This window comes from Oncorhynchus clarkii, chromosome 19 (assembly GCF_045791955.1).
Source record: "Oncorhynchus clarkii lewisi isolate Uvic-CL-2024 chromosome 19, UVic_Ocla_1.0, whole genome shotgun sequence".
In the NCBI taxonomy this organism is placed as follows: Eukaryota; Metazoa; Chordata; class Actinopteri; order Salmoniformes; family Salmonidae; genus Oncorhynchus; species Oncorhynchus clarkii.
Genome location: NC_092165.1, coordinates 21,102,509 through 21,163,456, shown reverse-complemented (window position 1 = coordinate 21,163,456; position 60,948 = coordinate 21,102,509). Strand labels below are relative to the sequence as shown.

The following is a 60,948-nucleotide window of genomic DNA, read 5'->3' as shown; positions in this document are numbered from 1 at the left end:
TTTAGAGGCAAGAACTGATAGGTGGGAGAGAAGAGAGCAGGAATACTAAAAACAATTACCCATGACGACAGACGTGACACAGGGTATTAGGTGATGTCTCGCATCTCATGGGAAGACAAAATATGAATCTCATTAATTAACCTATATTCTACCTCAATTGCCTTGTCATTATTCATAGAAACCAGAGAAAGCCCTTTGGTTCAATTAATTGTCTAATTAAAGTGCACATAGTAATGAAGAAAGTCAAAAGACTGGTGTATGCACGTGTCTGTATATGTTTATTATTTTGCACTTCACATGAATGTTTACACAAAAAAAAATTCCCCAGCAAAAAACATGTACAAGTACATTGCTTTACATGGTGACACCCTGGCTGCATTCTTTCCTGTTTAAGGAAACATTTGATTGTTTATTCTAGCCTGGCGGTAGGCCAAATGTTTGTGTGTGTGTTTTATTTCGGTGTGTGTGTATGTTGTCTGTGCAGATGTGGGCAGGTGTGTACATTGCTTTTGTCATTAGATTAAATTTTCAACACTGAGTGTGTAACAGGCAACTTTAGGACAAATACTATGAAAGAAAACAACAAGAAAGAGTGATTACCTCTCCCACCACCACTGAAATAAAACGCAATTCATCAGTGATGGTATCACAACTCTGCTGCACTGCCAGGGGGTCGACCCAGGGGGTCCACGCCATGGGACCATAAAACTAATGGCGACAAAACTGATAGCCAGGTTCTTACTTTCAGATCTAAACTAAACAAAAATATAAACTCAACATGTAAGGTGTTGGTCCCATGTTTCATGAGCTGAAATAAAAGATACCAAAATTTATCCATACACACAAAAAGTTTATTTCTGAAAAATGTTGTGCACTGATTTGTTTACATTTTAGTGAGATTTCTCCTTTGCCAAGATAACCCATCCACCTGACAGGTGTGGCATATCAAGAAGCTGATTAATTTTAAACAGCATGATCATTACACAGGTGCACCTTGTCCTGGGGACAATAAAAGGTCACTCTAAAATGTGAAGTTTTGTCACAAAACATAACGCCAGAGTTTCAAGCTTTGAGAAAGCGTGCATGCTGACTGTGGGAATGTCCACCAGAGCTGTTGCCAGAGAATTGAATGTTAATTTCTCTACCATAAGCTGCCTCCAACGTCGTTTTAGAGAATTTGGCAGTACGTGATGTCAACGTTGTGCCCCATGGTGGCGGTGTTGTTATGGTATGAGCAGGCATAAGCTGCGGACAACAAACACAATTGCATTTTATCTATGGTCATTTGAATGCACAAAGTAACCGTGACGAGATCCTGAGGCCTAAGTCATGCCATTCATCCACCGCCATCATCTCATGTTTCAGCATGATAATGCATGTTGCAAGGATCTGTACACAATTCCTGGAAGCTAAAAATGGCCCAGTTCTTCCATGGTCTGCATACTCATCGGACATGTCACTCATATTTGGGATGCTCTGGATCGAAGTGTACAACAGCATGTTCCAGTTCCTGCCAATATCCAGCATCTTCACATAGCCATTGAAGATGAGTGGGACAACATTCCGCAGGCCACAATCAACAGGCTGATCAACTCTATGTGAACGAGATGCATGAGGCAAATAGTGGTCACACCAGATACTGACTGGTTTCCTGATGACCTACATTTTTTTTAAGGTATCTGTGAAATCCATAGATTAGGGCCTAATTAATGTATTTAAATTGACTGATTTCCTTGTATGAACTGTAACTCAGTAAAATCTTTGAAATTGTTGCATGTTGCATTCATAATTTTGTTCAGTATAGATAACGTTAGCCTACGTGAGTGCAGCTGAGCATCGACTATGAGAGAAAGAACACCTATTCCATTTAACAGCCTATTTGGACAGTCATCCCTGATTTCTCGGCAGCTCCAAGTGAGACCACCAACAGAGTCCCTCTTCATCAATCAGACTGGTGATAGCAGCGCCAAACAGATATTAGCTCTTGCCAAGAAATATCTCATACCCTGTAATGATACAGACAGGAGACGGACTCTAAAGGGAGCATACACAATTTCCACTCACCAATGTAGCATTTTAGCTTCCTAACTGAGCCACAATAAGCCTAATAACTAACCACAATGTCACATAATGAGAAGTAGGCTAGTCTAGGCTAAAGGTGAGATAATGAAACAGACAGGCGAAGGAGCCCACACAGGGACACTCATTTCATTCCACAAATGTATCGTTTTGGGGTCATTTGAGACACAGTAATAACCACAGCAGCAAAAAATGACAAGCAGCCTAGAAGGGAGTCTTACGATCAGTAGCAGGTTTCAGTTGGGGCCAAGTGCGGTTCATATAGTTCTCTGAGGTGCCATACCCATGTGGATTACAGTAGCTTGTCATTTGTATTAACTGTATTTCGAAGGAAGAGTTGTTATCTCGGACCAGGCTAATACTTCATCTGTCTTTTCTTTTGTGTCCAAATTATATTTTTGTTAACAAGAAAAGACATTTAAACAACGCTTCAACCTTATCTGCATGGATTGGATGCCTGTGTCGTTATACTTCATTATTTTTAAGCTCAATGCTGCATTAAGACCTGACCTGCTCTGATCTCTGTAAAGTTGACGCATGCATTATGCAGATCTTTGTCTTTTTCCCTTTCAGGCTCAACATTAACATTCATATGATCCCTTGAAAAAGAGTTCATTTGGAGGCCACCCTTAGATTGAGTGTATGTGGTTCCTGGAAGACCCATATGCCTCCACTGGAAAAAGGGTAGTGTTCAGTAATGCATACCGTAGTAAAACCTTTTAAGAACAAAAACAATTTCTTAGTCCAGGTAGTCCCTCCCTATTTCAGTCCGCTTTCTTCTGTTTGATGCCTGATGAACACAACCCTTATGCTTGACTACTTCTTTAATAAGGCCATGGCTATCATAGATACTGTATGTAGTCCTACAACTGGGCTATACAGTATACATGCCCACATACAGTACACACAATATAGAAAGAGGTCATTAGTTGGCTCTGTTCTAGCCTATTTTTCGGCCCTTTATTCTCATCACACTAAACAACTTTTTTTTTTCATCCATATAATCCTGCCTTGATGCAAAGGACCCAAACCCTTTAAATCGTTTTGTGTGTTGGTTAGTTAGCTAACAATGTTTCATTCACACATTGCTTGTGGAAAGGAACAGTAGCCTTTGTGTTGTTAATAGAGAAATGCCCCTGTAGACCAGAATCGATTTAAACCATGGTGAGTGAATCATGGCTTCTCTAGAGTGTGGATAGGATAAAATGGTATATACAAGGTGATTTCCCAAAGGAGACCAAATTGCGTTCTCCTAAAGTATGGATATGATTGGGTTTTGAGAGGGTGTTGGGTCTAGAGAAGTACCACACTATTGGCAATTATCTTTGAGCTAATACAGTATTTAACACCATGTATCCAATATCCATTGAGGAATATCTGTGAGAAAACCATAGTTAACACACCGCTGCACAATATGGCCTTGGGATTGTCATCGGTCTTAAATGTATTGAATGAATATAACATAACCGTAGCATTTGGGAAGTGAACTGAAAATCTGATCTTTGTAGTGGGGTGCAAGACCTGTAGTTTTGATGGCATCTCAAGACCAGGCCTTGTTCACACTGCTGACCTTAATGCTCAAATCAGTTTTGTTTTTCAAAACCATTTTGGAATACTGACTGTCCAAACAGCAAATTACAAGTGACCAAATCGGACTTGTGTGTTCAGACAGCAGCCATTTGTTGACATGGCTAGACTAGTTGTCATAGTAACAACGGGTGTGTGCAGTGCTGTAGGCTGATTGGTGGTGGTACTCATGCTTCCTATCATACAGAAGTTAGGTGACAACAATGCCTGCCATGGACGTTTCCCAGTAGCTTTGTATGTTCAAAATCCTAGTGTAAAAACACTTTTAATAAAGCCTCAAAGGCTAAGATGATCCAACTTTTTCTAAAAAGTCATTTTTGGCTAGCCACAGCAGTCACCTAGCTATCTAGATAGCTGTTTCGCTTTCTAGCACATTCACTTATTTGTTTGTAAACAATTAACAAGCTAGTTTAGCTACCATATGTTCTTGTCAAAACTGTCAACAGAGTAAATAGGAAACAACAAGATATGCCAAAAACCACTTGAGAGCAAATAATTCAGATTTGACTGTTCAGACAAGTCACATGGCCAGGAATTAGATTTGTATCTCATTTAAAACCACATACTAAGGTGGTTTGAAATGTGGCTTGAAATATCTGATTCCATGTGCTTTTTGGCTGTTCAGACTGTAGAAAAAATAACAGATTCTTATCAGATTATTGTTTTGTCCCTGCTATATGCAAGTACAGCATGGCTTCTTCCATGCCACCTGGTCCTTTATGGACTACACGTTGACCGTGAAGGTATGGCTTTAAACCCAACTGCGCCACTGCAGCTAAATAAGTGGATATTAGATCAGGGGGTTTTAAGCAATTATCCTCCTAACTCCCCTCCACTTTGGCGATATCCATGTTGGGTAGTCAGTGCGCAACGAACGAGACAGGGAGGGAGAAAACTCTTGGCCTCATCAGAACCCCAAGTGACAGCCATGAAATCTCTGCCAATTCTGCTGTCACTTGCATTTACCACAGTGTTTCTGAGAGGAGGGGAAGCTCCCGCCACGCGCTGCTCGGCATAAAGCCCTTGCTCACAGGTCGTCATGGCAATAAACCTTCCACCCAACGAGTCCCGGGCCACCGCAAATGCGCTGCTTTACTAAAGTGCTTGATTGGTTTTCCTCTTACAAATCGTGTAGTTTATGGTTCAAATCATTCCCATCGAACTGTTCCCCAAGCAATTACTTTGGATACTGTTCGAAAAGGCATTTGAGCCAGTGAAACATTAATCCCTCTTGTGTAATCATTCAATGAATGTGAGCCTCACTCCAGTTATACTGAATGTGCGATTGTAATTAGGGTAGGCTACTCAGTAATTGTATTTGAAAACAGCTGATGCATTTTTTTTATGAATTCATTAAGTCTGAGTTAGGTGAAGTGAGTAGACCCTATTCTGTTCATCAATGTATTGGTTCTGACCTGTTGCATCCTCTATTACCACTGCGATTATTATTTGACCATGATGGTCATCAATGAATGTGTTGAACATCTAGAAGAGAGATCTACCCTTAATGACCATGACCTCTTAGAATCTCCAACAGGCACAGCCAGAAGAGGATTGGCCACCCCTCAGAGCCTGGTTCCTCTCTAGGTTTCTTCCTAGGTTCTTCCTGCCTTCTTGGCCAGGTCTCTCTCTTGGCCAGGTATTTGCCCGCTTATACTTAATAACTGGTTCAAATAGTTGGTTTTTAACCATTTTCATGAAGACTTGATTGATTGTTTTGAGTCATTGTCTTGCTGCATGACCCAGCTGCGCTTCAGCTCACAGACAGGTGGCCTGAAATTCTCCTGTTGGATTCTCTGATACGGAGTAGATTTCCTGGTTCTTTCTATTAAGGAAAGTCGTCCAGGTCATGAGGTAGTAAAGCATCCCCAAACCATCACACTACCACCACCATGCTTGACTGTTGGTATGAGGTTCTTACTGTGGAAATCACTGTTTGGTTTTAGCCAGGCATAATGGGACCAATTTTGTCCAAAAAGTTGACTCAAGTTTTACAAAACAAAAAAATTCTATGGACAGATGAGTAAAAAGTATAACTTTTGGGACATCATGGGTCCCATTATGCCTGGCGAAAACCAAACACTGCATTCCACAGTAACAACAGTCAAGCATGGTGGTGGTAGTGTGATGGTTTGGGGATGCTTTAGTACCACATGACCTGGACAAGGCCTCCCGAGTGGCGCAGCGGTCTAAGGCACACCATCGCAGTGCAAGAGGCGTTACTACAGATCCGGGTTCGATCCTGGCCTGTGTCACAGCTGACTGCGACCAGGAGACCCATGAGGTGGTGCACAATTGGTCCAGCTTCGTCCGTATTAGGTGAGGGTTTGGCCGGCTGGGACAAGGACGTCCCATCGCGCTCTAGCAACTCTATGTGGCGCTGTCTTTCGCTCTATGTGGCGCTGTCTTTCGCTTGCCAGCTGTACCGTGTTTCCTCTGACACATTGGTGCGGCTAGCTTCAGGGTTAAGCGAGCAGTGTGTCAAGAAGCAGTGTGGCTCGGCGGGGTTGTGTTTCGGAGGACGCATGGCTCTCAACCTTCACCTCTCCAGAGTCCGTACGGGAGTGGCAGCGATGGGACAAGACCATAACTACTCATCCCCAATTGGTAGTTATGGTCTTGTCCCATCGCTGCCACTCCCGTACGGACTCGGGAGAGGTGAAGGTTGAGAGCCATGCGTCCTCCGAAACACAACCCCGCCGAAAAAGGGGTAAAAAATACAAAGAAAAAAAAACCAGATACCAACATGCTGGTTATAGTTTGGGGATGCCTGCACTTGTCCTTGATTTCGCATCCTCTGTCTTGCAAACACATGTGACTGCCCGCTTCACAACGTCTTAACCACTAGCCAGCTGCGCCACCAAAAAATGAACAATTCCATAGCACAGGTGGAGTCATTTCAAGCTGGGGAGTGAGGTTACGAATGCTGACAACCAAAAATCCTCTGTTCCAATGGTAAAAAATGATTGGTAGCCACTTTACCAGATACTCTACATGAGACTTTGTGAGTCCATAATATTCAAAACTACCCGGAATTCAGGCCTGAGTAACACATTTCAAAACTTAAAATCGCAGCCCTAATCATTGCCTTGATTATCATATTAATAAATAATCTCCCCGATTATTTCCATTATTTTAATAATTCTATTCATACCTTTTTCAAACCATTGTGTTGGCTGTTATTCAGGAACATGTCAATACCTGACCCTCAGAGCCTACCTTCTATTGACCCTGTTGACTCATCAGTAGGAAAGATGTGTTTCTCTTTTTGTCCATTCAACAACAGAGCGATACGAACCTTGTTTAAGCAGGATGTTGTATCTATACCTTAAGTCATGCCTTATGGGAATGGATTTATTGATAATATCTGTTGGAAAAAAGTTTGGATGTTGCCACAAACATTCCTACTTGTTATCAAAATTAAGGAAGTTTCCTTTAAAATGATTCATAAATATTATCCTGCCAACCACTATATGAAGAAGTTTAAGGAAAACATCAACTCAAATTGCTCCTTTTGTAATGACCACCCAGAAACAGTGTTGCATCTTTTGTGACATTGTATTCATGTAAGAAAACTGTGGCAAGACATCAGTAGATTTCTAATTGAACACATTTATAAAGATTTTGCACTATTGTGGAGAGATGTACTGCTTGGATTCTTTACATAGGATATAAATAAGCTGAAACATTTTTATGTAATTAATTTCATTATTCTTTTGGCCAAATTTCATATACACAAATGTAAATTTACAAACAAAAAAACACATTTTCTTACCTAACAAAAATAATTTGAACTGTATTTTAAGACAATTAAATACTCTACTCACAAAAAAGCTGTTAGAATTATAAGTGTATGTATGTCCCCTAAGGTCCTTGTGTAATTGTAATGTGATATTGTACCCCCTAGCTCGATTGTCCATTGTATATAATCTATATATACTTGTGTTCCCTCATGTACTTTCTGTATTGATTTGTTGTTAATTAAAAATAAAAATAAAAATAAAAGAAGAGGGAAGAAGTAATTGTTTTTTAAATGTACCACCCTTGGCCGGAAACTCATCACTCCTTCATCCTGCGATGATTGTGTTTTCTGCCAGCGGTGGCTTTATATGCGCCAGAGTCAATTGTGAGTGCATGTCTACTTATATTAAATATATAATTATTAATATACGCCTACTGTATGATAACTAGCAAATGAATTAGCTAACTAAAGTTAGGCTGCCTAGCTGGAACTTCTGAAGAAAGAAAATGTTTTATTTCTACAATTTCAAAAAGATAACCAAACAAAAACATATTTACTTTTTACGAGAGGTGTTTGTGCATTAGTAGCACAATTTCGGAATGATTTGCTTTCGTTTTTACTTACACTTGTGTGTTGACTTCTCCATTGATGTTGTTTTGAAGTTTTCGCGGACTTTTCTTTGCAGATGTACAATCGTCGCGAATTGAATTATGGGGAGTTTCAGGCCCAGAGTAAACATAATGGTACACTCGCAAAACCGACCGCTTGGCTTATCATTTGGACCGGCCCCCAACAATGGCGAGGGTGTCTTAAATGTTTGGACCTTAACCATATGCATTTAGGTGTCAAGTGATTTTGTTGAAGTTTATTTTTTTGTAATATATACTCTGGGCCTGAAGCTGCATCAACCTAACAGGAGATGCATGCCATGGTGGAAACATTTAAGGTATATAACAGGCTACTGTTTGCACTTAGATTAGAACGGTTAAACATCTCTCCAAAGTAAATATTTGCAAAAATATCAGTAACAAATCGAAGACCTAGTTGTTTGACAGAATTAATCAAATGTAGTAAGAAGATGAAACAATATGGATTTGCTGTCTGATATTTGAATGATTGTGGAGTGATTCCCAAACATGTTGTCACTCGGGATTGTGTTTTTTTTAGGTTCACTGAGCGTAGGCAGACGCCTGATCTGACCTATTTGTCCTTCACCGAGTTTAAAACCAGCAGTGCCAGAATCAATCGAGCTTTCTAGCCTATTTGTGCCAGCTGAAACTGGGGTACGTCATTATGTGCGCGCACAGTTTATACTGCAGAGGCTTGGGGGCTCCGCCGTGCCATCGCGCTCACATTCAACAGGATGCGAATGGAAACTATACTTCGCATCTTGCCATCTTTACCGAAATAGTGGCGTGCATTCAAAACTAAAAATCTAAATGGGATGTGGTCAGTCGACTGCGGTGGAGTCGAAGTTGACCGGTCGTTTTATTCAAAGTTGAGAATATTTATACTGGCGTTTTGCGGAGAGGTGCGTTGCGCGCAGTGGTGCAGCTATCTACTCTGTTTCTCCAAACATTTCAAGGACACAGCCAGAAAAAAAGACTTGTTCCACAGTAGGAAGTGAACATAGAAGTCAGAATGGCAGCTGTGGCACTCAATGGATCGAACATAACTACGGGGAACTTTACGAATCAGTTTGTTCAGCCGCCTTGGCGCATTGCCCTGTGGTCGGTCGCCTATAGCTCCGTTTTGGCGGTGGCTGTGTTCGGAAACCTCATTGTCATATGGATAATTCTCGCCCACAAACGAATGCGGACAGTCACCAACTATTTCCTTTTGAACTTAGCATTTTCGGACGCATCTATGGCCGCCTTCAACACTTTAATTAATTTCATATACGCTGCCCACGGAGACTGGTACTTCGGAGAGGCTTATTGCAGGTTTCAAAACTTTTTCCCCGTCACCTCGGTGTTCGCAAGCATCTATTCGATGACTGCAATTGCCGTGGATAGGTAGGCAACTGATGCTGATCATGCCTACTTTTTAAATCACTAACGGTATTTATTAATTATGATGATCTATAAACGTTATTATTCAACACGTCTCATGATTCTTTACAAGCATTTTCTCCCAGTAAAAGAAATCAGGATTCGCTCTACATGGTGATGAGGTTGTAGGGAATTGGTATCCCTCCATCTCCCTTAAATTGTTATTGAATTGAGATCACACACACCATGGTTACATTTTTTCCTGTTTAAGGAAATGTGCATTTCATTGTTTATTCTATCCAGGCAGTAGTGTGTGTGTGTGTGTGTGTGGGGGGGGGGGGGGGTTATATATTGTGTGTCTGCTGGGATATTGTGTGTCTGCTGGGGAAGGCAGTATATTGCATGTGTAATCATGAATTTGTGTATGTGGAAGCCTGCGTACACGCATGTGCGCACATTTATACCTTTTTTTGTGTGTGTGAGGCAGTCGAGAGGTTCAAAGCAGCACCGACCACAGAAGATAATGAAACGATTAAAACTATTAGTAACCGTGAACTTAGTAATGCTTTTCATCTTATTCACGGAAGTCAGGGGAGGTGAAAAATATTATATTCCATCTGAACTTACCTTGGCAGTCATATCAATAGACATGGAATATCCAGACTGCTGACATCAATCCAGAGCACAGCTATATTACAGGTTGTGTGTTGGAAATGTCCTTGTGATTCAAACTGTAAATCTAGACAAAGCTAGTGTCAGGCTTCTGTAGCATGTTCTGGCATATAATTACTGATATGCCAGAACATGCTACAGAAGCCTGACACTTGGTTTGTCATCATTATGGCCCTGCTACACTATAGCCATCGGGTATCTGGCGTTGCCGTCAGCCACTGAGCGAATGATTCCTTTGAAATCAATGAAAGCTGCTATATTGTCCATGTTGTGCTCGCATCCACATACTAAGATTTATGAAGCCAAGGAAATAGTAGTGAGAAGAAACTCTAGCTATCTAGCTACATAGATTATTTTCACATTGTATACAAAAGAATCTTGTGCAATTAGAGGATCATTTAGTACGACCACTAGCAACAAGTTAATGAGTACTTGCGAAAAACTGGACTAAAGCTATTGCATTTACGCATAATCAATGAATATGGTACACTAGGGAAAAATAGAATAAGGACGCTTTTCCCTTCTGCTCATCCACTCTGAAAACAACACGCTCTGTGTAGCAAGTAGAACGTCAGATAGACACGACACTGATGGCAAGCTTGCATGTGGGGTGGCAGAGTATTTTGTGCAAATGCTTGCATCTGTGTAGGGGGTGGCAGTGTGTGTGTGTGTGTACACGCTTGCGAGTGCGCCTGTGTGTAGGTATACACTCAAACGACCAAAAGGGAAAATTACATTTATCAACACAAACACCAGTATCCATTTTACTTTACTTATACTCAAGGAAACCAAAACCTACATTTGGAAAATGCCCCGCCAAGACAGCTTGGAAATAACTAATCAGTCGTTTGACAAATAGGCGCAAGCCCGCACTATTATTGCTCATTTTCAGACGCAAATAACTTATTAATGGCATCTTCAGGGGGTGTTACTGGGGAAGCCTACACACATCCATTCCAGTAATGGAGGTGCCTCAGAGGGTTGTGTTATTGTGCCTCCACTTCACATCAGTTGACCATGCAGAGAAACACCACCTCTTAGATAATTGCGTGTAGTTAAATATTTATAGTATGCTTGGATCTGTGCTGTCTTGTCAATTCCTATGGACTTGTTATGTCTTTGTAACCAGTGTGAAATGGCTAGCTAGTTAGCGGGGTGCGCGCTAACAGCGTTTCAATCCATGACACCACTCGCTCTGAGACATTGAACTGGTTGTTTCCCTTGCTCTGCAAGGGACGGCTTTTGTGGAGTGATGGGTAATGGTGCTTCGAAGTCTCAGAGCGAGTGACGTTACCGATTGAAATGCTATTAGTGCCCACCCCGCTAACTAGCTAGCCATTTCACACCGGTTACACTCACCCTCCTTTTCCGCAGCAACCAGTGATTCATGTCACAGCACCAATGTAACAGTTTTGCTTCCGTCCCTCTCCTCGCCCCTACCTGGGCTCGAACCAGGCACCCTCTGCACACATCAACAACTGCTTCCCATGAAGCATCGTTACCCATCGCTCCACAAAAGCCGTCCCTTGCAGGGCAAGGGAAACAACCACTTCAAGGTCTCAGAGCAAGTGATGTCGCCAATTTGAAACGCTATTTGCACGCACCCCGCTAACTAGCTAGCCATTTCACACCGGTTACACCTTGTCATGTCAAACATGGCTTGATTATGATCATAGGAGCTGGCTGTAGCACAAATTGATCTGGTGTATGAAGTGCATTGATATACAGCGTATGCATGGTATACACAGAGTCATCTCGGCTCTGCTCTTATTTCTGTGGTTGATTGGTTGCCGTGAATTTAAATGATTCACTCATTTTACAGCAGATTGATTGGAATTGGCATTTTAACTGAATAGTATTCACTCAATGGGGTGTCAGTCAAACACTATGAGTTGCTGTCCTTCTGTTGACACCATTCTCCGATGGTCTGCTAAAGAGATGAGACAGACAAGACAGGAATTGTTTCCTAACTCCACAAGCCTAAAGGGTTGTTTATACCCTAGCCACAGCCAGATGCCAGACTGGGCTTGTAAAAATAAAAAACACACACACACATGCTTGCACTGAATACACACACATATACGCACACACTTCCATCAAAGGCATCCACATACCCTTGCATCAAACACAAGTGGCTTGGCACACACAAAACACATACATCCCTCAATGACTCTTCCTCTTCTGTGGTGTCACTTAATGAGATTATCATATCAAATGGGACTCTGGCTGATTCGATATTGATGAATATCCCCATGTTACATCATACTCTAGAGCTATGGTGTGATAATGGAGGAGAAGTAGTGAGTGTGAGGCACTGGTATCTCCTGCAGCTCTGGCGACAACACAAAAGGCGCACCCTTTAGGCTCTGCTCCCAATGACCTTCCTGCAGCCGAGGCAGACAAATTCCGTCTTTTTAAGTGTCCCTTCGATTTCATCACCCAATGCCAGCGATAAAGAGAACATAGATTTGACCCAGATTGAAACACACAACCTCCAGTCCTACTTGTTTCATGGCTGAACTGATGCGCAGCGCAATCCAGACAGTGTGTCGCCTTGGAAATGGCACCGGGTTGCAATGTGGTGGCCACCCGTACATGTGCCACCCCTCCATCCCTATTTCCTGTGGAAGTGAAATGCATTTGCTGTGTGAACAGCACCTCGGATAAGACTCCTATACACACCTTTGATTAAAAACGTCAAGACATCCTCACACACTCGTTTGGAGGGAAGAGTGTGACGAGGTGCCAGTCTGTCAGCGAGTGTATTTTTTGAGATGGGACTGATTTACCATTGTTGGTAGTTGACACTCTTCAAGCAAGTCTCCGACTTCAGTGTTCTTCGTTATTCTTAGATGGTCATGTTAGGCGCAGTAGCCTCTAACTGATGTTAATGGCTGAGACTATGCAAGTTACAACTCTGAAAATCATTAAAGATCCAATGCAGATGTATTTATCTCAGTATCAAATAATTTCTGGGTAACAATTAAGTACATTTTATTGTGAATATTTTCAACTAAAATTGTAAAAAAGAAACAAGAATAGCTTCTTAATAAAGAGCAAGTTAGCTGTTATTGGCAGAGAGGTGGTGTCACCAGGCAGGCCAAAACTCCATCCCGCCAAACAGGCTGATTTCAGGCGGTCTTTTCAAACAGCTCTTTCACTTAAAAGGTCATTATAATTTTCACAGTATTATTCCAACCTCATAGTGTGGATATATATATATATATAACACACACACGTTTTTGACTGCACTGGGCTTTTAATGAATGAAACGCTCAAATTCTTTAATTGCTAATTTTGTGATGCAAACCTAAGACCTCAGGAAAACACCATAATGAGATTTCTGTGATGAAATACATTGAAGCCCTGAAAGAGCAGCCCCCTGCGTGGCACTGCACTGCACAGACACTGCTACTGAAGTGTAATTGATTAATTCTGAATTCCTCTCATCTCAATACCAGGGCCCTCAGACTAAATACCAATTGATTACAGACGAGTTGAGGGACTGCTCTCTGGCCCTTTGGAAGTTTTCCAACCGTGATTGAGATGGCAGCCAGGGCTCTGAAAGTTATCAGAAACAGAGTCCGAGGTGCTTCATTCAAGGAAAGGAGATGCTAATTAGCATTAGCATCAACATGCCGTGACTCTCAGTAATGGACCGTCATAAAGTGAGGCAAACAAGAGGACGCAGCAGCATAATAAAATGTGTCCCCAGGCTTACAGTGTGTTCAGAGTAATCTCCTACTAATTTGGACGATCCATTGTTTCAGCTTTGTCCGTGGCTTTGCCCCAAAGCCTCTTGTTTGATTTGAATGAATCAACGTTACAATAGAAACTGCCAGACCACAAGTGGATTTCTGAATGTCTTTGTGTTTTGGAAACACTAGAGACAAAGACAGGAGCAAGGATGCAGTCAATTCCTTCTCAATTCAGTACAGGAATTGAATTAAATAATTCAAATTGCATGTCAAAAATGTAACATTTTAACAAAATAACATTCACACATTCATTTATGTAATTTGCCACTACAAAAACAAAATTCATGTATGGGACTTCCAAGACTCCACAAACCCTGAAAGAGAGGACTTCCTCTGATTCAGAGGGGTTGGATTAAATGCGGAAGACACATTTCAGTTGAATGCATTCCGTTGTACAACTGACTACCTATCCCCCTGTCCCTTACCTTATGTTTGACCTTTGACCCCACTAGGACCATGCCTCAGGACTACCTGGCATGATGACTCCTTGCTGTCCCCAGTCCACCTGCCGTGCTGCTGCTCCAGTTTCAACTGTTCTGCCTGCGGCTATGGAACCCTGACCTGTTCACCGGACGTGCTACCTGTCCCAGACCTGCTGTTTTCAACTCTCTAGATACAGCAGAAGCGGTAGAGATACTCTTAATGATTGGCTATGAAAAGCCAACTGACATTTACTCCTGAGGTGCTGACTTGTTGCACCCTCGACAACTACTGTGATTATTATTATTTGACCATGCTGGTCATTTCTGAACATTTGAACATCTTGGGCATGTTCTGTTACAATCTCCACCCGGCACAGCCAGAAGAAGACTGGCCATCCATCAAAGCCTGGTTCCTCTCTAGGTTTCTTTCTAGGTTTAGGCCTTTCTAGGAGATTTTTCCTAGCCACCGTGCTTCTACACCTGCATAGCTTGCTGTTTGGGGTTTTAGGCTGGGTTTCTGTACAGCACTTTGAGATATCAGCTGATGTATGAAGGGCTATATAAATCAATTTGATTTGATTTCAACGTCTTGACCCCTGCAGGTACATGGCCATCATCCACCCTCTGAAGCCCCGGTTGTCGGCTACAGCCACCAAGGTGGTGATCATGTGTATCTGGGCGCTGGCCGTGGTGCTGGCCTTCCCACTCTGCTTCTACTCCACCATCCGCATCCTGCCCCGCCGAACCATCTGCTACGTGGCCTGGCCCCGCAAGGAGGACGACCCCTTCATGTGAGTCACGACACCTTTAGCCCTGTAGCCTCTTTTGTAGACTAGCCTCATTCAAGCCTTTAAAAAAGTATGCATTATATATCTTTGAAGTATTTAATTTTTTTATTTGGATAGAGAGCGATAGAGGTGAAAGGTAGGAGAGTGCTGAAAGAGCAGTAGTCCAGATCTGAACCTATGCGGGCAGCGGTACATCGCACCAGGCCACCTCATTCTAGACTTCTATACGACTACTTCATATGAGACATGTTTATCACCCTAAGCCTCTTTTATCATCATAAGCCTCTTAATTTCACTCCGTTTTACATGGTTACACTTTATGGCAGCTTATGTATTATGGGAACACTGCCGCTAACTCGCTCTCCAACCAAGGTGCATGAATTGAGGAGCAAACTGAAGTGAGGAGCATATTCAGCAACTCTTGGAGGACAGTGGAAGTTGATAGAAAAGTGAATTTATTGATATTTCAGCTCATGGCCTTGTTTAGGGTTGTATTATGGCAGCATTATGATGCATTATGGCAGCATCATATTGTGCCAGAGCGCTCATCACACATTGGCTGTGACAATGGAAACATGTGACTGTACCAGTTGAGAGAGAGATGATTAGCTTGCCTGCTCTGGGCTAGCTTAGCATAACCCTTTTCACTCTTCTCTCTACAACTCAATGTGTTATCTCACCTCACTCCTTTTTGTTGTGTTACAGTATAAACATGTCATCTCTTCTCTCTTCCCTTCTGCTTTTCTCCTTTCTGGAAGTGCACACTGGTCCTCTCTTCTCTCTCTGAGATTTGAACGGCTCTTTTTATCATGCCTGTCTAGTTTACCTCACTCTTATTTTCCTCCTTCCTCTCATCCGTTAATTCTCTGCCTGCATATCCACTTAAAAAATGGGCCAGTGCCATTTTGCTCATTGTTGTTTCATCTTTGTTTACATTCTGTTTTTCTCCCTGTCATGCCCAGGTTTCATATCATTGTGATGGTACTGGTCTACCTGCTGCCCCTAATGGTAATGGGAATCACCTACACCATCGTCGGGGTGACTCTGTGGGGGGGAGAGATCCCAGGGGATTCATCTGACAACTACCACGGCCAGCTCCGGGCCAAGAGGAAGGTAAATCCAGAGCTGACCCGGGATTATAACCCACGACACAACAACACAACGTACTTACGTTGTCTGTTGTCTGTACCACTGACCAAGAAAAGGTATCTTTGTTTCTGGGGTGACAGTGCTTCAGGTCTCAGGAACTTTAAGGCAGTAGCAATGCCATATAAGCCATCCACTAGGATTTTCAAAGATAATCAAAAAGCCAGTACACAATAATCAATCTATCTTCAAAGTGCCAAAAAATCACTAAATTGAGGTGGTTGAGGGTTAGTGTACTACGGGGACATATAATTCATCAAAACACACATAGTACACACATACTGTACTATGGGTACAAACTCGGAGTGCGTTTATAGCAAGATAATGGAGGATTTACTGTGTCTTTGTGTTTCGACATTCACAGTAACTATTACGTTACAGTCTGGGTCACCTAATCCAGCACATTGGTCAATCTCCACAGACAAAAACCTATCAACACAGCACAGACCTTTAAGTCTATGAAAAATGAATTTGAGACGTTAGTTTTTTCTGACTTGTGGTCACCGTTCCTCCATCGACCCTGTTTCTTTGACGTAGTGGCTTTTTGACATGCAGCGCTAGCTCTGAATGCTAATGGTGTCCCGAGGCACTGTGAGCTTGGCCCTCCATCTCGTCCCGATGTCAAAAGTCAACACTTGGATATACTCTCCGGACTGTCTACTTTGTGAGTCACAGGCATACTCAGACTGTCAGAACAGGTGAGTTGTCAGTGTGTTTTTCTGGTTTTGAGAATAAAACGTGCTTCCTAAGAAAATAGTCGTGTTAAATGGAAACAGGAAATAGGCAGAGTTAATTGAAAACTGGTCCAACATTTCGGTACACACTCCATATAACAGATTACATTTTGCTTTGGATTGTGACCCATTTTGTCCCTAAGAAGCTGTGCCAATACGATTCAGTATCGACCACAGTGGGTGGGTCAGGCCCTGTCCATTCTGGCACTAAGCCTACGAGGCTCCCTAAAGGGGCAATCTGAGATTCAAACAACAACAAAGCTGACTCCCTGACACTTTTTTGCTAAACAGCTAAGAACTGGCCATCCAATTGAGTTAAAACATGTATGTACTAATTCCAGATTGCCCCTTTAAAGTGGGAGCACTGCTGGGTAAATGACCTTAAGCCGACAGGAAATATGAGAGATGCACCTCCACTGGGAATTAATGAGTGATAAGGATTGGACTGGAGGCACTAGAGTGTCCACACTCTAAAGACCACAGAGACAAGAGAGATGGAGTGTGAAGTTGGCTAAAACACGAACGGACTGGAGCACCAGGCTAGGCTATTGTATGTGAAGAGACCTTTCTATGTATCAGAACAATACCTCTGCATAAACCATAGAGTTTCAATAGTAAGAAGGTCACCTCCACCCCCCTCAGACACATATTCATGAAGCATCTCAGAGTAGGAGTGCTGATCTAGGATCAGTTTTGCCTGTAAGATCACAATGAACTAGATGGTAACTTTACATGAAGTAAAGTTGTGGGACTTGCTTTAGCTCTTTGAAAGTATTTTTGTGGTACTTGACTATGTAAAACAACGGAGTCACTGTACATATAGTCAAAGGTAAATGTAGAAAAATTATTGGTCTGATTTACTTTGATGTACTACTATATCAACCTTTATTAGGCTGTATCACAATCGGCCGTGATTGGGGGTCCCATAGGGCGGCGCACAATTGGCCCAGCGTCGTCCGTGTTTGGCTGCTGTAGGCTGTCATTGTAAATAATAATTTTTTTCTTAACTGACTTGCCTAGTGAAATATATATTTTTATTAAACATTACTTTTGACTGTGCGGCAGTTAGATCACACATTTAATCAGAAATAACTACACTCTGACTACTACACTTGTATACACTCTGCTACTAGAATACGACAGTATATCTAAACTGTAATAATAGAGCACAGAAGACAATGAGGCATTGTTTAAGTTTTTATATAAATAAACAAAAATGTCCTGTCTGGGCTGGAGGGAGATCAGTGAGAAGAGGGACCCACTGGCGGGAAAAGGAGAACCCCTTCCCTCTGAGCACCTTTAAACCCAAGGGACACACACACACACACACAAGTTAACTGAGCATAGCATACATAGGGCCCTATAAAATCCACAACAATGCTTAAACCTACATCAGGGGCCCCTTTTGAGGTCTGGGGAAAAATAGAAATGTAGGTTTTGGGTGTGTTTTGCATGAGTTTGCAAAGCAAATGGCCATTTAGATCGATTTAAATAATCATATATTCTACCAGGTATGCATGGGCCACTTCGTAGTTAGCATTTAATTGAGAAGGTTTTTGGGAAAGCCTCTCCATCTCCACCAGAAGTAGTTTATCATTAGCATCATCGCTAACGGCTACACAAAGTGTAGACCTACACGCACACTGCACACACACACACAGACCGTGACAGTCCTGTGCCGTTTCAGAAAAAAAAATAAAAAATCACTGATGCTGACTGACTGAACTGAATAGGCTACACAACTCTCCTTCATATTAAAATCTCTATGTTAATGCGTGTAAAAACAAAGACGTTTTCACACGCAATTTAAAAACTAGAAAGTTTCCCTTTACCCTACGTATCAGATTCTAGTGTGTTGTTGTTAGGGGTGTGACAACCTGGCTATACTCTTATTCGTAATCGTATCCATAAACTGACAGTTGATATTCGTGAACAGGGGAAAAAAAGTGTTTTATAATGCCTAAATAGGTATTTTGCCAACATCTATCTGCAGATTTATAGAACAAAAAAGCTGCAGATTAGGAGCAGTGTGCAGAGGTGTGTGTGTGTGACTTGTACTCAAAACATAATATATGTTGGATATAATTCACATTGATAGCTGCTAGCAAACGTTCCTCGCCTGATGATTTATCATAGTAGCAGGCTGACAGGAGGCCGCAGTAATCTAAATGATTAGACGGAAACATGCGATCAGAAGTGATTAGGTGAAATATGAAGCGAGTGAACGGAGACGGCTTCGCCCTATCCAATCAGGGTAGCTGGACCAATGTACAACCCACCCTTCTCTTGACAGACAGGAAAACTAGCCAGTTAAGTTATTTAGAGCATGATGTATGATCCTGAGAAGGAAGTAGCTTCTTTCTTGGTGTTCACAATTCTTCATCGTCAGTACGTTCTAAATTCAATCATTGCCTTCACTGACCCATGTGCTCCTCTGTGTGTGAGAGAATCCATAGCAATGGCTCTGTTTGGGAGCTCAGTGAAGAGACAGAGCTGTTCGCTGATGTTAGCTAGCTACTTTTCATCACTTTATACTTTATACAAACTGCTGTAACTTTTGATTGTCAGCAGATATTTTTGTTCCGATTTCAATAGTAGAGAATTGGAGTAAGATTGCATATGCTCTAACTTTTTGCCTAAGTGGTTGACAAAGAGGTCAATTTTACAGTCAATAAAATAGAATATTGGAAGTGATGTCACAATGGGGCATTTAGAATGTTGAAGACAAAAAGTTTACTTTAACCTTTTCACATGTGAGTTTCAAACATCTCTAATGGTCGCCCCAGCGTGAGTTGTTTTATCCACTTAATGTCAGAATGCACTTACTGTTCCAAAATGTGATTGTTATGCAACAGAACAGTGTGTCACTTGTTACTTGCCAATTTCAAATTATTTTCTAACATGTTTTATTTTCTAACAATAGTGTGAATTGAGGTGTGTTCTGCCCATTTCAGTGTTGCGAACAATTTGTTAGGTTTTACTGAGCCAGACAAACTTCTCTCTTCGATGGGAGCCCAAGCACTTCCTTAGTGTTTCCGCAGATCAAGTATGGAGACATTTGAGGTGAAGGAATGGTTCTCTCATCTTTCGAGTAAACATCAGGAATTGAATTGAAGGGAAGTGAATGATCGTAGATGACACACCCCCTTCAACATGCATACTGGGAGCATCAAATTGTATTTGTCATATGTGCCGAATACAACAGATGTAGTAGACCTTACAGTGAAATGCTTACTTAACCAACAATGCAGTTTCAAGAAAAATAAGTGTTAAGTAAAACATGCAAATAAATAGTTAAAGAGCAGCAGTAAAATAACAGTAGCGAGGCTATATACAGGGGGTACCGGTACAGGTTAGTCTATGTAATTGAGGTAATATGTACATGTAGGTAGAGTTAAAGTGACTATACATAGATAATAACCAGAGAGTAGCAGCAGTGTAAAAGAGGGGGTGTGTGGGGGTGCGGGGACGACGACAATTCAAATAGTCTGGGTAGCCATTTGATTAGCTGTTCATTGTGTCATCTGAAACGTAGTAATGGTGTTGGAGTCGTGCCTGGCCATGCAGTCATGGGTGAACAGGGAGTACAGGAGGGGACTGTGCACGCACCCCTGAGGGGCCCCCGTGTTGAGGATCAGTGTGGCAGATGTGTTGTTGCCTACACTTACCGTCTGGGGGCAGCCCATCTAGAAGTCCAGGATCCAGTTGCAGAGGGAAATGTTTAGTCCCAGGGTCCTTAGCTTACTGATGAGCTTTGATGGCACTATGGTGAACTCTGAGCTGTAGTCACTGAATAGCATTCTCATGTAGGTGTTCCTTTTTTCCAGGTGGGAAAGGGCAGTGCAATAGAGATTCCATCATCTGTGGATCTGTTGGGGCAGTATGCAAATTGGAGTGGGTCTAGGGTTTCTGGGATAATGGTGTTGACGTGAGCCATGACCAGCCTTTCAAAGCACTGTATGACTGCTACGGGTTGGTAGTCATTTTGGCAGGTTACATTTAGTGTTCTTGGGTACAGAGGTCGACCGATTAATCGGAATGGCCGATTAATTAGGGCCGATTTCAAGTTTTCATAACAATCAGAAATCGTTTTTAAAAATTTTTTTATTATTATTTTTTATTATTATTTTTTTTTTTATATATATATTTTTTATATACAGTGGGGCAAAAAAGTATTTAGTCAGCCACCTGTAATTTTCATCATAGGTACACTTCAACTATGACAGACAAAATGAGAAAAAAAAATCCAGAAAATCACATTGTGATGTTTTGGGGCTGTTGCTGGGCAACACGGACTTTCAAATCCCTCCAAAGATTTTTTATGGGGTAGAGATCTGGAGGCTGGCTAGACCACTCCAGGACCTTAAAATACTTCTTACGAAGCCACTCCTTAGTTGCCCGGGCGGTGTGTTTGGGATCATTGTCATGCTGAAAGACCCAGCCACGTTTCATCTTCAATGCCCTTGCTGATGGAAGGAGGTTTTCACTCAAAATCTCACAATGCATGGCCCCATTCATTCTTTCCTTTACACGGATCAGTCGTCCTGGTCCCTTTGCAGAAAAACAGCCCCAAAGCATGATGTTTCCACCCCCATGCTTCACAGTAGGTATGGTGTTCTTTGGATGCAACTCAGCATTCTTTGTCCTCCAAACACGACGAGTTGAGTTTTTACCAAAAAGTTATATTTTGGTGTCATATGGTCAGATGAAATTCTCCCAATCTTCTTCTGGATCATCCAAATGCTCTCTAGCAAACTTCAGACGGGCCTGGACATGTACTGGCTTAAGCAGGGGGACATGTCTGCGCGCTAAAAGTGTTTCAAACGTCACTCGCTCTGAGACTTGGGGTAGTTATTCCCCTTGAAGGGCCACGTATTTTGTGGAGCGATGAGTAACGCTGCTTCGAGTGTAGCTGTTGTCGATGTGTTCCTGGTTTGAGCCCAGGTAGGGGCGAGGAGAGGGACGGAAGCTATACTGTTACACTGGCAATACTATAGTGCCAATAGTCAAAGGTATATGAAATACAAATGGTATAGAGCGGCAGGGTAGCCTAGTGGTTAGAGCGTTGGACTAGTAACCGGAAGGTTGCAAGTTCAAACCCCCGAGCTGACAAGGTACAAATCTGCCCCTGAACAGGCAGTTAACCCACTGTTCCTAGGCCGTCATTGAAAATAAGAATTTGTTCTTAACTGACTTGCCTAGTTAAATAAAGGTAAAAAATAAAATAAAAATTGTCCTATATTAACTACAACCTAAAACCTCTTACCTTGGAATATTGAAGTCTCATGTTAAAAGGAACCACCAACCATATGTTCTGAGCATGGAACTCAAACGTTTGCTTTTTTACATGTTACTTTTACTTCTCCAACACTTTGCATTATTTAAACCAAATTGAACATGTTTCATTATTTATTTGAGGCTAAATTGATTTTTATTGATGTATTATATTAAGTGAAAATAAGTATTCATTCAGTATTGTTGTAATTGTCATTATTACAAATACATTTAAAAAAAATTGGCCAATTAATCGGTATCAGCTTTTTTGGGTACTCCAATAATCGGTTTCGTTTAAATAATAAATAGTTGAAAAATCATAATCGGTCAACCTCTAGTACAGAGACTATGGTGGTCTGCTTGAAACATGTTGGTATTACAGACTCAGTCAGGAAGAGGTTAAATGTCAGTGAAGACACTTGCCAGTTGGTGAGCGCATGCTTGGAGTACACATCCTGGTAATCCGTATGGCCCCGCGGCCTTGTGAATGTTGACCTGTTAAAAGGTCTTACTCACATTTGCTAAGGAGAGCATAACCACACAGTCATCTGGAACAGCTGACGCTCTCATGCATGCTTCAGTGTTTCTTGCCTCGGTGAGCATAGAAGTAATTTAGCTTGTCTGGTAAGCTTGTGCCACTGGGCAATAGTTTGCAAGCACTGCCACATCCGACGAGCGTCGGAGCCGGTGTAGTACGATTCAATCTTAGTCCTGTATTGACGCTTTACCTGTTTGATGGTTCGTCGGAGGGCATAGTGGGATTTATTATAAGCTTCCTGCTCCTTGAAAGCGGCAGCTTTACCCTTTAGCTCAGTGCGGATTTTGCCTATAATCCATGGCTTCTGGTTGGGGTATGTACGTACGGTCACTGTTGGGACGACGTCATCAATGCACTTATTGATGAAGCCAGTGACTGGTGTGGTCCTCAATGCCATTGGAATATGTTTTGGGATTCTTCTGGTCTGTGCTAGCAATACAGTCCTGTTACTTAGCATCTGCGTCATCTGACCACTTCTTTATTGACTGATTCACTGGTGCTTCCTGCTTTAGTTTTTGCTTGTAAGCAGGAATCAGTAGGATAGAATTATGGTCAGATTGGCCAAATGGAGGGTGAGAGAGAGCTTTGTGTGTGGAGTAATGGTGGTCTAGAGTTTTTATTTGTATTTTGTATCCTCTGGTTGCACGTTTAACATGCTGGTAGGAATGAGGTAGTTTCACTGCATTAAAGTCCCTGGCAACTAGGAGCGCTATCTCTGGATGAGGTCTCTTTCTCCTGCGAGTGACGGCCTTGTTAGGTGTCTGAAGTAAATAATTTGTGTCCGACTCTTTAAAGAGAAAATCTCTGTCCAATAAGAGGTGCGTAATCACTGTCCTGATATCCAGAATCTCTTTTCGGTCATAAGAGTTGGTGGCAGAAACATTATGTGCAAAATAAGTTACACATTTTGTGTCTGGACTATTAACTAGGAAGTCGGGGCACCACGGAAAATGTTGATTACAAAGTTATAATTTTCCAAATATAACTATTCAGATATTTTAATATCGGATGAAATCGTCTTCTATTTAATGAATTATTAATTGTTACTTCATTAGTCTCATTCCAGACGTTGTAAAAATGATTGGTTATCTGCACGAACCCTAGTTTCCATAATGAATCAGCAATACACAAATTGGCTTAATTATTAATCACAGAAATACATAGTAACCAATATCTACTGTTTGTTTGTTAACAATGATAGGAAATCCCTCTTGAAAATGAACATTTTACCTAGACTACTTTACCCAATCCAAATGATCCCAGTATTACTCTCCAATAAGGTAATAAAGGATGTAAATGGATGGCTAAGTTCCTTTATATGGAGTAAACGCAAACCAAGACTTAAGATGGCAATATTGCAGCTGCCAAGTTCTATGGGCGGCTTGGACCTGCCCAATATCAGGTTATATCAATGGTGTGCCCACCTTTGTTATATTTCTGACTGGATCACAAATGATGACTCCTCTATTTGGTTAGACATTGAATTGAGACTTCTCTTTCAAAATACCCCTTACAGGATCTTTTATTTTTCAGAAGTTTCAAGTCTGTAGAAGATCACTGCAATAATCCCGTTACACTTAACACACTCAAAGTATGGAGGTCAGTTCAACGCTTCCTGGGAAGGTCCAAACTAACCTCTGCTCTTACCCCAATTCTTAACAATCCAGATTTCAGTCCCGGATTGCTGGATGCCGGCTTTAACTTTTGGCTTAATAAGGGCAAAGCTGGCTAAATGACTTATTTGTTGATAAGATTTTGTTGTCATTTGAGCAGATGGTCGAGAAATATCAACTCCCAAAGCAGGACTTTTTCCGCTTCCTACAAGTAAGACATTATATCCTGAAGAGCACCACCTTAATTGGTAACCCTGATGTGTCTGTCATTGAAAGAATGCTTTTTTTCCCACAAAGGAAAATGTCTGTAAGTCTGTTTTATGATACTTTAAGGTCCCTTTCTGCTGTCAACACACAGTGGGTGAAACAAGTGTGGGAGAAAGAATTGTCTGTTACTATTGACGAAGAAATGTGGGAGGACATTTGGAGATATGCAAAAACAATATCTATATGTAATCGTACTAGAGCAATCCAATTAAGAATAATACACAGATTGCATATATCCCCAAATCGCAGACATGCTTTTAGCCCCACTTCCTCTTCCCCTCAGTGTCTTAAATGCAAAACTGATACAGGCACCCTAACACATTGTTTATGGTCATGTACCAAAATACAAAGATACTGGTCTGGTGTTCTGCAAGAAATTGAAAAGATCCTAGGGGTTGATCTAGAATTGGACCCAGTTTCTTTACTGTTAGGTCTCCCTAGTAGGCAGGTTACTTCTGTGGGTAAAAGGAGGCTTTACAACATCCTTACATTCGCAGCGAGGAAAAACACCCTTTTACAGTGGACTAGTGATAAGGTTCCTTCTATTAAAGATTGGCATAAGATACTATTTGAATGGGTGCCTCTGGAATATCTGACATGTACATTGCATTCTAAAACAGACCAGTTCTACAAAGTATGGGAACCTTATCTAAATTACCTAGAACCTGAGGTATCAGCTATTATGCTGCAAGGATTCTCGTAGAATGACGGGATGTATGTATTTCAGAACTACACTGTACGTTCCATGTGTGGAACCTAACCTCTTGGTTTAAACTGAGCTTTTTTGTTTAATTTCTGTTTGTAAGTTTGTTTAAAATGTATGTATTGAGAGACGCAATGATGGTGATGGGGTGAGAGAAGCACCGAGCGAGAAGAGGAAAATGGTGTACGTATGTGTGGGTGTGTGTGTGTGCGTACGCGTATATGTGTGTATGTATACGCATGAGTATATGTATGGGTGTGTGTATGTATGTATGTATGTATATGTGTGTATGTGTATATATATATATACGCGTAGATATGTGTAAGTGGGTGCTGTTTTTCTTCTTTTTTTCTGTGTGCTTTGTCTCTGTTGTTGTATCTCTTAATATGGGTGAAAATTGTTAAATTCCAATAAAAATACTGTTAAAAAAAAAAAAACAATGATAGGAAAGTCCCTAGTGGGCTAAGCCGGTATGACGGCTTGGTAGACAAAGGGAAGGGGTTGTGGACTGCTCAAGAGCGGGAAACTCATAGCTGATAACTACGCTCATAGAAATTAATACTTTACATGAACGACCGCTCATTCAAAAAGAAATTGCAATTTGCATATATACGATATGTATTTATTTATTTATTATGAAATGTTATCCTACTCGAACACATGATTAAAACCTCTTACTTCTACCCCCTCCTTTTTCGAACATTCTGTTAAAAATCGCGCAACTTTTCAGCGTCCTGCTACTCATGCCAGGAATATAGTATATGCATATGATTAGTATGTGTGGATAGAAAACACTCTGAAGTTTCTAAAACTGGTTAAATCACGGCTGTGACTATAACAGATTGTGTGTTTCATTGAAAAACGCAAGAAAAACTGCTCTCTGAAAGCTAAAAATAATTTCCATAAGTCACTTTCATGGGTTGTTAAAAGGGGACAAAATGTAATATCGACCTGCATGCAATTCATACAAATTCCACACGATGTCGCCATTGTCGTCATTTTCAATTGAATTTTTTGTTGGAAAATCCAACTATCTGGATTCCGTTTCTTCCGGTCTCCACCAGGATCCTTTGAATGTGGACATTGGCAGCCATTGATTTGCAGACAAGGAGCTATTGAATATACATCGCCCTGTAATCATTTTGATAGATTATAAACGTTTACTAATACCTAAAGTTGGATTACAAAAGGATTTCGAAGTGTTTTGTGAAAGTTTATCGTCGACTTTTTTAATTTTAAAAAATGACGCAGCGTTTAAAAACAATGTTTTTTTCTGAATGACACAGCTTCCATAGAAAGCTATTTTGGGTATATATGGACCGATTTAAACGAAAAAAAGACCCAATAGTGATGTTTATGGGGCATATAGGAGTGCCAAGAAAGAAGCTCGTCAAAGGTAATGAATGTTTTATATTTTATTTCTGCGTTTTGTGCAGCGCCGGATAAGCAAAGTCTTTGTTTACGTCGCATTCAGGCATTTTGAGGTGTTGCATGCTATCAGATAATAGCTTCTCATGCTTTCGCCGAAAAGCATTTTAAAAATCTGACTTGTTGGCTAGGTTCACAACGAGTGTAGCTTTAATTCAATACCCTGCTTGTGAATTTTGATCAAGGTTTGAGTTTTAACGAGTACATTTAGCATTTAGCGTAGTGCATTTGCATTTCCAGGTGCCTACTTGAGACATATGCGTCTCAAGTAGAATCAAGAATTAAGAGCATTTTACTAGTTGTATTGTAGTTGAACCTACACATGTCAAGGCATGACTATTTTTGACATTTGTTTTGGAGGTGGAAGTCTACTGGACTTCTTTTACGACCAGTGTGGTACACGCCAATAATATCTTAGATGTGTTCTAAGAGGCCCCTAGACGGGGATAATGTCTGCTCCTCACTGTTCTCATAGGGGCGTTTACAACTGGATTTGTTTTCTGCTCTGGCGGCTTCGTACGGTGTTGCACGTAGTCTCGACCCCCACCGGCCACATCATGGGTCTGGGCTACTATTCCCCCCCACTTTGTGGCTCGGGATCCCCCCCCCCCCAGCGGTTGGTGTTGGTATCCGAGGCACAAACGAAAAGGTTGGACCCTATGTGCGAGGTGTCAGTGGCTGCATTGTTATGAGAATGTCTGTGACCTTTCAACCAAATCTCCTGGTGTTTGTGCTTCAAAATGCTCAGTGGCTGTCGAGGCCTGTCAGACAACACCTCGTCTGCATGTGGCAATCTCTTCAGCACCTGCGAACTGAGACGAGGATATCTGTCTGTGATATCGCAAAGGGTTTCACGAGTGGGAGTCATCTGGTCAGTTGCTGGACTGACGCCATTAGTGTCATTGTAAGGGGTGACACTCCCTCACAAAGTGTAAGATGTATCATCGGAAGCAGAGTACACTCTGCGCATCAATGCTTTAATTCCTGAGATGGCCCCAGTGCCCGACGGGCAAGAGAAGTTAATCTCAACTACAGTATTGCACGACTTCAAGGAGGAGGGAAGTTGCTCATTCACAGAGACTGCTGGCTCGAAATCATGAAAACAATGGTCAATAAGGTTTGCTGATGGGATGTGTCGATATCATAATATCTCCTTGGATCGGTTTCGAAACGTCATTTTCCCAAGGGGTGCTTTCAACAGATTCCCCTCGTGGATGACTGCATTTCAGCTAGCGTTAGGGGAAGACAGTGTGGTCAGTGGAGAAGGCACTGTGGCCTGTGACCTTACATGGTTGGTTTTCCAATCCATCAGTGGGAGTAACCGATCCATCAAGTCTGCTCAGAGTAGCAGGGGTTCAGATTCGAGGCTGGTAACATGCACAGGGGGAACGAGCGATACGTCCTGGAAGTGTAGTTCCAGCATGACTCAATGTGAGAGGCGAGGTAGTCGGAGTGAAACCTCGAAGTGTAGTCCTCCAGGACTGCTTCCAGTTATGTCTGTTTAGATTTCCCCACAAAGTGGAGTAGTTGTTCGCATCGACGTGATGTGCCATTTCTGTTCATGGTGGAAAAAAAATGAACTTTACTGATTTTGAGTGGGCTTTGTTTTAGCTTAGCTTTTGACCTTTTTTCTTCCCAACCTTTGTATCAGAGTCGATAGACAAAGCCTGTGGGCTTGTTTCTTGATCAAGTGGGCCCTGGATAGGGTCTCAAGTGAGAGCGGGAGAAATTAGATTTTTAACTTCCTTGCTAGGGGTGTTAATTCCTGCGAACCTGGTGTCTGGCAATTCCCCGTCTAGTCCTTGTGACATATCTGACCCTTCTCTCAATTTTGTTTGCTTTAGTTCTTCACATAGTGGAACTTCTAGGGATCATTGGTCTACATTTTGATTGTCCTTTAACCCTTTGTTACCCTTGTGCTCTGACACTTTGTGTGGGTTGTGTGCAGGAACGTAGAGAACAGGTCTATTGTAGCGGAAGTCGTTTCAATGGCCACGTACTTTACAGTTACTTCGACCGTGGAGGTCATTAGAATCTTGGTTTTGTGGTAGAAATCTTTGTTGTGCGTCAGCTCACAATGCTTCAATACCTGATAATGCACCCTCTAACTGGAGTGAGTGCTCCTGGTCAAACTTCAAAACCGAGTGGTCAAGGCTCTTAGCATTGCAAGCTTTTGATGCCTTAAAAGCTGTGCTTGCAAGCTCTCAGAGTTGTAAGATAGGCAAGCCAACGTGGACTGTAGTGCCCAAGTAGGTAATGAAGGTGGGACACGTTCAACAGAAACATTTGTTTGAATGTTAACAGCTCTTCCATTCTTGTTTCAGTGAGTAGGCCAAAGTAAGCTGAACGAAGACTATAATAGTAAGCTTGTGGGTGTTCATTCTGAGCTTGTTTGACAGTGTTAACTCAAGACACTGACGTCACCAGATACGCGAAACCGGGACAACTTCTTATGGGCAACACACACACCACACGGCTCTATTCGTATCTAACGCAGTCTGTTTGTACAGTAGTCTGTTTGTACAGTAATCTGTTTGCACAACTTATATATATATATATATTTTATTTTAACTTTATTTAACTAGGCAAGTCAGTTAAGAACAAGTTCTTATTTTCAATGACGTTCTAGGAACAATGAGTTAACCGCCTTGTCCAGGGGCAGAAGACTGATTTTTTTACCTTGTCAGCTCGGGGATTCGATCTTGCGACCTTTCGGTTACTAGTCCAACGCTCTAACCAGTAAGTTACCTGCCACCCTGTATATACTTAATTCAATCATGAAAACCTCATTCTATTTTAGATTCATTGCACAAGGCGTCAAATAGATAGTCTGGACTATTATTAAATGTGAAGACTGTTATTTATCAAATCAATTCTATGTGTAATAATCATAATAATAATTATGTGATTAAACTAACCATGTAACCTTTAACTAGGAAGTCGGGGCACTACGGAAAATGTTGATTGCAAAGTTATAATGTTCCAAATATAACTCTTCAGATATTTTAATATCTGATCAATTAGTCTTCACCTTATTAGTGCCATTCCAAACTTCATAAAATACTTGGTTAACTTTATATGTAAACACATATTTTCTCATTTAGAAGGTTAACATCACATCTTTTCACAAATCAACTCAGCAAAAAAAGAAACGGCCCTTTTTCAGGACCCTGTCATTCAAAGATAATTCGTAAAAATCCAAATAACTTCACAGATCTTCATTGTAATGGGTTTTAACACTGTTTCTGAAGCTTGTTTAATGAACCATGAACAATTAATGAACATGCACCTGTGGAACGGTCGTTAACCTCTTGAAGCTAGGGGGCACTATTTTTATGTTTGGAAAAGTAACGTTCCCAAAGTAAACGGCCTATTTCTCAGGACCAGATGCTAGAATATGCAAATAATTGACAGATTATGATAGAAAACACTCTAAAGTTTCCAAAGCTGTCAAAATATTGTCTGTGAGTATAACAGAACTGATATTGCAGGCGAAACCCTGAGAAAAATCAAACCAGGAAGTGGCTTCTATTTTGAAAACTCCATGTTCCATAGCCTCCCATTGCTCCATTTAAAGGGATATCAACCAGATCCCCTTTCTTATCGCTTCCTCAAGGTGTCAACAGTCTTTAGACATAGTTTCAGGCTTTTATTTTGAAAAATGAGCAAGAAAGATAACATTGTATGTAAGCAGCGTGGTGTAAGCAGCGTTTTGTATGCGCAACAGAGTTTGGGCAGCCATTGCCTTTCCCTCTCCAACTGAAAAAGACAGTTGCGGTTGATATTTTATTGATTATATATTTTAAAAACAACCTGAGGATTGATTATAAAAAACGTTTGACGTGTTTCTGTGGACATTACGGATACTATTTGGAATTTGTCTGCGTTGTCGTGACCGCTCTTTCCTGTGGATTTCTGAACATACCTCAGTTTGTTTGGCGCGTTATTTTGGATATAAAAATAATCTTTATGGAACAAAAGGAACATTTATTGTGTAACTGGGAGTCTCGTGAGTGAAAACATCCGAAGATCATCAAAGGTAAATTATTAATTTGATTGCTTTTCTGATTTTCGTGACCAAGCTACTTTGATGCTAGGTGTTCATAATGTTTTGTTGAGCGATTGATAAACTTACACAAACGCTTGGATTGCTTTCGCTGTAAAGCATATTTTCAAAATCTGACACGACAGGTGGATTAACAAAAGGCTAAGCTGTGTTTTGCTATATAGCACTTGTGATTTCATGAATATAAATATTTTTAGTAATATTATTTGAATGTGGCGCCATGCAATTCAGCGGTTGTTAATGACAATTATCCTGTTAACGGGATTGCAGCCATAAGAAGTTAAGAGATACTGCTATGTGTGTTTCCTGTCCTTCGTGAGATCATCAAATTAAACACACTTGTCATAACTGTCCCTTAAAGTGTCCACAGACCATTCCAACATTCTCAAAATTATAAATATTGTTTCATTCTCCCATTTTGGGGATTTAGGAGTTTGGCCAAGTGAAGTCCTTTTGGACATGCAGTATTGAGAGAGAACAAAGTGGGAGAGAGGGTCCCTTCCAGGAATTTACAGCTTGTCGTTAAGTCATAAAACTGTAGAGAGAGGGCCATGATCCTCCCCCCAGGGCACGTCATAACACAGAACGTGAAAAAACATACAATCGCACAATAGGTTAAGAGCCCATAAAACGGCAGCCATCTCCTTCGGCGCCATTTGTTTCACCAAGCTCATCTTGTCTCCTCTTATCTGGTCGGCTCACACAAACTACCCATTGTTGGATTACTTTCGATTACTACTCCTGAACATTGCATCCAAAAATAAACTGGTCACATTCAGGACATAACTTTGTAAGGACTGTGTTTGTGTAAAATGTTTGGAAAATAGTGTGGCCAGCTTTAACGCTGATTGTTGCGTCAATCGAAACTGGACGTTGTAAATAAGCATTATAATCACACCGGTTTGAGCGTTTTTAAAAAAAGTATAAGATCAGCACTTCTACTCTGAGGCGCTTTATAAATACGGGCCCAGGTGAATGGGGTTCAGATAAGGTTAGGTGCTCAGACAGTCTGAGTATGGAGTTGGTGGCCTCAGGCACTGTTCTGCTCTGTCAGCCCACACTGAGCCTAGCTTAGCGACATCACTGTTTTCCTCTAAGTTTCTTATTATCCTGTTTTCCAAAATAAAATAACATTTGCTTGAGGAGTTGAGAGCATTGTATTGTCATAATCTGAATTATTTTGATGCGTACAGACTATTATCTTTACAAGCTTAAGGTACTGTAAGGCAAATGCCTGTGAAATGAAAAATTGTGGGTGTACCCATGGTGGTGATCAATAGGGACTGTGGATGTTCTTTGGATTAAAACATTTCTTGAATTGAACTGGCGCCCTCTGAAAGTCTCCCTCTATTCCTCTATTCTGTGTAATTCTCTAGCTAGGGGACTCCTGGTATCTTCAGGATTGATAAGTATAATTTTTGTCTTTATATATTGTTGTCTGGTACTGTCTTTTTGCTAGATAGGGCCATCTACTTTAAGTGCTGCCTGTCTTCCCATCAGCCTACTTGGTGAGTGAACTACTGACTGTACAAAAGCTGAAGAACATCCAGGCACTTTCTACAGGTGCTGGAGTTGCAGGCAAACTCATGGAAAACAGAAAGGAAAACGCTGCACACTGCTGCTCATGTGTATATATACAGTATATCACAAAAGTGAGTACACCCCTCGCATTTTTGTAAATATTGGAGTATATCTTTTCATGTGACAACACTGAAGAAATGACACTTTGCTACAGTGTACAGCTTGTATAACAGTGTAAATTTGCTGTTCCCTCAAAATAACTCAACACACAGCCATTAATGTCTAAACCGCTGGCAACAAAAGTGAGTACACCCCTAAGTGAAAATGTCCAAATTGGGCCCAATTAGCCATTTTCCCTCCCCGGTGTCATGTGACTCGTTAGTGTTACAAGGTCGCAGGTGTGAATGGGGAGCAAGTGTGTTAAATTTGGTGTCATCGCTCTCACTCTCCCTCATACTGACTGGTCACTGGAAGTTCATCATGGCAAAGAACTCTCTTGAGGATCTGAAAAAATAATTGTTGCTCTACATAAAGATGTCCTGGGCTATAAGAAGATTGCCAAGACCCTGAAACTGAGCTGCAGCACAGTGGCCAAGACCATACAGCAGTTTAACTGGACAGGTTCCACTCAGAACAGGCCTCGCCATGGTCGACCAAAGAAGTTGAGTGCACGTGCTCAGCGTCATATCCAGAGGTTGTCTTTGGGAAATAGACGTATGAGTGCTGCCAGCATTGCTGCAGAAGTTGAAGGGATGGGGGGTCAGCCTGTCAGTGCTCAGACCATACGCCGTACACTGCATCAAATTGGTCTGCATGGCTGTCGTCCCAGAAGGAAGCCTCTTCTAAAGATGATGCACAAGAAAGCCTGCAAACAGTTTGCTGAAGACAAGCAGACTAAGGACATGGATTACTGGAACCATGTCCCGTGGTCTGATGAGACCAAGAAACTTATTTGGTTCAGATGGTGTCAAGCGTGTGTGGTGGCAACCAGGTGAGGAGTACAAAGACAAGTGTGTCTTGCCTACAATCAAGCATGGTGGTGGGAGTGTCATGGTCTGGGGCTGCATGAGTGCTGCCGGCACTGGAGAGCTACAGTTCATTGAGGGAACCATGAATGTCAAAATGCACTGTGACATACTGAAGCAGAGCATGATCCCCTCCCCTCCCCTCGGAGACTGAGGGTAAAGGTGATGGACTGGCCAAGCATGTCTCCAGACCTAAACCCTATTGAGCATCTGTAGGGCATCCTCAAACAGAAGGTGGAGGAGTGCAAGGTCTCTAACATCCACCAGCTCTGTGATGTCGTCATGTAGGAGTGGAAGAGGACTCCAGTGGCTACCTGTGATATACTGTGTATACACATGAGCAGCAGTGTGCAGCGTTCGATAAACTCTTCGATAAGGCCAAGAGGAGACAGTGTGTTAGCCTGTGGATCCAGAAAGATTCCCTTTGAAGAAGTTTCCTCTCAATGTCCCCTCCCCAGCGTGACATCTTGACCATTTCTATTCCAATGTATCTCAGAGAACTAATAGGATGTCCAGCTTGTACAAAATGATCAGTAAACCAATTTTAAAAAAAATATATATATATGTTTTTTCTTCACCTGTCCGTATATTGCTGTGGTGCTCACTGATCCGTGTCTTAAGGCTTCTGCGGGTTTTCCCTATGTAAGACAGACCACAAGGACATTTCAACATGTAAATAACATTGTGGACATGAAGGTAATCAGGCCCTTGAACTTAAATCTTTGTCCTATGCGGGGTGAGTAAATGAGCTGTGTTGAGTACATTGGCCATATATGTAATTACCCTCCGGAACCTTGTCCAAGTAAGTTTCCCTTTTCCCAGATTTAACCACAATATCTCTCACGTTTGGGGGTCTGTTTAAAGACCATACATGGGGATATTTAAAATGGCTTTCAATTGTGGGTCAGTATCAATAATGTACCAGTACATCCTGATAATACCCTGATATCCTGATACTTTTTTTTAAATGAGTGGACGTGGAATAAAGCTGTCACCTCTAAGGAGGGTATTCCTGTCCATAGGTTCCTATAGAGATCTGTAGAGAGGGAGGTTTTGTCCTTAATAACCATCACATCAAGAACTGATTTTGTGATGGGTCATAGTTAATGGTGATGTGAATGTGTTCATTCATGAAGTTTAGATACGCATGGAATTGCAAAAGTTCTTACTGGGTCCCTGTATAGATCACGAAAATGTAATCCAAATATCTCAGAGTTAGGAGAATATTGGAGAGAAACGGGTTAGGGTCTGGATTCAGCACCACCTGTTTTTCCAAACATTCCTAGATATAGGTTAGCATAATTAGGAGCCATAGTGCTCCCCATCGCTGTTCCTTTGGTCTGGAGGAAAAAGTGTCCTCTGAAGAGAAAATAGTTGGAGGTTAGTACCAGTACCAAGTCCACAATACAATTAGTGCTGGGAAGAGCATTAGGGGGACATTCATTGAGGTAGAACTTGAGGGCCTCTAGGCTGTTCTGATGGGGGATGTTAGTATATAGACTGGTAACAAAAGTACACAGAATATAATTTTTATAAAATCAATAGAGTCTCTAGTATATGAGGGGAGAGAGAGATCGCCCAGGGTTTCACAAAATGGTCTACAAAGGTAGAGAGAGATATTCTCTGTCAGAGATCTGTTATTACTCACAACGGGCCTGCCTGGTATAGGTGGTGTCATGCTCTTGTGAATTTTGGATAGAGCGTATATGACAGGTGTGGTTGGGCAGTCAACTTTCATAAACTCATATTCTGTAATTGTAATTTCCCCTTCATTCAAAAATGTAGACAATTCACCAAGGATCAGAGACTTTAATTGATTAGTAGGGCCCTTTGGGGAGTCATGTCCTCAGGGCGAGAGTCAGGTTCATTGTCATTCAGGTTATCAATGTGAAAAACATTAGCACTATTTCCTGTCTGGTTACTAATATCGTTCAATAGATTAACATTGGCATGTGCATTGGAACCCCATTACCAAAAAACTCAGTCAATCTCAAACTGCAGAAAAACTTTTGAAACTGTATCAAAGTCATTGGCCTGTGATGTTGGGACAAATTGGCTGTCTCCGGCCATCTCTCCAGAAATATACCTTCTGCTCCTTGTGGTCCACAGTATCACTCTCGAACTTATGACTGTTGTTGTTTTGGTAATCAGTGGCTGTATTGGAGGGGGGTGTGATTTCTCCTCTCCTAGGCAATTAGTACCGACCAGGTGTGCTCTTCCTCTTGGCAAGGCAATTAGCAATCAGTATTAGTACTTAAGTCTCCCCTGTTTTCGCAGCGACGGCTAAAACCGGCGATTTCGTCGCAACACAAAGACGGTTCTGCAGAGTTATTCGAGGTAGGAAAGAGAGGAAGGCTCCACACCACTCCCTTATCTTACCTAGTTCCTTTCAGATCTCATTTTTCTCTTTTGTAACTTTTGGCAACTGTGTTTTTATTAAATACCTATTCGCTCCTCTCACTGTAAGCTTTACAGATGCTCCCCACACCTTGGCTGCAAGGCTGCAAAAAATTTAGTGTACCCTGTGTGCACAACCCATGTGGAATTCCTGGTATCTGCCGATCTGCAGTCAAAAATGCAGTTTCTCAGCCTATGCTGCCCTTCAGTCCCTTGACATTTTGGCCATGACGGAGACATGGATCCCCACAGAGAACACTGCTCCAAATGCTCTTTCTTCATCTACGTTTTCTCATAGTCTGAAAGCGTCTGTTCAGTGCGGTGGTGGCACAAGGCTAATAATTTATCCTAAGTGAAGGTTTTCTCTTTTCTCCCTCGCTCACCTGACTATCTCCTCATTTGAATGCCATGCTGTCACTGTCACTTGTGCACTCAAGATTAACATTGCGATCATCTATCGCCCACCAAGTGTCCTTACAGAGTTCATCAATGAGCTTGACACCTTGATGAACTAATTTCCTGGCAATGGCTCACAGCTCTTTGTACTTGGCGACTTCAACCTCCTGACATTTGCCTTCGATTAATTTCTTTCTTTCTCTTCCTTGTCTCTTCTGACCTCATCCTTTCCCAGTCCCTTCCCATTCACAAGGCACATAATACGGTTGACTTCATCTTTACTAGAGGCTGTTCAGCCCTCCCCTCCTGCTCTGTGGCTAAGTGACTCATTGCGAGTTTACAGAACAGGGCTGTGGGCAGCTGAGCGAAAATGGAGGAAAACAAAACTTCCGGAGGACCTATCAACTTTCCACTCCCTCCTCTCTACCTTCTCCTCCTCTGTGTCCACTGCTAACGCTATTTTCTATCACTCTACATGTCAAGCTTCTGCCTCTAACCCTAGGAAACTATTTACCACCTTCTCCTTCCTCCTTAATCCGCCACCCCCTTCTCCTCCCTTTCTGCGGACAACTTTGTCAACCACTTTGAAAAGAAGGTTGACGACATCAGTTCTTCATTCACCCAGCCTATTTAGTCCACTGGTCCCACTCACACAGAACTACCCTAAGCCTTGACGTCTTTCTCCCCTCTCTTTCCACATGAAATCCTCCCCATATCCTCCTCTCTTCTCTAGATCATTGTTGGAGACCTTCTCCCATTCCTCACTTCCCTATCAGCTCATCTTTGACCACTGGCTGCGTCCCCCTGGACTTTCAAATGGCCAGATTCACTCCCCTCCTAAAGAAACACACTCCATTCCTTTGATGTCAACAACTATAGACCGGTATCCCTTTTTTCTTTCCAAAACAATTGAGCATGCTGTCTCTGACCAACGCTCTTCTTGACTACACCAGTCAGGCTTCAAGATGGGTCACTCAACTGAGACTGCTCTTCTCTGTGTCACGGAGGCTTTCCACACTGCTAAAGCTGACTCTCTCTCCCCTGTTCTCATCCTCCTAGATCTATCCCCTGCCTTCAACACCATAAACCATCAGATCCTCCTCTCCGCACTCTGAGGGCTCGGTGTCTCAGGCTCTGCACACTCTTGAATTGCATCCTACCTGGTGACGTGGAGAAGATCTGTTTCTGCATCATGTACTCTCACTACTGGTGTCCCCTGTGAATCCATTACCCCATCTGGGTATAGAGTGGAGTCGCTCGAACCATCATCAATTGTGTCTGGCAGCGAAGCAGAATTTGAAAGAGGTTGGATGCATGTTGCTGTTGACTTGTGGGTGGTGGATAGATGGATTACCTGGGGAGACCTGGTTTATTGCCTTTTTTTAAAAATCTAATAAGACTGTTTGTTAATCCCCATGGTACACGCACGTGTGATACACAGGCTCCTTCTAAACTGGGCAGATAAGAGGGCAGGAGCAGCAGGGGTAATCCTCCTAGTCTTGACTGTTTCTGCATTCCAAATGGCACCCTATTCCCTATATAATGTGCCAAGCGAAAGTCTAAACACCCGTTGCACAGTCTTTACATTTTGCTGCCTTTCTACCGACTTTGCACAACATATATCTAGTGTTGCAAAGGGTCGGAAACCGTCCGGTAAGTTTCTGGAATTTTTCCAGAATATTTCAATGGGAAGTTAAGCCTGGGAATTTGGGGAATTTTGCTTAAATTCATCAAAAAAGTTAGCTTATAACAGTGAACATTTTTTGTGGGATACACATGGCAACTCTAGGTCTTGTGGCATATTTTGGTTAAACTATCCCCAATTCAATGGAATTGCAACCCTCTGCATGCACAGTTCAGTCTTCCATCACATGTGCAGTGCACTCTTCCATCACATGTACAGCTGATTCTCAAGATCTTGCACACTAATGAGATGCTATTGAGCCCACATTACTACACTGTCTGAGCCAAGGACTACATGCTTTCTAGTAGCCTACAGCAAAGTGTGTTTAAATAATTTCTAACTTGTTAATGATTTCTACTAGTTAGTTTTTGCTACCATGCGGGTTTTAGCTTGCTTGAGCCTGTTAACTGAGGAGTGTTAATTCACCTGTTTCCATTACATGTTTGATTTTATCTTTCAAATTAGTTGTTTAATCTAACTGCTTAACTACTTATCTGTACATGGAATTGTTTGTTTTTTTCCCCCTTTTTTCCTCATCTTTACAGGAAAATGATGTCCACACTATCTGATGTGTGGAGACATTTCACTGCAGCTAATGTAGAAGGGAAAGCTGTGTACATTTGCAAATACTGTACCAAATCATATGTAAAGAATGCAACAAAGATGGAGAATCATCTGAACAAGTGCATAAAGTTCCCTCAGCACTCACAACAAGCAACCTCTGACAAAAGTCCCTCTACTTCTATTCAAGGTGAAATTAATGAATCAGACACCTTATCGATAGCAACAGCTCATGGTCCTCCTGGAATCAGAAGTGTTTATGACTCAATGGAGGAACGTAGTCAGAGAAATGCTGATAAATGTTGAGGCTGTGTATGCAACTGGTTCACCTCTGATGCTCACAGGCAATGTGTATTGTAAAAGATTTCTGAATGTTCTTCGCCCAGCATACACCCCTTCAACCAGACATGCTTGATCTACTCATTTGCTGGATACAGTGTTCAAGTGAAGGTCAAGCAAATCAAAGAGAAAGCAGACTGCTTTGCAATCATCTCTGATGGGTGGTCGAATGTTCGTGGGCAAGGAATAATGAACAACATCTCCACCCCTCAACCAGTATTCTACAATAGCACAGACACAAGGGACAACAGACACACCGGTCTCTACATTGCAGATGAACTGAAGGCAGTCATCAATGACCTTGACCACAGAAGGTATTTGCACTGGTGACAGACAATGCTGCGAACATGAAGGCTGCTTGGTCTAAAGTGGAGGAGTCCTACCCTCACATCACACCCATTTGCTGTGCTGCTCATGCATTGAATCTGCTCCTCAAGGACATCATGGCACTGAAAACAATGGATGCACTCTACTACAAGAGAGCCAAGGAAATGGTTAGGTTTGTGTAGGGTCATCAAGTTATAGCAGCAATCTACCTCACCAAGCAAAGTGAGAAGAATAAGAGCACCACATTGAAGCTGCCTGGCAACACCCGTTGGGGTGGTGTTGTCATCGTGTTTGACAGTCTCCTGGAGGGGAAGGAGTCTCCAAGAAATGGCCAAATCACAGCCTGCCGATATGGTCAGCCCCATCAAGAGGATCCTTCTGGATGATGTATTTTGGGAGAGTGGTAAGCAGCTATCCTGTCTGATGTTCAGACTCTGCTTGCAGATGGAAGAGAAGAAATCCGTACTGCCCACTTCACTGTTGCTCCAAGCAGAGGAAACTGCAGTTCTGGAATACAAAAAGCGTGAAGACTTCTGCCTGAAGCCCATACACGCCGCAGCGTACATTGGACCCCAAGTATACTGGCAAGAGCATCCTGTCTGGTGCAGAGATCAACAAGGCCTATGGTGTCATCACTACCGTGTCTTGCCACCTTGGCCTGGATGAGGGCAAGGTTCTTGGCAGTCTCGCAAAGTACTATTTCAAGTAAGGGCTTTGGGATGGAGATGCAATAACTCTTTTTTTTAAACATTTCTATTGGAAGGATTTAATCATTTGCAATGATGTCCACTTATGATAAAGTAAAAGGTTTAGGTTTCTATCTACATATATGGTAAATATATCCAATGCAAAAAAAACATCTATATTTAAATGGTATTAATATTAATTTACACATTTGTGTTAATTCCCATATATTCCCACGGAAAGCTTCCACCTCTGAATATTCCCCAAAATGGGCAACCCTACTTATATCAATTGTTTTGTTAACATTGCTCAGTACATGTGGTTGGGAATCATAACTGACTTGCCTAGTTAAATAAAGGTTGAATAAAATAAAAAATGGACAGCAATAGTCTAGCCTTGTCTCAGATTTTTGGGCAGATTTAAGTCAGGATTGAGGCTGGATCATTTAGGAACACTCAACACCTCTTGGAAAGCCATTCTGGTGTGTTTTTGGCATTAAAATGTATGTAATTGTTCCACTGAAAAATACAACTGCTCCAGGATGAGGTATTCAGAAGTCTGAGGCAGGGTTTCCTCTAACTGTTTCCATGGGCTTTGCTCCTTTCATTTTTCTTTTGATCCTAAAACTCACTTTGCCGGTGATAAGCATACCCATCGAATGATGCTTCCACCACAACTTTTAAATGCTCTTTCTGCATCTCTCTTTCTCTCTCGCTATTTCTCTCTCATTGTCAGTTGCTCTACATACTCCGGTTTTCCTTTAGTCTAACCAAGACCATTCAGCTCGCTTACTGAATAATTCAATGACCATTATACAAATGTAAATGTTCATTAACATTCAGTATTTATAGCACAAGGTTTCTCCCCCTGTGTTAGTTTAAATCGACAGATGTTTTTTGTTTTTTTTCCCCCGTTCGCTTTAAAAAAAAATCTGCTTCCAAGTGGTTATTGTGAAATGTGAGGTCTTGAGGGCATAATATTGACAATAGTAGGAATCTTTTTTTTTTTTTAAGGATCAACACTTTTATTTAGTGTAGCTTCTGGGTGTATAAATATGTATTCATATAATCTCTGGTTATTTGAGTAGACTGTATATTCAAATCAGTAGGTGTTCCGTAGGACTGAATTCCATGGATTTGTAGCTTCTTTGGTTTGAGCCAGGGTGAATTAAATATTCAGTATTTGTTTTGGGCTTTTGAAGGATTTCATGTCCTCACCAGGACTTGTCTTGGAATGAATGGATCCCACATTAAAAACAGTACATTTGTTTGACATACAGTATGTGTTTCTAAACTATGCTTTTTTTTTTGCCACATTCATAAATGTCTGTCACAACGTCACTCAAAGAGCAGAAAGTACTGTACAGTCTTTCACATCAGTTGCATATATGTTTTTGAAAGAGCATTTTTCGCTACAGTTTTTTTTTCTTTGAACAAATGAGCCTTTAAAACCAAAAAGACAAAATCGGGTCAATTGCTATTGAAGGCCTCAGGGAATGAGTTGGCCATTTTATTTTCTTAATTGCATTTAATAACCACTATCTTAGTTCTTATATGCAAAGGAAATAAAAACATGAAAATGGACTGCACTGAACATAACTCTTAAGAGAGGATTCTAAACTCTACATAACAGGTGGCCTGGAAAGTGCTCATCTCAACAGAGACTCCTTTTGAGGTTTAAAAACACCCTTTAACTTTACCCAGCTTACAGTGATGAGGTTGGTGTTTTGTGTTTTACCTCGCAATCAGTGGACCCTAAAACCAAAGTCTTTTTTTTCTTCCGAGAATTGCATGGAAAACGGACCATTAAACACTTATTTCCGAACATTTTCATCAGAGTTCCGGAGGCAGCGAGAGGCCATTAGAAGAAACCCACTGGGCACGTACTGGTTGAATCATAGTTGGAGTGCAATGAGGTGGTTGGGACTACTTCATTGGTTCCCTTGAACAAGGCTCAAGCCCAAACAAGTGCACCTGAAATGCTCTATTTGAAAGTAAACAAATACTATTTCAACCCAGGTCTAGCAGAGAAAAAAACCAAAACCACCAGGTCGTCAAAACCCTGTATGGGGGAGTGTGTGTGTGCGCGTGCCTGCAAGGGGTCATGGGTACCCGAGTCACCACCAACACTAATGATTGCTGACAGCAGGCGGTTGCTTCAGATTGCGTAAATGGGGAGTGCAGAAATGAGGCATAATCAACCCACCTCATCACCCACCTAATCAGACAGTTACTCTTTCTGCGGCACCCATCGCTCTTTCCCTGCCACCCTACGGCGAGTGGCACTTATGAGTAAATATGTCCCACTCCTCTCCCTTTGAATGAATGCATACCTGATCCATTCTTGATAGCTCCGCAGGCTTTTAGGTTGTATTTATCCTCACTTGTTTTTGAGTCTCTAGCTCCCCTGCTCTTCCATGTGTGTGCGCGAGATGCCACTTCATTTGCTTTTTACTAGGATATATTCATTGTGATGAATGATGGTTCATTCAGCTGGTTCTGGGTTACACTGTACTTTCCATTTAGTTTTGAGCTGCTGTGTGTGTGTGTGTGTCCTCGTGCGTGCACATTAGTATGCATTCTTATGTGTTTGTGAGTGTGCGCTTGCATGTGTTTGTTGCTGTGACTGTGTCTGTATTTTTTTACCCAGTGGTCGATACATCCCCTAGCTCTTTATCTTCATAGCATACAGATTATTAACAGGGAACCAAACCCACTTAACATAGACAGAATCCATATTGCTCCCGCTAACCAGCCCAGCAGTAGTGTTACTAACACATTCTGTGACCTCTCTAGTTTGCTCCCACGCCACAGGCTTTTGTTTTGTTGAGCTGTCCGCTCATTTTAGCCACAAGTGTCCTCTAGCAAGTAAATGTCCTTTCTCCTTGTCAGAGAACAACCATCCTCCATTTTTATCTCCACTTACTGACATGGAAAAGGAGAAAATAGACTCAATGATCTATATTTCCTGAAATTTAAGGGGGAAACACTTCTTTAAGGTGTGTGTTGCTGTTATTTGCTAGGAGTAACATTTCTTTCAGATTACAAAAACCGATTGTCCTGGAAAAATCTGATGTGATTATTTTCCTGTGATTGAAACTGGCTGTTGTCCGCTTATCTTACTAACACTTAAAAAACCTGACTTATCAACTGTCTCATTTGCTGCCCTCAACTGGTCAGAAGTAGTCCACTTTAAAGGGAATAGGGTGCCATTTGGGACACCACATTTGTCTGTGACATGTTGACTACATGACCGTTGTTTCTATTGGTTATTATAAGACATGACCACATGTAGCCACGGGCAGTGACTGGCATTTTACTAGGTATGCTAGTATTGCTTCCTTATCCTTCCAAGAAACACTGAAAACAACACATTTAATGTACTCTCCTTAGGTACAATACCATTGATATGCCAGCCAGACCTGGGTTTGAATAGTATTTGTTTTCACTGAAATACTTTGAGAGTTTAGTTTGGCGTTGCCGGGAGTGCCAGGTTGGGTAGCGTTTGCATTGGTTCCAATGGCTCCATCAAGCCACACAAGCTCAATCAAGGACAGAAAGAAAACAAGTACTATTTCACGTCATGGACATGAGAAATATAAGATTATCTTGCCTTGTTTCAATTATTGTGCAGGCATCCGTGAACTTTTGTCACTCAATATTGGCTGCCAGAAATAGAGATGAGGAACATTTGTATTGTATTTTAGTTCTCTCCGGGTGGTTTTCCATTTTTTGCTCTCTGCCTGTCTGGGCTCAGTCGTGTGGCGCACTCTGAACTTTGCTTTTCTGAGCTTTTATGAAAAGTCCTTCTGTTGAAGACAGCCAACTCTTTTCCCATGATCGTCCAAAGACAGACAGACCACACCTGCCACTGTGTACGCTACCTGTATCCACAATGCTACAGGACGTGGGAAGATTGCTTTATTCAGGAAATCTGCCTTTCTTTCAATATTCAACCGTTTTCAGTATTATTTTTAATTTGACAGTGACATTGCTTCTTTTGTACCGTACACTTACTGATCCAGTAAGTCTTTAGGTGTAGATTTTCCTTGATGTTCATCAGTTTTTGAACAAGTCCATTCAACCTTGAGCATGACCATATTTTACGTTTGCGATAACAACTCCTACCACCATCTAGCAACCACACCATTGTGCAGTCTACCTACACAAAGCTAAGGGCTTTGTCCCAAATTGCTACCTATTTAACCTAACCCATAGGGCTCTGGTCAAAAGTAGCGCACTATATAGGGAATGTGGTGCCATTTGGGACAAATCCAAGCTCTCTCTTCAGAAGAGAAGCCATGTCCTGGGGATTCAAAGGGGGGCTAAGATCTTTCCTGCCAGTCTCTCGGTAGGCTGAATGGTCAGCTTCTGTTTCTTTAATCTTCGAGGCCACAGGTCCTTTTTGAGGAGGAGAAGAGAGATGTGCAATCATAGCAGTCTTTCCACAGTGGACACAAACGCATGCGCGGTGCACGCACACTCGCATAAAGAAGCTCTGTTATTATCTCCTGCCTGTCGGATCTGACGCCCACCTGGAGAAAAGATCACCCCTTAGTGTGAAGAGTATCGACCCTGAGAAACGTCTTCAGTCTCTGAAATACTTCTGGGATTGTGGTGCAGACTACAGAATACCACCAACTGGTGATAGGAAACTGAAAGCTGGAGTTCACTTCTTCCCATTTCAACCGTGTTGTGTATTTCAGAAACTGTGTTTTTGTCACCATTTTCTCCCTGAAGAAAATTAAGGTTTAAAAAGGCCAGTGAACTGGGGTGTTTTCTTTTTTTTAAGCAAGATATCTAACCACCACTTTATATATCTATATCTACAGTAACATACATTTTAGTTTTGAAAAGTGCAAAGAGCAGACACACAGACAGGGCTTTTTCACTCTGATGCACTTCTTCCCTAACCCTGGCCTATTATCTTTGCTCATTGTAGCCTGTAAGTTTACTCATATACACTCCAGCTAGTCAGAGCTCCTACCTGGCTTATTAAAGCACACACACACACTGGAAGAAGGAAACCGCAGGCTAAAGCTTAATTTCCCTTCTCCAAATGAAGGAGAGACAGCGCTCTCTCTGCTCTCCACAGAATAATAACTGCAGAGTGCACTTTACAGGCTAATTAGCTTAATTTGTCTGGCTGATCGAGTGGCAGGAGAATGTGTCTGTTTATCAGCAGATGCCACCCAGTGTCCGACAGCTCGCCTCACGGGGTTGAACGAGAATTGAACTAATGTTACCTCGCATCTCCCTCCCTCACCTCCAGGTGGTCAAGATGATGATCATCGTGGTGGTGACCTTCGCCCTCTGCTGGCTGCCGTACCACGTCTACTTCATCGCGACGGGCCTCAACAAGGCTCTGATGAGGTGGAAGTCCATCCAGCAGGTCTACCTGTCAGTGCTGTGGCTGGCCATGAGCTCCACCATGTACAACCCCATCATCTACTGCTGCCTCAACAGCAGGTAAGGAGAATACACACGTGCACACAGGCAGGCAAGCAGAAATGGGAGCAGGCACGGGCAGAGGTACATACACCCACGTGTGCGTGCAAACGTAGGTACATGTGCGCACACACACACATATTTTCATGGTCGATGGTTGGAAAGGGCATGGAAATTATATGTATGCTTTTGGCCTGCCTTTGTATAGGTTCATAACAATCCTTGAAAAACAACTAAGGTGCATTAGAATGTCGACGCTTTGAACATCCGGTAATCCTCCAAACACTGCACGAGAGACATGTGCTTCAACAAAGGTCCAGGGCATGGCAATCCTGATAACATGCACTCTTGAAAATGCAAAAAAACGAAACAATTTTAGGACTGAGGATTGAAAGTAAAGCTACTTCGAGGACATCGTTAAGGAATGCTGACGAGACCTGGAAATCAAAGCATGGTTTGAAATTGGTTACCTTTGTATGCTTTTTGAACATTGTTCTTTAAACCACTCGGTGCCTGTGTGACTCATTCTTTCTGCAAACAGGAACAATGCAGGTACAGAACCTGGAGGTATGACGTCAGGTGTAGTCCTATAAGACCCTCTCAGCGTCACCTCGTGTACACACACACACACACACACACACACACACACACACACACACACACACTCACTCACACAAACCTATACACACGTAGCTGTATTTCCATGGTCAATTAATCCTAATGCCATGAAAAGAGCATGGCAATTGTATATCCATCGAGACAAGCTCTGTGCCTTAGTCTTTCCTTTGCCCGGCCTCAGAAATCTCATAACCAAATTAAATACAGAGCAAGAACTCCCTTGAAGGAGCTTCAGTGCTCTGAATGCAGAGTCTGAGCGTTGATGAATGCTAGCTTGTGAATGAAGCTCCCCAGTGCACTTAGGTACACGCAGGCAATTATCTAAAGCACATATATAGCACTCTTACCATCAACACAATCAGGCTATTCATGAAAGATGTGCTGTGTGGTTGCTTTGCCCCCTTTATGATGTGTATATATAAAAACAACATTTAAATCTTTCTTGGCTATTATTAAGTAAGCCTTGTCTGAGCCAAAATGGCCAATAGGGCAGGAGCCTGTTTCGGTAGAGGTGAAGCAGCTTGTATGCTTTCGGTTGATGATTTATGTCATTATACAACTCTCTCTTCAACCTCCCTGCACTGTATACATTGGTATGTAATTTGTTTACTCCTGCCATATGAAAACCTGGATTGTGTTCAGTAGGTGGAAAATGTTTTGGAAACGTGGTGGCATGGGTACTGTGCTACTTGGAAAACATTTCACAACAGCGTGCCCTTGAACACCACCCCGTTTGTAAAATCACATGTCATTCACACCCCTGCCCCCCTCTCTATTCACCCCTTCCCCCCCCCCCCCCCCCCCCCAGGTTCCGGGCCGGCTTCAAGCAGGTCTTCCGCTGGTGCCCCTTTGTCCAGGTGTCCAGCTATGACGAGCTGGAGCTGAGGGCCACGCGCCTCCACCCGGCCCGCCAGAGCAGCATGTACACCTTGTCTCGCATGGATACCGCCGTGGTAGTGGTGTATGACCCTGTAGACAGAACAAACAACCAGAACCAGGCCAGGAAGAAGAGCTACGTCAACCCTAGAGTGGAAAACGGGCTTGGTTGCAATAGGAACGGGGCCAAGGCAGGCTGCGCCCCCAATGCTGAGGCTGAGGACTTCTCCTAAAGGAGGGCATACGAGAAAGCAGACAAACACACTGGCATGTGTTCACACACGCAGACATGTATAGAGTGGTAACTTATACTGTGTACAGTACATGCAAAAACAGGTAGACATGCATACAAGACATGCTGTCCCTGTCAATACACACACATGCAAACACACACTTTTCAAAGAGTTCAGAGAAGATGGCAGAAAACACATTTTAGATGAGAAGCAGGAATTAATTGTCAAATATAACCATCAGATAACATATTGTTGTACGGTCTGTAATACTGAGTGCACTGTATATAAAAACATGCATACAAAAAAAATATACAAAAAATGCCTTTCCAAGTAACATCCTGAATGTAAAGGCTACTGAGTGTTCAAAACATTATGAACACCTGCTCTTTCCATGACATAGACTGACCAGGTGAATCCAGTTGAAAGCTATGATCCCATATTAAATCCACTTCAATCAGTGTAGATGAAGGGGAGGAGACCGGTTAAAGAAGGATGTTTAAGCCTTGAGACAATTGATACATGGATTGTGTGTGTGTGCCATTCCGAGGGTGAATGGGCAAGACAAAAGATTTAAGTGCCTTTGAACAAGGTATGATTGTTGCTATCAGGCGCACTGGTTTGTGTCAAGAACTGCAACGCTGCTGGGTTTTTCATGCTCAACGTTTTCTGTGTGTATCAAGAACGGTCCACCACCCAAAGGACATCTAGCCAACTTGAAGCATTGGAGACAACATGGGCCAGCATCCCTGTATAATGCGTTCGACACCTAGTGTCTCAAGGTGTCGAACACATTTTACAGGGATGTTAGGAAGCTCCAGCTCCAAATGTATTGGGACAGTGACAATTTTGTTGTTTTTGGCTATGTACACCAGCACTTTGGACGTGCAGATTGTCAGCTTTAATGTGAGGGTACATTCGTCCCTATCGAGTGAACCATTTAGAAATTACAGCACTTTTAGATATATGCCTGCTAGATACCAGAGAGAATACATTTTGGGGAGCGACCTATATCTTTAGGTAGTGTGTCCATAGTTACCATTTGTAGCAGTGGTTTTTAGCTGTAGTCTTACAGCTGTAGTCTTACATTGTAACGTATAGAATGACTGGTCCCAGTTTAAACAAACTACAATTTATAAAGGCTTCATATGGCATACATATAGTCTTCATAACCACTACAGATTCTACAAAGTCTTATGTCATGTAGTTACATCATGTATAGAATGACCAAAGTATCCCATCTATCCCTCCTGTCACACCCTGATCTGTTTCACCTGTCTTTGTGATTGTCTCCACCGTCCTCCAGGTGTCGCCCATCTTCCCCACTATCCCCTGTGTATTTATACCTGTGTTCTCTGTCTGTTGCCAGTTTGTCTTGTTTGTTTAAGTCAACCGGCATTTTGTGTCTCAGATCCTGCTTTTTCCAGTCTCTCTTTTCTCGCCCTCCTGCTTTTGACCCTTGCCTGTCCTGACTCCGAGCCCGCCTGCCTGACCACTCTGCCTGCCGACCTGTACCTTTGCCCCCCTCTGGATTACCGCCCTTGCCTTACCCTGATTCTGCCTGCCACCCGGTACCGTTGCCCCACCTCCGATTTACTGACCCCTGCCTGCCTTGACCTGTCTATTGTCTGCCCCTGTTGGAATATTAAACTATTGTTTATTCGAAGTGGTCTGCATCTGGATCTTACCTTCATACCTGACACCTCCATTATGCCCCAATTGTAACCTCTATAGCAACTTAGTGATTTCCGTGTTAAGTGTTAGTGTTTTTCCTCCTACATGGTCAACGTTAGGTCACCATTAGCAAAAAAGCAAACTTAACGATTACACAAATTTGCACATAAATAACTAGCTATTTGTTTATTTAAAGCGGCGGTCATTGATCTGAATCTGAATGCTTAGTACAGCGTAAATCTTTTTTACTGCTAATGTTTTAAAGCAGTATCCATATTTTTCTATGTTTGAGTAGCTTTGTGGTTATGCACGCTTTCAAATAAGAAAACAATTGCAGGAAAAACTGTTGCGGAATGGAATTAAAATAGCAGACAGTTTTTACTACTACTTTTGCCTTCATATTCCCATCGAGAAGTGCGTCACCTCCTGCATGGTACTTACATATAGTACTGTAGCTTTGAACAAAATACCCACAAGGAGGTGTTTAGATGATCTTGTGCGTGCATGTGCCCACGGAGCAGAGTTTTCATGATCACAGTGTGTGTGTGTGTGCATCCACAGTGCAGGGTTTATATGACCACAGTGTTTAGAATCTAGATGTTAGGTAAAACTTTGGGCCATCAATTAGATGGATGCCATAGTGAAAGAGGGTTGCCATCCCATCACTTCCAGTAAGGGGTAGTATTTCTTCCCTGAGTGTGTGTGTGTGCGCTTGCGTGCCCCTACTATATATATGTATGTGTATGCGTGTGATCCTTCAGGGTTTAAATCAAGTGCTGGCACTAGCACTAGGCTTCTCTTCAGCCTTTGTCTTGTTTGGCTCGACACGCCAAGAGAACAACCATGTTTGGTTTAGGGTATTTCTTCCCCTGACCAATGAGAGCGAGCCGTGTTATACCCAACAGCCCAGTGCAGTATAATGACATTACGTGCCATAGCTCAGGTTCCACGACTGTCTGATAGGGGGTCTCCTGCAAACTCCCTCAGGGGGCAAAGATAATTCAAAGCCTGAAGCACCGGTCTCACCTTGGCCCCCCCCCCAAGGCCCTTGTAGAGTGAAGTGTTGTATTTTTTTCTCTCTCTCTGACTTAAAGATAACATGAAAATCACAGCTGTGTGAAGGGGGAGGGAGAAAAAAAATAATCCTGCTTTTTGCCGGTGGTAAGGTAACAAACTGTATACACAACAAGTCACGTTCGATAGCGTTCATATATCAATGGGGTTGCATCGCTGTGACAGGTTGCATCACAAGAGATGAAAATGTAGTTCTTTAGTTTAATACTTGAGCATGATACCAAACGCCAATGAGTCGGTTAATCAAAAGATAATAAGAGCATTATAACTTTGATCAAAGACATTTCTAGATGTTTTTTTCATGACACGCACTTTTGTTCGTTTTGAAATGAGCTAATGTGACCAGTTGATTTGATAGTGATGTAAATGCATATATTACAGTGAAATCAGGCTGGATTCAGTTTAATATTGCCATTCTGTGAGGATATCTCCAATGTTTCCTTACCCCAGACGTGAAGTCAACATGGTCTTACCAGAATATGTAAAGATAGTGATGTTAAAACCACTGTAGTTATATGCCACTTAAGCTTAATTTTCGATGTATATCACTTAGTGACATTACTTACGTCACTATAATGATGTATTCAACCATTGTAGTTATGTGTCACCTATCCTGATTTGTTACTTGGATATCACTTACGATGACATATTACTCTTATGTCATTATAATGGCGTATTGTCTAAGATTTAGGGACAGGTTGTCCTATAACGTGTCAACATTCTGACATATTTCTAATGAGGTATGTCTGGTGTGGTTTTTGCTGGAGTATGCCAACAGAATGTTCTAAGCCTTTATGAAAGAATGTAAAGAAATCCTATATTTGCGTCATGTATTTCATCACCTGTTGTCATGATGCGTCTTAGCTCCTTGTATTTATCATTCAATCCCATTTTTTTTTTGATAGTGTTATTCGTGAAGATATGGTTTGATACATCAAGAAAATACGGAAAGAAAAAAAAAACTGTTGCGATTGTCAGTCATGTTACTGAAGACGGTGTTTTACGTTTAATGTATAACTAATAGTGCCTCTATCAAATGGTAGGTCTTTTTGCTTTGCAGTTGTCCAGATTAACTGATGTGACAAAACTTAATTGCAAAGGGCCCTGGATAAGGATATACCACAGTGCAATCAGTCACAACAGCTTCACAAACACTCCGTGCTAAAGGCAGCATACGGTATGCAACAAACTCCCAGTTGACATATGCTGTGTAGTGATGTAACATTGGCGTAAGATATTATGAATGTTCATGTAGTGCTTATAAAGTTTTCATGTGATGCTTATGCATGCGGTACAAAGTATTTCTGCATAACTTCTTCTAAAGTTTGATTTTAATGGGCCAGTTTCATGGACCCAGATGAAGTTTATTCATGGAATCAGATGTTCCTTTGAATAGGCTTAGTCTGGGTATGTGAACCCAGCCTGTACTAAACCGTATTGTTTAAGCTTAATGTCAAGGTTCTGTCTATGCTCTTATCACGAATGCTTACATCTACACAACCCAAAATATTGAATTTAACTGACTTTATTGTAATACATTCCAAATTGACGAAACGTACACGTGGAGAATCCTGTTTGCTCAGATTGAAAAGTGTTTTATGTAGTTACGCACATGTACATTTACAAGCGCCATATGAACAGTGACCAGTAGCATGTGTATAACTTGCAGTGTTTCACAGTGATAACAGTAGCACAGGGCTTACCAATTTAAGACTTGTAATCATAAATCAATCCATTCAATTCTGTACATTGTGAACACTTTTGTGTTCGCTATTTATGACCTACTGGTGGAGTTTTGGTTGACTTTCGTCACAGCGTGGACTTTGTCAATGTTGATGTAACGTGTTTGGTTTAACGTGATCCTGTAAATAAAATAGTGTTGTTCTTTATTAGGTGTCCCTACTAATTATTCTTGTTGATGCTGTGTCGACATTCTGTGGTATTTACATGACCATTGTGTAGTTGTGGACGTGAGTCACCCACTAAAATACTACTTGACTAAAAGTCTAAAAGGATTTGGTTTTAAATATACTTAAGTATCAAAAGTAAATGTAATTGCTAAAATATACTTAAGTATCGAAAGTAAAAGTATAAATCCTTTCAAATTCCTTATATTAGGCAATCCAGATGGCACCTTTATTTTTATTTATTTTTACGTATTTTTTAAGGCACACTCCAGGACTCCATCATTTACAAATGAAGCATTTGTGTTTAGTGTAGTATTATCTAAAATAAGGACGAATGACAACGAGGTTCTAGCTCCAGCATATTTACTAACCTAACCCTCGCATGTCCTACATAGGTACGGATACCCCCAAGGGACATCCTACTACATCTTCCTCTCTCCCATGAACAAGAACTCAACATGCATAACCACTGAAGCATAACTGAAATGCAATTTGGAAACCAGTATTATTCTCTAACATGCTACTTCCCATCCTGCAGCAGTATGAAAGCATTAAATCACACAGTATGAACATTAACTTAGGTACAGTCTCTTTTTGCTGGGTATGGTCCCCCACAGTATGTTTTCTCTTCACGTAACAGTCTTTCAGCCACTCTGGTGGCTTCACATCCCTTTTTGAGGACGTTTGTGGCTCTGTGAGCATTCTCTCTCCTTCACCATCTTTTTGTGCATTTTCTGTGGCCTCAGTCTGTGTGGCTGGTAGAGCTCTGAGGTGTGTTTTGTTCCTTCGTACCTCTTCTGAGCCTGTGTCCACCACATAGGAGCGGAGGGCATCCGCTTTCCTCAGCACTATTGCTAGTGTCTTTGAGTTTGTAATCCACACGCGTTGACCTTCGGTCAGCTCTGGCTTCTCCATAGCACGGTGTCTCCGATTGAAGTCTCCAGTTTGCGTTTGTTTCTGCCGTTTGTCCTTCTCAGCGAAGGCCTTCCTGTTAGGCCATCGGGGTTTAAGCTGAGCCGGCGAGGCAGGAAATGGGGAACGCAGTCTCCTGCCCATCAGGAGCTCGGCGGGCGACGGCCCATGATGTAGTGGTGTAACTCTGTAAGGTAACAGAGCCCTGTATGGATCCTTGTTCTTTTTCAGCAGTCCCTTGACTGTTTTCACAGCTCTCTCTGCCTCACCATTACTCTGTGCATGGTAGGGGCTACTGGTCACGTGTGAAGTCATATTCTGCAGGGGACTAATGCGAAATCCGTCAGCACTAGCCACTGGCCTGTCCGTGTTTGCGCCAGTGCCCGTTGAACTTGAAGTCGCAAACCCTGAAATCTCGCCAGCTTCTTCCTCTTGCAACATGTTGCTTAGCAGTAACTTAGTCCTTGCTCGTTAGCTAGCAAAATAATGATATGCGCTGTTTTATCTCCAACACTGCCCTCCCTGCTTTGAAACGGCCTGAATGTATGATTTACTTGGTACGTCCCTCACGTTTATGTCAATTCTAAAACCACTTCTGACACCATGTAGTATTATCTAAAATAAGGACGCGCGACAACGAGGTTCTAGCTCCAGCATGTTTACTAACCTAACCCTCGCATGTCATACAGTGCCTTGCGAACGTATTCGGCCCCCTTGAACTTTGCGACCTTTTGCCACATTTCAGGCTTCAAACATAAAGATATAAAACTGTATTTTTTTGTGAAGAATCAACAACAAGTGGGACACAATCATGAAGTGGAACGACATTTATTGGATATTTCAAACTTTTATAACAAATCAAAAACTGAAAAATTGGGCGTGCAAAATTATTCAGCCCCTTTACTTTCAGTGCAGCAAACTCTCTCCAGAAGTTCAGTGAGGATCTCTGAATGATCCAATGTTGACCTAAATGACTAATGATGATAAATACAATCCACCTGTGTGTAATCAAGTCTCCGTATAAATGCACCTGCACTGTGATAGTCTCAGAGGTCCGTTAAAAGCGCAGAGAGCATCATGAAGAACAAGGCAGGTCCGAGATACTGTTGTGAAGAAGTTTAAAGCCGGATTTGGATACCAAAATATTTCCCAAGCTTTAAACATCCCAAGGAGCACTGTGCAAGCGATAATATTGAAATGGAAGGAGTATCAGACCACTGCAAATCTACCAAGACCTGGCCGTCCCTCTAAACTTTCAGTTCATACAAGGAGAAGACTGATCAGAGATGCAGCCAGGAGGCCCATGATCACTCTGGATGAACTGCAGAGATCTACAGCTGAGGTGGGAGACTCTGTCCATAGGACAACAATCAGTCGTATATTGCACAAATCTGGCCTTTATGGAAGAGTGGCAAGAAGAAAGCCATTTCTTAAAGATATCCATAAAAAGTGTTGTTTAAAGTTTGCCACAAGCCACCTGGGAGACACACCAAAAATGTGGAAGAAGGTGCTCTGGTCAGATGAAAACAAAATTGAACATTTTGGCAACAATGCAAAACGTTATGTTTGGCGTAAAAGCAACACAGCTGAACACACCATCCCCACTGTCAAACATGGTGGTGGCAGCATCATGGTTTGGGCCTGCTTTTCTTCAGCAGGGACAGGGAAGATGGTTAAAATTGATGGGAAGATGGATGGAGCCAAATACAGGACCATTCTGGAAGAAAACCTGATGGAGTCTGCAAAAGACCTGAGACTGGGACGGAGATTTGTCTTCCAACAAGACAATGATCCAAAACATAAAGCAAAATCTACAATGGAATGGTTCAAAAATAAACATATCCAGGTGTTAGAATGGCCAAGTCAAAGTCCAGACCTGAATCCAATCGAATCTGTGGAAAGAACTGAAAACTGCTGTTCACAAATGCTCTCCATCCAACCTCACTGAGCTCGAGCTGTTTTGCAAGGAGGAATGGGAAAAAATGTCAGTCTCTCGATGTGCAAAACTGATAGAGACATACCCCAAGCGACTTACAGCTGTAATCGCAGCAAAAGGTGGCGCTACAAAGTATTAACTTAAGGGGGCTGAATAATTTTGCACACCCAATTTTTCAGTTTTTGATTTGTTAAAAAAGTTTGAAATATCCAATAAATGTCGTTCCACTTCATGATTGTGTCCCACTTGTTGTTGATTTTTCACAAAAAAAATACAGTTTTATATCTTTATGTTTGAAGCCTGAAATGTGGCAAAAGGTCGCAAAGTTCAAGGGGGCCGAATACTTTCGCAAGGCACTGTATATAGGTGCGGATACCCCCAAGGGAAATCCTACTACATAGTGTGTCCGTAATGTTTTCTTGATAAGTGTATATTGGACCATTTTCTTGTCCTGCTTAGAATTGAAAATGTAACAAGTACTTTTCATTGTCAGGGATAATGTATGGATGAAAAAGTACATTATTTTCTTTAGGAATGTAGTGAACCGATAGCCCCAAAAACTACTTAAGTAGTACTTTAAAGTATTTTTTTACTTTAGTACTTCACATCACTGCCATTGTGTTGTGGAATTTAGCTACTGCAGTTTTCCTACAAAGAAAAGTGCTTCAAAATCAAATCAAATCAAATCAAATTTATTTATATAGCCCTTCGTACATCAGCTGATATCTCAAAGTGCTGTACAGAAACCCAGCCTAAAACCCCAAACAGCAAGCAATGCAGGTGTAGAAGCACGGTGGCTAGGAAAAACTCCCTAGAAAGGCCAAAACCTAGGAAGAAACCTAGAGAGGAACCAGGCTATGTGGGGTGGCCAGTCCTCTTCTGGCTGTGCCGGGTGGAGATTATAACAAAACATGGTCAAGATGTTCAAATGTTCATAAATGACCAGCATGGTCAAATAATAATAAGGCAGAACAGTTGAAACTGGAGCAGCAGCACAGTCAGGTGGACTGGGGACAGCAAGGAGTCATCATGTCAGGTAGTCCTGGGGCATGGTCCTAGGGCTCAGGTCCTCCGAGAGAGAAAGAGAGAAGGAGAGAATTAGAGAACGCACACCTAGATTCACACAGGACACCGAATAGGACAGGAGAAGTACTCCAGATATAACAAACTGACCCTAGCCCCCCGACACATAAACTACTACTGCAGCATACATACTGGAGGCTGAGACAGGAGGGGTCAGGAGACACTGTGGCCCATTCCGAGGACACCCCCGGACAGGGCCAAACAGGAAGGATATAACCCCACCCACTTCAAGGGTTGTCTGGGATTCAAACAACAACAACGTGTTCACCCCACCACGTTTTGGCATCCCTTGTGGATGCTCTGTCAACATTCTGTGGTACAGTATTTACATGATCATGATGTTGCAGAATTTAGCCATTGTGGTTTCCCTTGAATCTAAACTAATTGTTAAAGTGGCGTGGGGGACTGTCAAAACAAAGCGGATATCTAACCAATTATCCTCAACTAAAGTCAAACCGATGCTTTTCTACTAGGAATCAGCCGTGCATATGGTCGTGGAAGGGGATATTAGTCAATCGCTCACCCAATCGGAACTCACTCAGACGTGACTAATACTCCAACTCAACCAGATGATCGTGGACTTCAGGAAACAGCAGAGGGAGCACCCCCCTATCCACATCGACGGGACAGTAGTGGAGAAGGTGGAACGTTTTAAGTTCCTCGGCGTACACATCACGGACAAACTGAAATGGTCCACCCACACAGACAGAGTGGTGGAGAAGGTGCAACAGCAAAGCGCCTCAACCTCAGGAGGCTGAAGAAATGTGCCTTGTCACCAAAAACACTCAAACTTTGACAGATGCACAATCGAGAGCATCCTGTCGGGCTGCATCACCGCCTGGTACGGCAACTGCTCCCCCCACAACCGCAAGGCTCTCCAGAGGGTTGTGAGGTCTGCACAACGCATCACTGGGGGCAAACTACCTGCCCTCCAAGACACCTACACCACCCGATGTCACAGGAAGGCCAAAAAGATCATCAAGCACAACAACCACCTGAGCCACTGCCTGTTCATCCAGAAGGCGAGGTCAGTACAGGTGCATCAAAGCTGGGACCTAGAGACTGAAAAACAGCTTCTATCTCAAGGCCATCAGACTGTTAAACAGCCTTCACTAACATTGAGTGGCTGCTGCCAACATACTGACTCAAATCTCTAGCCACTTTAATTAAAAATGGGATGTAATAAATGTATCACTAGTCACTTTATAATGTTTAAATACCCTACATTACTCATCTCATATGTATATACTGTACTCTATACCATCTACTGCATCTACTGTGTTATCTTATACTCACAAGTGTAAGGCTTGAATAAGGTAGTTGTTGTGAAATTGTTAGATTACTTGTTAGATATTACTGCATGGTCGGAAACTAGAAGCACGAGCATTTCGCAACACTCACATTAACATCTGCTAACCATGTGTATGTGACCAATACAATTTGATTTGATTTCAACTCCCATGTGAACATTTTTGGGACAGGCATTCCTCTATGGATTTTCAAGGAGGTGTAGAATTGGGCTCATCTCTGCATCTTCCATGTGCACCCTTTATGCAGCTCTATGGAAGGACAGCGGACGAGCTGTGGAGGAAACGTTTTGACTGTAGTAGATTACTTTCTTCTAAATACTTTTGAGCTTGCCAGGCACAGTGGAACCAATTAAATAGTTCCAAAAGTGCAAATCCCGCCTAGCTGGCACCCCAAACAGAGTCAAAGTACATTATTTGAGAAAAAGAGTTAGGCTACTGTTGTGCTGTTACTGTTACTACCCCTTAGTTCAGAGACTTGTGAATGTGTATTGATATTCAAGAAGCAGAACCAAGACCATGACTTGCCTTGGCTCGCAGCCCTCACAAGACAATACCGATAATTCACCTGCTTGCACTCCAAATGAAATCAGAACTAACTCCGTCATAAACGCCACTCGCTTCAAACCCTGTCTGTATCTCAAATGGCACCCTATTACTTAAGTGCCCTACTTATGACTAGGGCCCATAGGGCTCTGGTCAAAAATAGTGCATTATATAGGAATAGGGTGCCACGTCAGACACAGCCTCTTCCTCAGACTATAAGCTCCTTTATTCGATTGTCTTAACTTAGAGCTATTTACAAGATCCTCAAGAAAAGACAGACTGACAAGACTTTACGCTAATTGCCCACATATTTGTATCAACGTGTATTATTACCACCCAGGCATCCTTTCCTTTTAGTACATTGAAGTAGGTCAATTGACAGACTGAATTTTTAGGCATGCCTCACTTGGTATAAGCTGGGTGTTCACTGTTCATTAGCTGAGGTGAAAGCGTTTGTGTTGAATTATGTTTTGAAAGCAAGTTAACGACACAGAAAAAGGTTGGAACAAGATATCATTATGGTTTTTCTACTTACTTTACCTCCTTATATACAATTTCCTCTGACATTATTACATTTTGAGGTAATCGGATGTTTTCTTCCCCTTTCAGTTCTAGATGCTTTAGCATTGACAGTATCATTGTCCTCAAACATCATCATTTTAATATTCCTCTGTGTGGTGATTCCCTGAAGAGGGCAGAATGAAGCCATGGGATGATGCAGGGTTAATGGCGTTGCTCATTACATTAGTGCAGTCTAAAGTGACATGGTTACTAATGTAGCGAAGAGATGTATTGTACTAGGGCCATCTTGTTTATGTCTTGCTGTCGTTGAATCTGTTGTTATTGCAGAAGTAATGAAGCACAATAAACCTATTTCTCTGTTCTTCCATTTGCTCTCATCTTCCCACACTTCACCACCCAGCGTGTGCTCTAGCTTGAGTATGTTCTTGGTTAAATTAATGTTTCATTTGAGCACTATACATTAGTGTCTACAGGAATTATTAGCCACCCTTGGACTTTTCCCCCCATTTTCTTGTTTTACGACGTGGAATTAATTAAAAAGTATATTTTTGACCCTAAACTTACTCGTAGATGGAGATGGACCCAAAAAAGACAACATTTCCCTCGAAATTAAATGTGTATTTCAGAGGTCATATCTTCTTGGGTAGTGAGAGAAAAAAGAAAACAAAATAAGAAACACATTTTCTTCTAATTTGAATGCAGTGGTGTGAAGTATTTAAGTAAAAATAATTAAAAGTACTAAAGTGGTTTTTGGGGTATATGTACTTTACTATTTATATTGTTGACAACTTTTAATTCTACTTCACTACATTCCTAAAGAAAATGTGGTACTTTTTGCTCCACCCAAAAGTACTAGTTACATTTTTTGTGCTTAGCAGAACAGGAATATTGTCTAATTCACACACTTATCAAGAGCACATCCCTACTGCCTCTGATCTGGTAGACTCATTAAACACATGCTTAGTTTGTACATTTTGTCTGATTGTTGGAGCATGGCCCTGGCTGTCCGTAAATTAACAAAACAAGAAAATGATTCCATCTGGTTTGCTTTATATAAGGAATTTGAAATTATTTACATTTTTACTTTTTATTCTTAAGTATATTTAAATCCAAATACTTTGGCTTTTACTCAAGTAGTATTTTACTGGGTGACTTTCACTTTTACTTGAGTCATTTTCTATTAAGGTATCTTTACTTTTACTCAACTTTGACAATTGGGTACTTTTCCCACCACTGATTGAATGAGTAATTCAGTAATCTGGGCTCGTATCCATATAGTGTCACAGAGTGGGAGTGCTGATCTAGAATCAGGTCCCCATCTGTCCATATAATCGTATTAATTTTGATTTAAAAAGGGCCACTGATCCTAGATCATCACTCCTACTCTGAGCAGCTTTGTGGATACGGCCCTGATGCCATTTTGGATAGCAGCTACTGTGATTCCATGGAAGTGTTTTTTTTTTTTCAAACTCACACCAGTCATGGTTGGAATCACACCACTAAATAAGGCAATTGGCACGCAGAGGCTCTTCTGAGAGAACTGTTGCTGTAGCAGCCAAGCAATATATCCTACCACCTACGTATCACATGGTAGAGCAGCGTGTGCGTGCGGACAGTTTGTGGCTGCTCTGTGTCAGTGCTCTTGTCAGGTTAAGTAGCAAAGTGTTCAGACCCTTTCCCTTTTTCCACATTTTGTTACGTTACAGCTTTATTCTAAAATTGATTAAATTAAATGTTTTACACAGTACACCATAATGGCAGAGTGAAAACAGGTTTTAGCAAATGTATAAAAAATGAAAAACAAAGTTTTATTCAGACCCTTTGCTATGAGACTCGAAATTGAGCTCCGGTGCATCCTGTTTCCATTGATCATCCTTGAGATGTTTCTACAACTTATTTGGAGTCCACTGTGGTACACTCAATTGATTGGACATTATTTGGAAAGGCACACACCTGTCTATATAAGGTCCCACAGTTGACACTGCATGCCAGAGCAAAAACCAAGCCATGTGGTCAAAGGAATTTTCCATAGAGCTCCAAGACAGGATTGTGTCAAGGAACAGTTCTGGGGAAGGGTACCAAAAAATGTCTGCAGCATTGAAGGTCCCCCAGAACACAGTGGCCTCCATCATTCTTAAATAGAAGAAGTTTGGAACCACCAAGACTCTTCCTAGAGCTGGCCGCCCGACCAAACTGAGCAATCGGGGGGGAAGGACCTTGGTCAGGGAGGTGACCAAGAACCAATGGACAGACTTCCTTTTTGGAGATGGGAGAACCTTCCAGAAGGACAACCATCTCTGCAGCACTTCACCAACCAGGCCTTTATGGTAGAGTGCCCAGACGGAAGCCACTCCTCAGTAAAAGACACCGAGTTTGCTTGGAGTTTGCCAAAAGGCATCCAAAGGACTCTCAGACCATGAGAAACAAGATTCTCTGTTCCAATGAAACCAAGATTGAACTCTTTGGCTTGAATGCCAAGCGTCATGTCTGGAGGAAACCTGGCACCGTCCCTATGGTAAAGCATAGTGGTGGCAGCATCATGCTGTGGGGATGATTTTCAGCGGCAGGGACTAGTCCGGATCGAGGTAAAAATGTACTTTGCTCCGTTCCGTTGATGAAAACATGCTCCAGAATGCTCAGGACCTACAGACTTGGCGAAGGTTCACCTTCCAACAGGACCCGAAGCACACATCCAAGACAACAGAGGAGTGGCTTTGGGACAAGCCTCTGAAAGTCCTTGAGTGGCAAAGCCAGAGCCCGGACATGAAACCTATCGAACATCTCTGGAGATACTTGAAACAGAGCTTGAGAGGATCTGCAGAGAAGAATGGGAGAAACTCCCCAAATACAGGTGTGCCAATGTTGTAGCGTCATACCCAAGAAAACTTGAGGATGTAATCGCTGCCAAAGGTGCTTCAACAAAGTACTGAGTAAGGGCTCTGAATACTTAAGCCCAGACAATGGAATTAACTCTTTCCTGTCTTGAAAAACAATTAATTCCATCAGTCTCTCAAGGATCCTATTTATCCTATATTCAGGGGTCAGTTTTTCAAAATGTTTAATCCAGATCAAAA

General features: G+C 42.0%; 1 protein-coding gene across 1 annotated transcript; it reads left to right on the top strand.

The window, feature by feature from the left end:
* Window positions 1-1,193: 1,193 nt before the first annotated feature.
* On the top strand, window positions 1,194-46,922 carry LOC139374161 (neuromedin-K receptor-like). The gene is made up of 6 exons (XM_071115171.1): window positions 1,194-1,240; window positions 9,088-9,423; window positions 14,854-15,042; window positions 16,002-16,152; window positions 45,014-45,210; window positions 46,616-46,922. The coding sequence occupies exons 1-6, from the start codon at window positions 1,209-1,211 to the stop codon at window positions 46,914-46,916; spliced, it is 1,206 nt and encodes a 401-aa protein (XP_070971272.1). The 5' UTR covers window positions 1,194-1,208; the 3' UTR covers window positions 46,917-46,922.
* The last annotated feature ends 14,026 nt before the right edge of the window (window positions 46,923-60,948 follow it).

Coding starts and splice junctions, on each gene's coding strand:
- LOC139374161 (XM_071115171.1), top strand. CDS start 1,209: ATGGTGGCGGTGTTGTTATGGTATGAGCAGGC. Junction 15,043..16,001: donor AAGGAGGACGACCCCTTCAT/GTGAGTCACGAC, acceptor TGTCATGCCCAG/GTTTCATATCATTGTGATGG. Junction 16,153..45,013: donor AGCTCCGGGCCAAGAGGAAG/GTAAATCCAGAG, acceptor CCTCACCTCCAG/GTGGTCAAGATGATGATCAT.